The sequence below is a fragment of the Quercus lobata genome, chromosome 9 (assembly GCF_001633185.2).
Source record: "Quercus lobata isolate SW786 chromosome 9, ValleyOak3.0 Primary Assembly, whole genome shotgun sequence".
In the NCBI taxonomy this organism is placed as follows: Eukaryota; Viridiplantae; Streptophyta; class Magnoliopsida; order Fagales; family Fagaceae; genus Quercus; species Quercus lobata.
Window position 1 is genome coordinate 38,167,411 of NC_044912.1, and position 69,555 is coordinate 38,236,965.

The following is a 69,555-nucleotide window of genomic DNA, read 5'->3' on the forward strand; positions in this document are numbered from 1 at the left end:
GTTGTTAATTTTGCCAAGTCATGTGTAATATGAGATGCCATGACATGTTAAGATCACGGTTTTGGATCAAATAGTCTGCTGTTTAGTTTTTGGTCTTAATCTTACTCATTTTAAGTTATCTTTCTCCTTCTGTTTTCCTTATATAGTGCTTCAATCTGAATTTTTTCTTTCTTTTACTTTTTCATCTTTCAAGTTCTATTTAACGAGGGGAAAATGTATACATGTTATGCCTTCATTTTGTTGGTTTACTTTGTCCCATGATTGACATATGCAAATCTATTGTTAGATTAAATAAAAATACAGTCAATTTCAAATCAATAGTATAGATATTAATAATGGTTTTCAAAAGAAATGAGGGAGGTTAATTGCAATGTGTTAATACCCATTTTTGCCACACATTCTCTATAAGCTTGACTCAATTAAGCCCAACCTCATTATGGGCCCAATTCATGTATTATATTATTTTTTATTCTTTTAAACATGGCCCAAGCCCGTGCAACATATGAGGGAAATTGAGGAAGTACGGTTTGGAGGGTATGGGTTGGTTCCTTTCAAACTTTTTGCATGAGCCCAGCCCATGCGTGCTAACAAGTGGGCAAGGGACACTGGTAACACTACCGGTTCATGGAGGAGGTCTTGTACCCGAAATTTCCACCTCAAAAGAGCTTTCATGCTCTGGCTGACTGCGGCCTAAAGTTTCTGCTCGAACCCATTTTTGCCTTTAAACATAGTTGGCTCCCATTGTCCAACTCCATCTGCTAGCCCTCACTTAGGTGAACCTCCCAATGGTCTGAAATGTTTGACCAAAGGCAACCAATTAGAGCAAACCCCTTTTATTTCCAAAATTATGTAAAAAGCAACCAACTCATTTCCTAAGCAAAAGGCAAGCTACACCAAATCATGGAAATAGCACTCAAGAGATCCAAAGCCTCTCTCTCTCTGCCCAAAAACCAGTCATTAGCAATACCCCAAAGCTCAATACAAGAGTCTCTCTTCAGCTAAAAAACCAAAAACCACGTTCTACCCTCAGAGCTAAAACTTTAGAGTGAAAGCCCATTCAACTAGCTAACATTCTCATAATTCTAAACCTTAGGGGTGGAAATATGGGTACAAGGGAACTTCCCTCTCTTCCTCACAACCTCTCTCAATTTCCTCTTCTCGCTGATTATAGGTCGAAATTTCGGACTTGTGTACTTTTTCTGCATTTTCTTGTATTTCAGTTATGGCATTTTGATTTCTCTCTTGTTAAAGCACCAATAGCGTTTTTTTCATTATACATTTGGAATTTTGGGCTTGATTCTCCACAAATAAACACTTCTAAAGAACCCAAGGAGAGATTTAGGCTAATCTTGCATTTTTTGCCCTTGTTGCAAAAACGTCCCTGACATTTTGGCGACTCTACTGGGGAGTCAAGCAGCTGAAACAAGAGAGGTCATGTATCCGAAGATTCGAAACAAGCAAAAGATGGTGTCTCACACCAACTTGTCGTTCCATGAGAAACCATGTAATGCTTTGCCGCGCAAGAAGAGCATTGTGGAGTTGAGCTAAAAAAAGGTCCATCCTCAACTTATTAAGCCGGTGGAAATGCCCCAAAACGTGCAATGAAATTGCTCTAACCTCTAGAATCCATCTAAGAAGTGAAAAATTTTAAGGATGGAGGGAGAATTAACTTTCTTATTGAAGCTTCCACTCATCTATATTTTTTTTAGCTATCATTGTTATGGATGAATTATCCTACATCTCCTGCTTTATATAATATTTGAGAACATTTTTGTTGTAGCATGAAAATGTAAAAATGGTGAAGCACAAGTCTGACCGCAAAGGGTAGGAAGGTAGCAACCAATAATCAACGAAGTGAAGTTCTAAACATCAACTTCAACCCAAGAACCCCTAATGACAACGCTAAAAGCTCATCATTGACATCTCCTCAACATATGTCTTCTTCATTGTTGAGTTTGTATTGTTGTCGAGGTTAGTGCTGAGCATATGGGGGCTGCTGTTGGTGATTGACTTGTTTTGAGACAAGTATAAATGCTACTGTGTGCGTCCTTTCACAGCTAAATAGTTGACGTCACCACTAAATGAAGTCTTCACCAAATAGCTGAAGGTCATGGCCAAATGGCCTACCGCAAGTCGCGAGATATTCCACACCAATTCTTCAAGTAGTGATATTTCATAAACCATGTTTGGAAGTCATACGAGCGACATATTAGCGCCAATGCACATTTAAGCTAAGACTTTTAAGCACTCTCTTTGCTAATTAAATCTATCTATCTCATTTAAATCACTTCAACACTCTAAATTTGTCATCAAAATATTTTTCTATAATTTGTGTGTACTACTACACTTAGCCATGACTATTGCTTGCTAATGTGAATTGCATTTGCACTAAGGCGCAAAACGAAAACCTTCTTGGAACATCGAACAATGAAGGAAATCCGAACTTAATCCTCTCTCACCCAAGCCGTGATAGGCTCATGCACTACAAACCATGACAAGCTCACACATCCAAAGTTGACATATTTGCGCACATCAAGCCATTACAAGTTTATACATTTCAAGCCATGACAAGCGCACGCATCCAAAATCATGGTCGATCCGTACATGCCAAGCCATGACATGTTCTTATATCTCAGGTCGTGACAAGCGTATTCCAAGCCATGCCAACGGCTTAATCATTCTTGAATTCAAGATTATGCTTGAAGAAGGAAGCACTAATGTTGTCATCCTCAAGTAAATTGTTCTTATCACTCAACTCTTACAAAGAGAATTCCTAAGTAAGCCCAATAGTAGGGGGCTTGGCATGCACCTTTGAAGGAGGCTTTACAAGACCTCGCTAATATTGTCAAATATCACAAATCCACATGCTAATTGTTGGAAATCCATTCCAGAGATTTTCAAATGGAATTTTAGCATAATGTGGAAGCTTGGAAAAATTGGCATAGAGGTTAACCAAAGCACACGAGAGAAATTGTTATGCTAGGGAGGCAATAGCCCTATACTAACATCTCTAATGCTTAGCCCACCATTGTCCCAAAGTTAGAAGCCAAGCAAGCAAAGTATGGAGCTACTATCTGTAATACCATGTATCTTCGACAAAGAGACTAACTAAAGCATGGGAGAAAAAACTATTGTGCTGGGAATGAAACAACCCTATACCAACATCTCCGATGCTTAGCCTATTATTGTCCCAAAATTTGAAGCCAAGTTAGCAAAGTATGGAGTCGCTATTTGTGGCACAACAAATCTTCAACAAAAAGGAATCATATTCTGCCCTATAAAACAGATAGGAGGACCCTCATTTTCAATAATTATCTTTGAGTCATATGAAGAATACTAAGGGAGAAAGAAATCCCACCAATAACTCTTGGTATATCCTATAAATCTTCAAGACATGAGTGTCCCAAAGCATTCCACACTTAGGGCTTGATCTTGCCGAACCTATCCATTCGCCCTTGAATGAGTACATTTGGATCCTTGCCACCACTAAGTATTTCATTAAGTGGGCAAAAGAAATTCCACTCAAGAAAGTAATGGGAGTGGCCATAGCCAACTCCATCAAGGAGCATATCATTCGTAGCCTCGACATCTTGTATAAGATTATAAGTGACAACAATATATCTTACTCATACCAATTTTTGAAGGCAAGCCCTATGAAACATTAGGAAGCCGACGAACTATCATATTATCCAAGCATGGTGAGACCTCTACATGCGAAGATGCAATGTCTTCAATAATGTAGGGAAAGCCAACGTTTTCTCCTAATGGCAAACCTTGCGAAGCGGCAAGAAAGCCAACAAATTACTCCTGCAGCAAAACCTCTACATGCGAGGGTGAAAATACTCTCAATAAGGTAGAGAAAGCTAAGCACATACTCTCTCAATGGTAAACCCTATAAAACATTCAGAAGTCAAAAAACTATCATATTATCTAAGTGTGGTGAGACCCCTACATGCGAAGGTGCAATGCCTTCAATAAGGTAGGGAAAGCCAATGCTTTCGAAGCAACAAGAAAGTCAACAAATTACTTTACGGAAAAACCTCTACATGCAAGGGTAAAAAAAATATATATATATACTCTCAATAAGGTAGGGAAAGCCAGGTACGTACTCCTTTAATGGTATGCCTTATCAAACAATTAGGAAGCCAGTGAGACATTTCATTATGACGATACCCCTACTTGCGAAGATGCAACTAACTCTCAACAAGGTAGAAAAGCCAATACATCCTCAAAGGTAAACCCTATCGAATGATTAGGAAGCCGACAATATGTCATATCATTCATATGTGATAGACCCCTACTTACGAGGATGCAACGCCTTCAACAAGGTAGGGAAATCCAACATTTTCTTAATGGCAAGCTAAAGCGGTAGGGAAGCCAAAATAATATATTAAAATTCAAGCACGGTGATCCGCTACATGCAGGGACATAGCCAACCTTCAAAAGGTTAAGAAAGCCGATGCATAAACCTCGTAAAGCAACAAAGAAGCCAATAAACCATTACCTCATTGCCATATGGCAATTTGCTTTACGCAAGGATAAAACTCCTCAAGAATAGCAAAATTGTCATTCTATATGTCACTATATGCAAGAATGTGATATCCTCAAAAGATGATAGCAATACAAGTCTTATCCAAGCTATTGTCTGTGAGAACGCAATCAACCTCAATGAAATGGTGACAAACAAGTGTACCATGAGCTTTAGGGTCCGTTTGGATACCGCTGAAAACTGAAAACTGAAAACTGAAAATTGAAAATTACTGTAGCAAAACGTGGGTACTGTAGCGGAGCTGAAAATATATAAAGGCACGCGTTTTACTGTAGCTCAGCTGAAAAATCCTTTTTTTGTTTTTCCTCTCTCTCTCTGCTATTCACTCCTCACCCTTCTTGGACGATAGTTCCGCGCCCTCCAGAGAATAGAAGACGATGTCCAACGCCGGCGAAGAGCTCAGAAGCGAAATCAACGATGAACGTCACCCAATCCGACGCCGGGAAAGATAACCCAGTCTTTCATAAACCCATTTCACCCTTTTCCCCAATTTCAGTCGTCTCCCACCCATAACAGTGCTCCTTGAAACCCAAAACTGATTTAGGCTGAGCTCAAAAACCAGAAGCAACGTTGCAGAAACGAATCCCACTCTCTAAGGTGAGTGTTCTCAATTTTTTTTTCACTATTTTCTATGATGTCTTGTTCGAAATTCATTTCTTGTTAATGGGTTTCTTTTAATTTGCTGGAATTACTTCATTTGATTTGATAGAGTGTAAGTTCAATCCTCTGTATTCATTTGCTGGAATTTCACTTCTTGTTAATGGGGATTTGATGATTTTCAAGTATGGCTTTTTAGATTGTTTTATAATTTGATTTTGTTGGATTTGTAGTTATTTATAGTGTGTGTGATACATATTTGTTTATATCCCACAAAAGAACTTTTTTTTTTTTTCCTCTTCGATTAATATACCCAACAAAAAGACAGCTTATTTAGCCTTGTCTGCTTGAGAAAGAAAGAATTCACTTTTTTTTTGCTGAAAGATACTAGGATTTCTTACATGTTTTTTTGCTGAATCATACGGACTGAATCATTCATTCTTCTTCTTCTTTTTTTTGTTTTTTTTCTTTATTAATGAGCCAATATTCACGAAATTTAAAAAAAGAACTAAAAAAAAAAAGAGTTTACTGGAGACTAAAAAAAGGGTTGATTTTTGCTGTCAAAGTTTACCCTTTTTTGTGGTCACAAGATTTCTTTGGTGTTCATGTTACATTGTAGAAACTACTGAAGTGTGAGACCTCTAATATATAACTTCCACATTGATTTCTGTATTGGAGCTTCTGGTGTTTCATTTTTATGAGTTGGAGAATGAATGAAAGAATGAATGAAATTATAATATGTTGGAGATTGTTAAGGATAAGATTTGCTAGCTAAAATAGTGGTGCTATGTAGTTGTGTTTTACCTGCATAATTGCTGCTGCATAATGCTGCCGTGTAGCTGTAATGTAGCTACATAACATTCAAATATATGTATAATCTGATCTGTGTGGCAGCTGTATACAACTATTTCAGCACCTGATTTGAATTGTAACAAAGTTTAGATTGAGATATGATGAGATAGGATAGGGTAGAGTTATTTATATTTTTTGAACTTCTTGTATTTGAATTTCATATAGCTGTACAACTCTATAAATGATAAGTCCCAAATCAGATTGGTTTTGGGTTTGCAAATTATATCAGATAGTTATTATCTTTATAGAGATTGAATGCGATTTCTCATATCTCCTAGGCAACCAGTTAGGGTGTCTAAAAGTAGAGGATCTGGACTTGCATATCTTTGGGGAATGTGATTTTTTAGATTCATAACCACAATTTAATTGATGAACATTGTTTTGCAGCTAGTTTTATGGATAATGTAACTTTAAAGAATAACTGTGTCTGATTGTTTGGGCTATGCTAGTGTTATGGATTATGTAACTCACCCTTGCATTAATTTCAAACATGGCATTTTGAGGTTAATATGAGCATCATTTTTGCGACAGGACAGTATACATCACCCTAAGTGATGCAGGAAACAATGGGCCTAAGGCCAGCCCCTGATATTGAGCCTTGGCTCAGCTGCCACATTTTGGTAAAACTAAATTAGTGCACCAGAACAGAAGAGGGCAGTGGACCTTACATCTTAGTTTTAGTGGATATGTGAGGTTTGTCAATCCCAAAGTCATCCTCCACCAAGCCAACGCAACATCTATTGCCAAGAATTACGAATGTCAGAAACAAGTAACTATTTCTCCAGTTCTGATGGCCATTTTTGTGACGTGGAGAACTGCAGAATTAGGACGTCCCTGAAACTTCATACATTTGGTAGGAGGTTTTATAGTTGTCGCTATTGGTCACCAGTAAGTACCATATCCCAATACTGGCAAAATATTTGTATTGTGCGTTAAAGAACCAATTCGTTATATTTCTATTTATGTGTTGTATTGTATTGTGCAGGATGATGACCGTGCATGCAAGTTCTTTAGGTGATTAGATACCAGCATTTGTTGTACGCGTGGTGCAGCAGTAGCACCTATAGTTATTGCCAAATTCAACCGATTGGAGCATGCGGTGGAAGTTGCCAATGAAGAGTCGAAGCAAGCACATGCCTTGACAGCTGCAGCATTGGAAAGGGAGCGAGTTGCAAAACGAAAGTTTGAAAGAGCCAAGGTTGCACGCATGATTTCTGAAGATAAAGCAAAGAAGTTGACAATAGCTTTAGTAGTCTTGGGGGTCATGTTTCTAGTATTGCTTATTTTGTCTACTAGGTTTGGGGAAGTCAAAATCAGGCAGATGTGTCTACCATAATGGGATGTATATGTACGTAATAACTGCAAGTTGTATTATTACATTTGTGTTGTATGTTAATTGTACTATTGCAAGTCAGTTTATGATATGTATGTAGTTGTACTTTTTAAAACAATGTGGAGACGTTTGATGGAGATAATGTTATTGCTAAGTTTAAAGAAGATTGTAAATTTTGTTGTTGTATATATGTGTCTATATATATATACACAATTGGCCAGCCATTGATAGATTGGATTCTTGGTGTCTCACAAAAAGTGAGAGCTTTTATTTTTTTTTTTGTACAAATTCCTCATAGTTTACTGTTTCAATCTTAAAATCCATTGAATTTACTATAATATTCAGATTAGATTGGACTCTATTCAGAAGTCCCTTGTAACCAAGAAATCTATTGTTGTAATACTGATGAGTTTCACATATAACGATACATACAACTTCATAAATCCAAGGTTTTACAATCAAGTACCTGTGAGCTATTCATTTCTGCTTGACAACAACAAAAAAACCATAATACAAAATGCTATTACATTGAAGTTTGTGAACCATCAGTTATGGTCCATACATATCGATTCTATGATATAGTCCCGAACCTCTTTCATCTCATCTGAATCCAAGTAAGAGACCACATCTCCCACTTGATCATAATGACCGCCCTCACTACCTGTATATGTGTCCCGTGCATAACGCGAATGTCGAACGTCATTGTCGTCATGTATTCTAATAAAGTTGTGAAGAACCATTGTAGCAACAATAATTTTATTTTGAGTGCGTATACTGAAGCCTGGCATACATCTCAAAATTTTCCATCTATTCTTCCAAACTCCAAAAGTTCGTTCTATGACCGAACGAAGTGATGAATGGAGATAATTAAATCTCTCCTCTGAACGATGCAGCTGTGAACCTCTTTGAAAATCGGGGATGTGGTACCGCTCTCCCTTATATGGTGCAAGGAACCCTGGCTTCATCGGGTACCCTGAATCAACAAGATAATATTTTCCTGCAAACGAACACGTTTATTATATTAGAATTTTCACTACGTAATACATACTTTAATACTGTAATTAAATTGCATATTTACAAACCAGGTGGAGCTTTTGGAAAGTTATTTCTCTCATTATTCAGGCAATTTAAAAAGATCTTGGTATCATGCGCTGAACCTTCCCATCCCACACACGCGAATGTGAATTTCATGTCAAAATCACATGCGCACATGCAATTTACTGTTGTGACCCCTTTCCTTCCTCTATATGGGTGTTGCTTCTTTTCTGGTAAGAGCACGGGGACGTGAACCCCATCAATGGCACCAATGCAACCCTAATAATTGCCACAAAAATGCCATGTCAAAATGAAATACATGGTATGTCCATACAGATAACAGGAATACAATGATGTCAAGATACCAAATTCACAAAGTACCATGAAATGTGGCCAATATCGATCTGACCCCTGAATATGTGATGGCACGGTACAAAATGTAGGATCATCAGGCTTGATAATGTCTGGTGCCATAACCGTGGCTAACAAGGTAATTACCGTGGACACATGTCGATGCACTGTCTCACCAGAATGTTGAAATCTATCCTGCATCATTCTGTTACCCATGCCATTACCAAGTACCACCAATGCCATTGCCACTGACTCCTCCAAGCAAACTCTTTTGGTACCGTCATATCCATACCGAGTGCGCAATGTATGACACAACTGTCGAAACACATGACTTGACATTCTAAACACATTGTGACATTTCTTCTCATTTCCATTTAATGTATACTTTACCCATTCATACCCTGTTTGTATATTCGTATGCATTGGTACTTTGGTCATATAAGTCTCTATATAAGCTATGACACTTGCACACCCAGCTATATATGCTGCAAGTACAATGTCGTCGCTAATATCAAAGACTGTGTCCCTGCATATGTTACCAACTTTAATTGCATGTACAAAATCTGGAGTGATACAATAATATGTACCCCAAAAAACAACTTATTGGTATAGAAACTTACTGGTACTGGGAATCAGATGAGTCGTTTAGCAAATTCATCCTTTTGAATACCTTGAGACTTTTTTCTTTTTATGTCTGTGGAAAGCCAATACACACATATTCAGCAATCACCTTGACATGATTTCATACGGACACTGACACAGGTACAACTATTTCATTTGGGTAACAAATAAAAGAAGAAAATATTAGCAACTGAAAGAATTCAATGGCTACATGTGATCTAAAAAATTTATCAGCATACCCTTGTTCACCTTCACAACAAACTACTGCATTGGAAAGATGTACATGCAATTCCTAACAAAAATAAAACCACACACACAAACAATTAAAACAAAGGCACGAAACTCATCTGGTACTGTTCACGGGCTGTGTGAACAGTACCCGTGAACAGTACCATAGAAGCTGTTAGGGTGCTGTTGCACCCAAAAATAAAAAGAAGAAAAAAAAAAAAAGCAAAAAATCGTAAGCAACAAAATAAGCAAAAAAGAAGATAAATTGGAAAGGCATAAAACTCTTCGGTACTGTTCACGGGCTGTGTGAACAGTACCCGTGAACAGTACCGTATAAGCTGTTAGGGTGCAGTTGCACCCAAGAATAAAAAGAAAAAAATAAAAATAAAAAGCTTGCGCATTGGAAAGATCTACAACAAACTATTGCATTGAAAATATGTACATGCAGTTTCAAACAAAAAAAACCACACACACAAACAATTAAAACAAAGGCAAGACTTCATTATATGTTGAAATTTTCTATTGATAATGTTTCAATATATGCATAACATGTTTTAACTGATCCTATTGATAGGACTTCGATATATGTTGAAACTTCCTATTTTGCACTAAATTCCTAATAGTTTTTTTATCACACTGGAACTTTGTCTCATCACATTTTCAATCACACACTTGCTTTGCAAAAATATTAAATGATAAGCTTTACATGTCAGATTGGCACTATTGCTCAATATGCCATAAATCCCCAAAGTTTCAGTACTTTTGCTGTTCTTATGCCATATGTGAGTGCTGCATGAATAAAGAAAAGAAAAAGTTTGCTGTTCTTATCCCCAAAGTTTTTGTTTAGGGTGCTTTTGCACCCCAACAAAAAAGAATGAGTACAAGAAAAAAAAAAAGCAAAAACTGATAAGCAAAGAAATAAGCAAAAAGAGGATAACAGACATTGGTATTAAACTCACGTTATACTGTTCACGGGCTGTGTGAACAGTACCCGTGAACAGTACCAGGGAAGCTATTGGGTGCTTTTGCACCAAAAAAAAAAAAAAAAAAAACAAAAACAAAAACAAAAACTCATAACCAAAAAGAGGATAACTGAAGATATGTATTAAGCTCATCTGGTACTGTTCACGGGCTGTGTGAACAGTACCCGTGAACAGTACCATATAACCTGTTAGGGTGCTGTTGCACCCAAAAATAAAAATAAAAATAAGAGGATAAATTGGGTTGCCTGATCCTTTTGTGCATTGGAAAGATCTACAACAAACTATTGCATTGAACAGATGTACATGCAGTTTCAAACAAAAAAAACCACACACACAAACAATTAAAACAAAGGCAAGACTTCATTATATGTTGAAATTTTCTATTGATAATGTTTCAATATATGCATAACATGTTTTAACTGATCCTATTGATAGGACTTCGATATATGTTGAAACTTCCTATTTTGCACTAAATTCCTAATAGTTTTTTTATCACACTGGAACTTTGTCTCATCACATTTTCAATCACACACTTGCTTTGCAAAAATATTAAATGATAAGCTTTACATGTCAGATTGGCACTATTGCTCAATATGCCATAAATCCCCAAAGTTTCAGTGCTTTTGCTGTTCTTATGCCATATGTGAGTGCTGCATGAATAAAGAAAAAAAAAAGTTTGCTGTTCTTATCCCCAAAAAAAAAGAATGAGTACAAGGAAAAAAAGCAAAAACTGATAAGCAAAGAAATAAGCAAAAAGAGGATAACAGACATTGGTATTAAACTCACCTTGTACTGTTCACGGGCTGTGTGAACAGTACCCGGTACCAGAGAAGGTATTGGGTGCTTTTGCACCCAAAAAAAAAAAAAAAACAAAACAAAACGAAAACGAAAACTCATAAACAAAAAGAGGGTAATTGGAGATATGTATTAAGCTCATCTGGAACTGATCATGGGCTGTGTGAACAGTACCCATAAACAGTACCAGAGAAGCTGCTGGGTGCTTTTGCACCCAAAAAAAAAAAGAAAAAAACAAACACTCATAAGCAAAAAAATAAGAAAAAAGAGAGTAATTGGAGATATGTATTAAACTCAGCTGGTACTGTTCACAGGCTGTGTGAATAGTACCAGAGAAGCTGTTAGGGTGCTTTTGCACCCAAAAAAAAATAAGACAAAAAAAACATAAACTCATAAGCAAAAAATTAAGCAAAAAGAGGATAAATTGGAGAGGTATAAAACTCATATGGTACACAGTGCACATACACAGAATCCTGAAAAACAAGGCCACTCAAATATAAATAAAGAATCTATCCAACAATTTATCTAATTTTTAGGACCCCTTCAACTTTCCCAAATAAACTATATTGAACTACTAAACTATTTTGATGCCATAAAAAAACACCACAAGTAACAAGTAAGCATGCAAAAGATGACAATTAGTAACCATTGTTTTACATACACACCTATGGCAAGCATATAGTTTGTGCCAATACAAAAGTCTGAAAAAAAAAAAAAAAAAAAAGAGTGCAAGAGGTACATAAAAATAATCCGATCGCTACAACACCAAGAGGTACATAAGGATAAGCAACTAGGGATGTAGACAAGCCCCTTTCCTTCAGAGAACATGAAACTGAGGGTTCATTTCGTACTGCTTCTCTAGCCACCTCAGCTGGACCTCCTTCCTCTCAACATTAGCTGCAAACATGTTCCTACCATCTACGTTATTCATGAAGAAGAAGGTGCTGAACATATGAAGACGATCACCCGCTTGCACCCCAGGAAGAGTTAACACCATGTCCATAATTGCTTGTATCTCATTAGCTGCTGTGGTGCGAAATGGTGTACTGTGCGTACTTATGCTTCTACTTTCAACAATAACATCTGACATGCTCTTCAAAGAGTCAGACATCTCTTGCATGGTTGAACGCTTCTTTCTTGGTTTCTTGCCAAGTCCCCTAAAAAGTTGAACACCGCTTGCCAGGCCCTTTCCCTTATTCACTGCTGGTCTTGCTCTAGACGATGCTGGCCCTTCAACTTCCATTGGGTCAACTGAGTTCGCAGAGGGTTCACATTGGGGGTCAACAAATTCTTTGCTATCAGCGGAGTCCCCAGACCCTTCGGTGCAATCATTTGGTATTTCACCACTTGTGCAGAACGCATATTTTCCCGTTGCAACCGTGCCTTCAAACATGATTTCCATGGACTTAATATTCGGCAATGGTTTGTTTTTATAAGTTGCCGCCTTGGGACATGCCTACATGTGGACAACCGGTAGTTAGAACACAATATTAGTTGTAGACAACTGAGTATTTCACAATGATGTAAAGTGAACTAACCTGAATCTTTCGGGTCTACCACTCATCAGTCATGTGAATAACCCCAGTTACAGGATCATAACCTAACCCAGTCTCACTAAAACACTCCTTCCAAGTCTTCCAACACTTTCTCAGATGATCCCATTTGTTTTTAAACTGCGTGGGAGTCACCACTTTTCCCATTTCACCTAACTGCGCAATCACTTCATCAACCCCTTCCTTTCTCAAAAATCCATTATGCTTCTGGCCGTCTAGGACTTGGGCAGCAGACAAATCACAATAAGCTTTTAATTCTTTAGGATTTTTCCACCCAGTTCTAACCCCATCACCATCAGCCTTCGGTTTCCCATCACCATCAGCCTTCTGTTTCCCATTACCATCAGCCTTCGGTTTCCCCTTACCCATTTTTGTTACAACTTCCTTCTATACCCATTAAGACATTCCAACAAACAGTTTATATGCATATCATAATCAGTTACCATGGCCACATGCAAAATGCAAAAAGTAAACTAACATATATGATAGTCCAACTACAACAGAGGCAGCTCCTTGAAACACCCAAAATTAGACGAATGAGAGAGTAACCCACATACTAATTTCATGGAAAACACAAAAATCACACACAAACGTTTAACTAAAATTACACACAAACGTTGAACACAAAACCACAGATTGAAGTGTGTTCATGGAAAACAATATAATTAGACAGCAATAGATCATAGAGTATGAAAAGTTAGACAGAACAGTACCCGTGAATGCAGAGACCTAGAGTGGCGGCAGCGACGTCCCAAGCGGAGAGAAGCTGAGCTCGTGCGAATCACTCTGGGATGGCTTCCTTTGTTCCGTGTGGGATTGTAGTTACCCTGTTTCAGCTCTTCTATTGATGGTTTATTGCGGGATGGTGGGTAGGTGCGCTTCATTGAAGACGATGAGGACGGGGCATTGATGAAAATTGAAGACATCTGTGCCGGGTAGTTGAGAGGAAGAAACGGAATGCACAAAATTAGCCGTTGGGGAGAACGTTATGCTTGGGTCAGGACAGTGTTGTGAACTACAGCTGAATGGGTTCGTTGAATATGTTTTCTGTTAATGCTCTGGAGTTTATTGATGAAACGGTGTGTTTTTCCTTGTGGTCAGCACAGACGGACAGCGTTCCAGCGTTTTTAAATGAAACGGTGCGCATTGTTTTTCATTTCGCGTTTCAGCGTTTTGGAGCCACGTTTTACTGTAGCTGGGTCCCACGTTTTTCCAAAACGCAAACGCAGATTGGGCATAAAACGCCCAATCCAAACGCAACCTTAATGCATGAAAACATAGCTCATATGTAGGGGCTTCTTGAAACTAACAAAGTAGCGATTTAATATATGTCGAGTATAAGTCGGCTACCAAGCGGCGAGCCATGTTTCAATATATATGAGCTGCTGTCTGCGAAAGTAAATTTGCTTATCAAAAGACCACTACAAAAAATGGCGCACAAACAGCAAGATGTGTGCTTAGCCAAAACCTGTCCACAAAGGCATGAGAAACAAGCAACATGTCTACTAACTTGCCCAAGCAAAGGTAAAGCCATATTCACAAGTTACCCAATTCAAGCACAAGTCATTCTCAAGAAACTAATGCATATAATCTAACAAAATTATGCTACTCAACCAGAAGGTGCACACAACCTTTCCAAGCAAGCTTTCCTCAACATACTCAGCTGCTCATAGCCATACAAGAGTTGTTTTCATGACAAAGACATACTCATAACCTATCAAATAAAGGTACAAAGTCATCCTCAAAGTACAAATTACAAACCATATACATCCTTGAGATACAAATGATTTTTTTTCATTCCAAAATACAAAATATACATCCAAACATCATAATTTGTTTTTTTGTACAAAGTAAAATTTGTATCTACTAACCAGGACAGCATAAGCTTGATAATGCCTTAAAATGTATACTTATTATATATTTATATGGGCGTTATCTCCTTAGTACTATGCTTAATTTTTATAATTAAGCCGTGATTTGCATTAGTCCCTATTATTTATCTTTACATAATTTCTTGAATAAGATGTCATCCATTGCATGTAATTATCTACTTGTAGGAAATCATGTGAAAAAGATGAGTTTACAAGAGTTTGTGAGAGAATGAAGGCCAAACTAGAATTAAAGAGGAGCTAAAAGACCATGCTTAAATGTCTAAGGAGGTGCAACTGGAGTGCTTGGGTCATCTACCATGTTTGGAAGCTTCAAATAAGGAAAGAAATCAAAGAGGCGGAATCTGAAAAGGAAAAATCAAATTTGAGCACTGATCAGTATTTTGGACATATCTCTCTCCTCAAAAGTTCAATTGACACAAAGTTAGATGGGTTGGAACTGTGACTTAAATATATACAACTTTCCGATTTTGAGTTTTTCGAAATCCTCAATTTTTGAAGGTCGAAATTAACTCACAAGTTACTGCTATAAACCTAGACAAAAATTAAAATAGTAAAAGTGTTATTTTCTTTTGACACTTTTAACGTTAGGGTTTTAAAGGGAGGCTATGTAAAACAAATTTTGGTAGAGAAAATCTTGTATTTTTCTTTATCTAATGGCAGCCTAAACTCTTTGCTAGAGCTAGGGGTTATGTTTCTTCTATACGGTATGAATATTCAATGTGATTCTTTCTAGGATTTTATCAACAACATATTTGATTCTTCAATTAGATTTCTTTTGATGTATTAGTTCTTCCATGCTTTCAATAAGTTCAATCATGTTTTTCTTATTATTTAGATGAATTTCTAATAGTTTCAAATAGAAATTAGGTTTTAAAGTGAAGGGGTTTTTCTGAAAACTTTTCTAACCACATTATTAATCTAAGTTATCATGCATTCCTGAATTGTCTCAGTTCAACTAAATCATAAGTATTTAATTATATAAGAACAATCAATTATGAAATATATAACTTCTTACATCACAAAGAATTTCGTATCGATATAGGGAAACACCCCGATGCCCTAATATTTACATTATTGACTTAAATCAGTTATCAATGTTATTCTTGTTTACAATTACTAGGCAAAAATTATTCTTCATCTTCACCAAAAGTTTTTTTTTTTAATTACATTGTCTTTGAATTTACCCTGCTCCTTGTGGTTCGATCTCGATACTCCGGGAATTATATTGTTACGATCTCCTGCACTTGGGTGTGAGGAAGCAAAGCTCGAACTTACAACAAATACTAGTACATAGGAGCTGCTCTATACACAAAAGTGAGCTGCCCACAAAAGCGAAATACAAGAGAATGTGTTTCCAAGGTAGTAGCCCCCATTACATGTTATAACCAACTCAAGTTCTCAAGGTTTTAGCAAATTCAAGAAATAAACAAAATGAAAAGAAAGGGCAACTCGAAGGAGATCAAGATTAGCAACAATATCTGAAGCCATTATGTTCAAAACACTCGCTTGCAATTGATCTCTCTGTGAATTTATGGCCATCAATTTCCATCTCTTCACAAAAATCCAGTTGCCAAGAGATGCAAGTTGAACTTCCAAGCCTCACCTGAACCATGTATCAACGATGCAATAGAGGTAGTAGAGAAGAAACTCTACAATCGGCCTATCCTCAATCAAGTTCTTGGCAACACTCTTTTATTTGAATAGTCTCTCCTCAGCCAAAGGAACAAACCAAGTCCTATGCATTTTCATTACCACAAGCACCTCTCTAGCCATTAGAAAAGGAAGCTACATGTTTGTTGATGTTTTCCTCATCAAGCTCAACCAAAGAAGCTGTGCAATCCTCTTGAGGTGAGCTAGGAGTGATGAGACTAGACAAAAGAAACTCAATTTCAACTCAGGAACTCAATTTTACAACAACTAATGATGTTGTTTCTTAACATTGAAACTTAAAGCAACTTGCTGGCCCTACGCATAGACAGCAAGACAACAAGTTCATCAAATGTCCAGCAACAACAAGAAACAAAACAAAAAGAGTTCAAAGTTACCTAACAGTGGCCATGGTACCATCTATTGCAGCTCTATGTTGCTACCTGAAGCAACTTTAACCTTCGAAAATGGTGCATTGGCAATGAAATTGGCATTGTGAATGAAGGTCCTAACGATGGCACTGCAATTGCCTAAGCCAAAATCATTCTACAAGAAACCATAGTATAACACACTCGATATACTATTATGCAATCAAGAAAAGAAAACAAAGAAAATATGTGACTTACCAAGTGAGTTACAAGTCCTTGCTCAATAATGGTGTAGTCTCCTAAAGTATACTTATTCCATGCAAAACGGCAAAGTGGCGCACTTAGCAACTTCTATTGGCATGACAAGAAGGGGTGGCATCAGGTTTTGACTTGTCACATCAAGTTTTGACTTGCCAAAGAAGTTGTGGCTTCGCTCTCAAACAAACAAAGCAGCTGCCTATGTACCATATTCAATATGTTACAATGATATAACAAGAATAGTGCCTGCGATATCGCCAAAAGCGAAAGCAACTCGACGCAACAATGTTTCATTGAACAACATCTCTTATAGCCACACATCGTTGAGGAGCATCTCATTTGATAATAAGTTGCACTGTCCATTCCTTTTGATGCACACAGTGACCATCTTACAAAGCATCTTCTCATGCTATCATGGTCTATTTTACCTTATCAAGGCCCAAGACACAAGGGCTATTATGGATGGACAATACCATGATAAAAAAAGGTGCACACTATATGTAAACACTAATCTCAGCTTCGCCAACACTTTCTTCACCATTGCAGCAAGCATAAAGCAACAAATTGTGACCCTAACTTTGCTTGCATTCACCACAAGGACATAATACTGGGCGCTGGCAGCACATACAGCAACTATGTCACACCTCTATACTACATCGCCAAAGGATTCTTCACTTCATTCCATCTCAAGTAAGCTGTCCTAAGGCAGCCAGCAGTATCGCTCATGGCAATGGCTTCATTGAAACTAATCTTGGCAAACACATCTCACCAAATTGTCCAATACTAAAGAAACTGAAATATTAAAGCACCCCCAATGTGGTCCAATTTGTATAGAGGTTTAAGATGGCCTCTCATTCATCATCATTCTCTCCTATGGACCCAAGTCAAAATTACAATCAGTTATCCACTCATTCTACTTCCAACACGATGGCCAACTTGAAGTCAAGCACAGCTGCACTACAAACTGATTTCCATACCTTATGACTATCAGAATCAATAAGGAGCCAACTTCAATATGAAATTCAGCTTCAATTATGACTAATCAACCTTATGGGTCGGAACCTCTCGGTATTTCTGTGATCTCCTAAGGAAGAGCCAACCTACATCAATGATACTATTCATTCAACATGTCGCCAAATACATCCAAGAGATCAGCAAATATATATATATATATATATATATATTAACTCACCAAGGTGAGCGTCGCATCCGACTTCATCGAGCTTGCACAAAAAACAAATTCAACATCTTGCCGCCGCATTTGACATCAATCTCTTACAACAAAAACCTCGCTCCTTAGTGACGAAGGTTCCTTCCTCTTCACCAACAATACTGCTTAGCCGAAATTGGTACAGATGGTCCTGCGGCCATGGGCGATGAGCTGCCGCAAGCCCCATTAAACGTTGTCAACAAAACAACCTTGCTCCTCGCCAATGGTTTATCTCTCTCTTCTTCGGCAACAACGCTTTGACCAACTAGATCCTACAACGAGCATCTTTATGCTTCTTTGATTATGGTGGTGGAATGTTGTCGCTCTTATCTCTTTCATTTTGCAACCACCATCTCACCATCCTCCTTGGGTTTTGGCCACATAGGTGCTAGATCGAACGTGGGTACAACAAAGCTTTGGAAATTTTGATGAGCTTGAGGGATTTTAAAAAATAAAATATTTACAAGAGCCCGATCCCAAGAGTTTTGCAAAAAAGGAGTTTTAAAGCTTTTGGAGAAGTGATCTATGCCAAGATCTTGAAAAGTCAAGAAAGAAGCAAAGTTATAGTGATATATATATATCACAAAGTGAAAAAGACATGGGAGTAAGTGACATGAATGACTTTGACATAAAGGCTACAGGAAGTGAAATCGCTTAGGCAACTCATGGAATATTGTTACAAGAGAAGGAGGTGTGTTGGCTAAAGCAGAATTAATGAAAGGATGGAATGGCATGTTAGCTTCCATCTGAGCAGAAAGTGGAGCTCTTAGCCTAAAAGCTAAAAGCAAGTGGGTGGAGGAAGTCTAATGCTACCTGTAGGCAACTAAAGGAAAGCAACTTGAAAAGTCAAAGGCCATGATATGTCAAAGCAAAAGTGGTGTGGGGACTTTGCAAAGTGGCTAGTAGTTAGCGTGGCATACTATCACAAGACAAAGTGGCTAGAAATTCAAAGGCTCATCTTTTATTGAAAGACAAAAGCTACAGGAATGCTAAGGAAATGAGCCTGAAAATTTTAAGGCCGAATATGTATATTACAAAACAAGTGTGGTAAGACTTAAGCCACCTAGTCATCCGAGGAAGAAATGTTAAAATTTCTCATGGTAGCATGAAAGCCACTTAAGCCATGGAAAGCAAGGACCGTTTCGGGTTGGACTTATCACTTGGTTACAACTTGACTTTCTTAGACTCGCGACCATGACATTTCAACAAATGGGCTTCTTTAACCCATGATTTTTCTTACAAGTGGGTGCCATGATGCACGACATTTCTACAAACAGGCCTCATCAACCCATACCTTCTCAACTAAAAATGAAGTGTTTGGATGGACTAATTTCCAAACCTGCAACATCTACAGCAATGGGAAACATCAACTACTCACACGCATGCCACAAGTGCCATGCGTGCTTGGGGGGCTAATGTTAATACCCATTTTTGCGATATATTCTCTATAAGCCCAACTCAATTAAGCCCAACCTCATTATGGGCCCAATTCAAGGATTATATATATATTTTTTTATTCTTTTAAGTATGGCCCAAGCCCATGCAACATATGGGAGAAATTAAGGAAGTGTGGTTTGGAGGGTATGGGTCAATTCCTTTTAGACTTTTTGTATGAGCCTAGCTCATGCGTGCTACCAATGCTACCAAGTAGGCAAGGGACATTAGTAGCACCTCTGGCTCATGGAGGAGGTCTTGTACCCGAAATTTTCACCTCAAAAGAGCTTTCATGCTCTGGCTAATTACGGCCTAAAGTTTCTACTTGAACCCATTTTTGCCTTTAAACATAGTTGACTCCCATTGGCCAACTCCATCTGCTAGCCCTCACTTAGGTGAGACTCCCAATGGTCTGAAATGTTTGACCAAGGGCAACCAATTAGAGCAAACCTCCTTTATTTCCAAAATTATGTAAAAAGCAACCAACTCATTTCCTAAGCAAAAGGCAAACTACACCAAATCATGGAAATAGCACTCAGAAGGTCCAAAGCCTCTCTCTCTGCCTAAAATCCAATCATTAGCAACACCCTAAACTCAATATAAAACTCTCCCTTCAGCTCAAAAACAAGTGGATGGAGTTTTCTTCTAAGAGCAACACTCAAACTCAATACAAGAGTCTCTCTTATGCTAAAAAACCAAAAACCACATTCTACTCTCAAAGCTAAAACTTTAGAGTAAAAGCTCATTCAACCAGCTAACATTCTCATAATTCTGAACCTTAGGGGTGGAAATATGAGTACAGGAGAACTTTCCCTCTCTTCCTCACAACCTCTCTCAATTTCCTCTTCTCGCTGACTGTGGGTCGAAATTTCGGACCTGTATACTTTTTCTACATTTTCTTGTATTTCAGTTATGGCATTTTGATCATGGTTGTGAAATCCGGACCGGACCGTTCGGTCCGACCGGAATAACCGGAAACCGTTCATCAATACGGGTTTTTAACTCTCAAGAACCGGCCTATACAAGAAAAGCAGTAAACCGTGCAAACCGCGGTCAAACCTCCCGAGTTTGAAAACCGTTGACGGTTCTTACGGTTCAGATCTGAATTTTTTTTTTGGAACTTACCACCATTGTTGATGCTTCAAACCGCCATGTGATGCTGTTAGACCTTTAGATCGCATCGCCTCTCTTCTTCTTTTCTGTCTCACTCACGCTTTCATTCTAATTTTTCTGCGTTTTTTTGCCATTTTGCCGTTTCAGTTTCTGTGTCTGGACTTTCAGCAAAAAAAAGAGTTTCTACGTCTGGACTGAGAACGATGGAGATGGTGAAGTAATAATACTTGGCTGTCATCTACTCACTGACCAACTACTTTATCCTTGGGCTCTGTTTTCTATTAAGGCTATTATTTAATGAGTAGACTTCTAGCTTCTTCTTTTTAAGTCCTTTATCTCTTTTGTTTTTTCACTTTAAATTTCATTGAAAAGTATACAGTTCAAATAGGCTTGATTTAATTTGTGCCTAAGGCATGGGCTTAATTTAGACGTAGGTATATATATATAATTTATTTTTATATCTTATCAAAAAAAAAAAATTTAATAAAATTACGTTTTTGGTACTTAAATATTTTCTTATTTTAGTCCAATTTTCTATTATTTCTAATTTAAAATATTTATTTATTTATTAAATAATTATTAAATTAATTATGACGTCATCACGGTTCGACCCCAGTTCGACCTCAAAAACCTTGAACCTCTTCCTTTTACGGTTTAATGAACGGTCCGGGTCTGAAAACCTTGTTTTGATTTCTCTCATTTGGAATTTTGGTCTTGATTCTCCACAAATAAACACTTCTAAAAAATCCAATGGGAGATTTGAGCTAATCATGCATTTTTGGCCCTTGTCGCAAAAACGTCCCCAACACAATGTATAGATAGTTTTTAATGATCTTGTAAAAAAATATGTTCGTGCCTCCAAATTTTCTTGGATATATAATTATATTCTTAAAATTAATATTTTTTGGAAGCTAATTCCCAATATCATATTCCATTATTCCTACTTAAAATATTGAAGAAAATTATAAAAATTATAATTTTTATAATCTACATTTGAAAGCAGTTTGATTTAATTATTATCTTAAAGAAAGTTGGGTTTCACATAATTTAGTATTTTAAATTTACTAAACCAAATTATAAGACTCACTGAATCAAAGAATAAATTTTGGTATCATCGTGTGTAAAAATATGTTGGCTAGAGATTTTTGGACCATTCTTATGATAGTTTCCATAATTTTGTAAATAGTAAGTCTTGCATAATTAAAAATGTAGCTGTTAAGCAAATCTACATTGATAAGTTGTTAATGATTTTCTCCTAAGTACTTCTATGTCATGCCTTTTGGAGGAACAAACAAACCTTAATTTTGATTATGGTAAAATGGGATTATATACTAAAAGAACCAAGTTTCAATTTTGACGAATGAGACCCCTTTATTTGCAATGATGATAGGCAAGCCAATCTAACCGAGCACGAAAGCAATCCTAGCCTTAAGATAACTTTGATATATTTTTAAGATATTATTAATGATGATTTAATCAATTATATGATATAGTGGAAAAAATACTTAATACACGTCATTCTTGGTTATTAGTAGAGATGCTTTGTGGTTCCACAAAGTTATTCATATTTTATATTTTTCTTGCTTTCATTCCTTGCGTTAAACATCATTCTTACATAACTGGCCTCCAACCAGTTTTATTAGAAGCATTTTATTTTAGGATAATAATCCATATTACTTACTAAGTCGTGTTTCACATTTTTAGCATGAAATGGCTTCAGAGATTCAGTTGGAGAAATCTTTGGGTTGGTGTAAGAGCTAGACTTCCTCCATCTCTATAGAGATTTCCAAGTTACTCTTGCTCTTAAATTTTGTTGTTTTGAGCTTTGTAATAATCCGATTCAATCAAAGTGTATACTCGATTGTATATCGTTAAAAGATTTGAGTTTTAAAACTATGTTAAGTGTTTTGATTTTCGAGACTTACTCTCTTTTTAAGTCATGTTGGACTTTAATTTTATATTGGGTTATTGTCTCTTGATTATTTAATCCATCAATGTTGTGAATTGTCCACCCTCAAATTTTGCTAAAAATCTTTACTCAAAAAATAATAATAATAATTGCTAAAAATCATTATTTTATTTTGGCCCAAAAAAAAAAAAAAAAACCTTAATTCACTTTTCCCTATAAATTACACCCAGAGATGTTAGGAATTATTCCAATTAAGCTGATTTATAATTTTATACCATCGAATGGTGGAAAAGAAAATTTTCATTAATTAAGGTCCAAACTCTGGCTCAGACACTACTGCACCACATTTGACCAACTATGAATGACACACACACACACAAGGGTTTAGATGGCCTAAGTTGATATATGACCCATTCAGAATACTGGGAGCAGTCGTTGTTATCATTGGTCTATACTTGGAGTTATGGGGCAAAGAAGGTGATCAAAATCACATCAAGTTCCAAGAGAAATCTGATCTGACAAATGATGAGCTGCAGGGATGCCGGTTACAACAAGGAACTTCAAAAAGGGATGTCTCTTGAAGGGTGGACAACAGCATTGGGTGTTTTCACTTTTACTTCTTTACCTGCTTTGCTTGGTAGTTGTACTTTTCATTCATTTTAGTTCTGTTGTTTTCATGTTTAACTCAGCACGCTTCCTGTGTGCTTTGGCTCTTGTATTTTTTTTTTTTTTTTTTAATTATGAATCATGATGATGATGATATATAGAGAAAATTTAAACAGAGAATAGTTCCAATCCATCTCAATCTTCTAGGGAGAAAACCTAAGAGGGAAGAGAGGAGATGGCCATGGACCCATCCCAGTTACAACTAGCAGCCCAATGGGCACAATTATGGGCAAAAAATTTTCATCTCTCGGAATAAAATAAAATTTCCAAGAAGACAGAATTAAGGGCAGCCTTTAACTCTAGAAGCAGGGGAGCAATAAACCACATAGGAGGTCTTGCGGAGTAGAGGTCTTGAAGAGCACCAATGACACCTTTTGAGTCTCCTTCAAAGATAATAAAATGGAGTTTGTGAGAAATTGCCAATTTGATGGATCAGATGGAGGGAGAAAGTTTGTAGTTGATCATTCTCATTCAATGAAGTTTTAATGTTATGAAAAAGTGTACCAATGAGTCAAAAAAATCAACCTTTGCAGAGACATAAATTGATGGTACTACAATAGCCATTCCAAAGCTGGTTCTCAAATTTTGCGGGGACTTCCGTGGGGGAGCAATGTATAGTGCCCCTTTCATACATAATGCTAGTCTCCTAACATACCTAGACACATCACAATTCACATAGCCATACACAACATTTGTCAGCTAATAAGCATTTACTTAGGTTTTAGGGAATTATAGAGCTTACACTGGTCCCAATCAATAAAAACACAAAATACTAAGACATTGACGCAAGGGAAAACTTCCCAAGGACTTCTAGAATGCTTGATGCTGCTTACATAGGAACTTTTATATATTAAGACAATAAGTTGATCATACAAAAAGCAAGCTTTCTAATAATCTTGCCATGTAATTAACATATTTCACAAAGACTTCATCTTAAGCTCCTGAGTCTACTTCCAAAATATACTCTACGATCATCAGCTAACAACAAAGAATTGACATTTACAAAGACAATTTTAAACCATTCCTCCACATGCTTCTTACAGTAATTTCCAAAAATCTATTTCATGCTTTTCCTCACTTTGCTTCTTCAAGCCGTGCACGTAATGACTCAAGACTTGACGTTTTATTTATACTGCAAAAAAGAACAGATAATGACATCAAACAATTTGAATAAGTTTTGTTGCTTGAAGAATAATTTATGATCTTCTAAAGACAAATATTTGAATATCCATTTGTTCTCTATAACAATTAAAATGGATCCATCCACAACCATATCACATATTAACAAGGCTCGCCAGAAGAGCAAATCTCCTCCAGATGCCAACTTTTCTGAAATCCATTCCGGAACTAATTCTATTAAGAGGTTTAGCTGCTCTTCAACTTCTCCTGCAATCACAAATGAAGAGGATCACCAAAAGCTACCAGAGAAAAGGGAATTATATCCGTGTGGTACAAATGCTTACTTCTGTCAACAATATCACAATGGCTTGCAATTATCTTGTGTATAAGCTCCTCTTTTGTGATAACAGACCGCTTAATAGACTGAAATAAGAAGTGAATCATGTTGAAGAGCTTAGGCAGGCTAGCAATCATTTGTTGCCTCCGTTTTGCCCGAGAGAAATCCGGCAATCTCACGGTTGTGGAAGTAGACTCAGGAGCTTAAGATGAAGTCTTTGTGAAATATGTAAATTACATGGCAAGATTATTAGAAAGCTTGCTTTTTGTATGTTCAACTTATTGTCTTGATATATAAAAGTTCCTATGTAAGCAGCATCAAGCATTCTAGAAGACAGAAAAGTCGCTGAAACCCTCCGTCTCAACTCCTCCGTCAGAAGGTAGATCCAATCCTCCCCAGAAATCCCCGACCCCCACAAGTCCAAGAAACCGCTCCCCCAGCCCACTAAGCTACCCGAAGAGTATGAACTTTTTTGGTTTATACGGTGATTTGATTGGTTTATTTGTTTTAGCTTTTAATTAATGTTTCTGGGTATTTATTTGTTCTATGTGCAGGTATGAGATTCTTGCTCAGTTTTTTGATAGCTTGGATATTTCTATTCGGTTGTTGCGCTCGAAGGGTTCCTCATCCTCTTTTACCAATATTTGCCCCAAAATTAAGCTTGCTTTTACCAATATCTGTTTTTTTTTGCAATATAAATAAAACGTCAAGGCCTGAGTCATTACGTGCACGGCTTGAAAAAGCAAAGTGAGGAGAAGCATGAAATAGATTTTTGGAAATTACTGTAAGAAGCATGTGGAGGAATGGTTTAAAATTGTCTTTGAAAACTGATCTAAAAAAACTGAAAAATCTGTGTTTTGAGAGAATACATTTTCCCTCTTAAAACTTTTTGGGCAATGTGTTTCTATTCTGTTTTCAAGTGCCGGAATTACATTTTAAAAACACGCTTTTCCCAAATCCAAACAAACGTTTAAGGTTCTATTTTCTAAGCAACCAAAAAGAGGGAAAACAAAGTTCATAACTTCATAAAAATTTACCAATCAGTTAAACACTTAATTTTGGGGCAAATATTGGTAAAAGAGGATGAGGAACCCTTCAAGCGCAACAACTGAATAGAACTATCCAAGCTATCAAAAAACTGAGCAAGAATCTCATACCTGCACATAGAACAAATAAATACCCAAAAACATTAATTAAAAGCTAAAACAAATAAACCAATCAAATCACTGTATAAACCAAAAAAGTTCATACTCTTCGGGTAGCTTAGTGGGCTGGGGGAGCGGTTTCTTGGACTTGTGAGGGTCGAGGATTTCTGGGGAGGATTGGATCTGCCTTCTGACGGAGAGTTGGGGCGGAGGGTTTCGGCGACTTTTCTGACTTCGTTGACGGAGAGGGCGACGCTGCGGTTGCGGGGAGCTGTGTGGGCTGTTTTTCTGGAGTTTTGGAGCTCAGCTGGTGTGGTGAGTTGAAGTGTTTTGAATGGGGTTTCTTGGATTTGGATTTGGATGAAGATGAAGGCTCCATTGGTAACACAGCGAGAGAGAGAGAGAGAGAGAGAGAGAGAGAGTTGTGAGAGAGATTTGTGAGAGTCTCTCCCATCCAGACAACTTCTCCACTTGAGTAGATGGAGACTGTTCCAAGAAACAGTTGGCATGGTTCCACGTCAAGCCCCTAGCTACTTGGCCATCAGGCTTGGTGGATATATGAACCTAGGGGTAAAATAATAAAATTATTGACTTAAAAGAATATTGAAAGCATTATGCATTACTATTCACAATAATTCAACCATAAAAAAAAAAAGGTGAAAACATTCAGTACATAAAAATCTTCGTGACAAATAATCATTGTCACCACCTTTGGCATAGCTATTTTATCTTCAAGTAGCATTTATGCATTACTAGTTACTTTGGCATATATAATCTTATCTTCAGAATTCAGATGCTGATCTAACTTCATGAATTCAACTCTAACATCACTAAAGTAAAAATGAGGTTGATATGGAAAGTAAAAAATTCCAATTTAAAGTCATAAGGCTTGTAGCTTAGTGGCATGGTATGATCTCCTTTATTAGGAGAACTAGGGTTCAAAATTGGCGGCGCCACTTACAACTCAGGGTGTTCCTAGGAACACCCTGACTGAAAAAAAATTCTGAATTTTTTTATTAATTTTTTTTATTTCCTCTGTATTAGGAACACCCTCAATCACAGTTAGGAACACCCTCAATCACAGAATTAGGAACACACTCAAATTAAAAAAAAAAATTGTAACAGAGCCCACGGCAAGCCCAACGTAGCAAACCCACGGATTCTCTCTCAAAAAAAAAAAAAAAAAACACAGAGCAACGCCTCAGTCCTAAAGGTCTAAATCAGAAAACACTAAAGTATTTCATTTCAACGCCGTATTTCAGAAATCACTAAAGTATCAAAAAAAAAAAAAGAAATCACTAAAATCCAATCCAAACCTAAAGACAGAGCAACGGGTTCTTTTCAATGCCGTCGCCGCTTGAGATCGGATCGCTCGGTCCGAGCAACAGACGGAGATCTCAAGCTTCATCGGATCGCTCGCTCGCCCCTCCGCCCGTCGTCGCTCGCCCCTCCGCGTCGTCGTCGTCAACGCCGCTTGAGATCGGATCGCTCGCTCCCTGCTCGGCTGCTCCGGTGCTCCCTCCCTCAAGGTATTTCATTTTTCTCTCTGACTCTCTCTCACTCTCTCTCTCTCTCTCCCTCTAACTGAACTGAAATGAATGAAAGTTATGAAACTCTCTCTCTTAGGAAATGAATGAACTTTAGCTTTATTATTTTTTTTTTATCTGTGATTGGCCGAACCGAACTTTTTTTTTTTTTTTTTGTCTGTTTTTTACTTTTTGAATTTGGCTTTTCAGTTTATCTTATCCGTGGGTGTAGGTGTGTCATGTGTGTTTTAGTGTAACAATTGTGAAATTTTCTAATTGGCAGAAGCATCAGGATGAGGCGTAATTAATTGTCTTTATACATTATAAAAAAAAGGGTAAATTTCACAAACCTATTTTGAGGTTTGTGGAAATACCAATGAGGTCCACAACATTCTAAAACCTACCAATTTAGTCCTTAAAAGACAATTTTATCCCTACCCTTCAGTAATAATACCAATCTTTCTCATCCTGCTTCTCTCTCTCTCCGTTCCTCTCCCCTTCTCTCTTCTCTCTTTCTTTCTCAGATCTCTCTCAAAACCCATTGCCCAACAAACCCATATCACCCACAGCCACTAGAAAAGTCACTGACCACCACACTCATACCATCTTCTCCAGCAATAATTTCGGCATCATTGACCGGGAATGAAAGGCTACTCTGGCGAATCGAGCCGTACAGTCTCTCAACGTCAAGAGGAACGGTGTTCTAAATCAAAACATGCTGAAACTTATCCTCAAGCCGAGACATCGCATGCTGAATCGCCGAATAAGCTCGATCCACAATCTCCGAATCAGACCTCACCGAATAGAAAGAGAAGTTTTTTTTTTTTTTTTTGTCTGAGCTGACATAAATAAATCTTACAATTTTATGGATGATTGTTCAGTAATTTTATCATTTGTATATGTATTGGTTTCTTGAAAAGTTAGTGGATGTTTCTGGGTTTGATTTAAAAATGGGTTCTTGGTGGTGAATGTTTTGTTTAAATGTGTTGATTTCTGTTGGTTGTAGAGTAGGTTTCTGGGTTTGATTAAAAATGAGTTTTTGGTGGTGAATGGTTTGTGTGAATGTGTTTTTTTTTTTTTTGATAAACGTGTGAATGTGTTGAATTTTGTTGGTTTTATAGGGTATGTTTCTGGGTTAGATTAGAGATGGGGTTTTGGTGTTGAATAATTTTGTGTTGGTTTTAACAAGGTAAAAAAAGAATTTACAAGAAAAGAAAGGAATGGCGGAACAGGTATTGGAAAGGAGCCAAACAGTGATTTTTGAGAGAGAGATCTGAGAGATAGACAAAGAGAAGAGAGAAGGGGAGAGGAACGGAGACAGATTAGAGAAAGAGAAAGAAAGTTAGGGATAAAATTGTCTTTTAAGGACTAAATTGGTAGGTTTTAGAATGTTGTGGACCTCATTGGTATTTCCACAAACCTCAGGGTAGGTTTGTGGAATTTACCCTAAAAAAAAAATTAAATTATGGGGGTGTGTGCTAGCTAGACTACTAATAGTTAGTAAAAAAAAATTAATAAAGCAATTAAACACTAATAATTAATAATTTAATTAACTAATATATTATAAAAGATGAAAAAATTAAATTATATTAAACTAAACAATAATTAATAATTTAATAATTAATAAAACAACAATACAACAAATTATAGTTTATAATAAACAAACAAATTTATGAAACAACTAAACAATAATAATTAATAATTTTATTAATATTTCAAATGAATTTATAGTTTATTGTACAAGTTCCTTTGTTTATTTATTTTCTTTTCATTTTTTTTTCTTTTAAGGTTTTTGGTGTACAGAATGCAAATTTGTTTTGGTTTTAAGAATTTTTTTTTTTTTTTAAGGCCAAATCTTGAATTTTGGCCAGTATTTACCAAAACGTCCCGAAACACCCGAAATTTTTTCAAAGTGGAATAGGAACACCCTGGACAAAATTCCTGGAGTCGCCACTGGTTCAAATCCCCCATCCCATTGTTGTAACTATTGAATTATCAAAAAATCATAGAAGCCCTGAACTGATCTTGTTATAGAACTTCAAAGTAATTGAGAAAAGCTAATCCTACCACACCATGAAAAGTTGTAGCAGGTTGTTAAAAAGTCGAGGGATGTGTACCCATGATCAGCTTTATTTTTTTGATCGTACACCTCTAAACAACAGAACATTATAGATACTATTTTCTTTAGCCAAACCAAAACGACTTTGAAAATGAAAATGGGGCTCACTTTGAAGTCCAACCTAGGAAGCACAGACACTTCATTTAGGGAGTCATACCCGGCGTTATACAAGCCGTTTCATGTTATAATTTTTCAGAAATTGCTTGTGTCACTGTGTTGTGGCCGTGCCTATGTCTGTGCTTCCTAGAGTCCAACTTATAAATTTTCCCATATAATGGCATTGGCTTGGTTTGGTACCCAAAAAATAAAGATACCCTCTCTAAGTGTCATGAATCAATAATTAATCGAAATTGCTTAGAGCACTCCCATCAGGTGTGTTAAATGTGCCAAATGCTAAATATTTGGCACGTTTAACACACCAAACACAAAAATAAGCTCTCATCAGCTGTTCTATATCTCAAAAAATTTAGAACACGTCTACAGTACCGTCTCAAATATGAGACGGTACGGAACAAAATGCTATACACTGTTTACCTATATTTAATTCGTTTTTTCTCCCTCCTCCCTCATTTGTCTCTCTCGGTCACTCCGTCTGCAACCCATCGCTCTCTCTCTCTCTCTCTGTCTGGCATTCTCGCCTCGCCATCTCGCCGCGTCGGCTCGCCGCGCCGTCTCGCCACGCCATCTCGCCAAGCCGTCTCGCCACGCCGTCTCTCCAAGCCGACTCGCCAAACCGTCTCGCCAGGCCGATCTCACCACGCCGAGAGATAGAGATCGCCCAGGCTCGCCACTGGTCACCGACCCACTTCCATCAGCGACGGCGACGGAGACGGTTTGTCGCTCTGGAAAGGTAACAAACACTGAAGGAAGAAAAAAAAAAGGGTTTGTGCCGATTCAATTTATGATTTAAGTGTAAATTGTAATTAATTTTATAATTGATTTGGTGGATTTGGGATGTGGTTTGTTTAAGGTTTCTGCCGGTGGTGGATGTGAATTTGTGCCGGTGGTGGGTTTGGGTTTGTACCGATCTCTGGTTTTGGTTTTTTTTTTTTTTTTTTTTTTTTTGAGGCGGCGTTGGCGGATGTGGGTTTGTGCCGGTGGTGGATGTGGGTTTGTGCCGGTGGTGGGTTTGGGTTTGTGATCTCTCTGGTTGTTTTTTTTTTTTTTTTTTTTGGTTGAGGCAGCGTTGGCGGATGTGTATTTGTGCCGGTGGTGGATGTGGGCTTGTACCGGTGGTGGGTTTGGGTTTGTGCCTCACTCTCTGGTTGTGTTTTTTTTTTTTTAAGGTGCCGGTGGTGGCCGTCGGTGTTTGTGCTGGTGGTGACCGTTGGTGATGATGATGATGATGATAGTAGTGATAGGGATAGGGAGGAGGAGGTAATATATTATTTTAATGTATAGAATTAAAGAATAGAACATCTGATAAATGGTATGTTGTAAAATGATGTGCTAAAATGATAAAATGGGTTTTTGGTGTGTTAAAATGGCTTTTTTTTTAGAGAGCTGATGAGAATGCTCTTAACACATAGCCAGTGTCACTGATCATCAAGATAAAAATAATACAAAAATGAAGACCAGTTCACATAAAAAATAAAAAGAAACCCAAATGCAAAAAATGAAAAACATAATATAAAATATAGAAGAACCAAAAACCAAAATTGTAAAAGATGGAAAACAACACAACAGTCAACAGCAATAGAAAGTAGAAATACGAAAGAAATGAGAATGTGGTTGAAAAAATGAGAATGAGAATTACTAAAAATAACAAAAAGTCGATGATCAGAAACGAAATAGCATAATCTTTACAGCGAAAACCCTAAATATTAGATAAGGAAGCAAAAGACAGAAAGAAAATGGGAAAGGGTTTGAGAAGATGAAAAAAGATAATTTACGGGCATGAAGCCGTCGAATTGGGTGGCTTGGACCATTTTGCCGAGGCGGAGGACCTCTTTGTCGATGGGAGTCTTGCACGTCATGCACGACGATCGTGATGACTTCGCGTATTCCGCTTTCCATGGCTTCTGAACTACTAGGCTCGCCATTCACACTCTCACTTCTCACTCTCTCTCCCTCTTTCTGTCTACCTCACTTCACAAATGTTCTAACCCAACCCAATTATTATGGTAAACCCTAACCCACCCAATTACCCAATTATCAAAATTACCAAAATGCCACTAAAGTGAAAATGATCAAAGTACTCTAAAATCTTTAAAAAAAAAACCAAAATACCTCTTAAATTCAAAATTACCAAAATACCCCCAAAACTCAAAAAATATCAAAATATCCCTGAAACCTAAAAAATGACCAAAATACCCCCAAAACTTAAAAATAACCAAAATACCTCAGAAACCCAAAAAATGACCAAACTACTCCCGAAACCCAAAAAATGACCATAATACCCCTGAAACCCAAAAAATTACCAAAATACCCCCAAAACACAAAAAATGACCAAAATACTCCTGAAACCTAAAAATGACAAAAATACCCCTAAAACTCAGAAAATGTCTAAAATACCTTCGAAACCTAAAAAATTACCAAAATAATCTCGAAGTCTAAAAATTAACCAAAATAATGCCGAAACCTAAAAATGACCAAAATACCCCCGAAACCTTAAAAATTGCCAAAATAACCCCGAAGCCTAAAAATTGATCAAAATACACCCAAAACCCAAAAAATGACCGAAATACCCCCCCCTAAAACCTAAAAATTACCAAAATAATCACAAAACCTACAAAATGACCAAATACCCCCAGGAATCCAAAAAATGACCAAAATACCCCTGAAACCTAAAAATTACCAAAATACCCTCAAAACCCATAAAATGACCAAAATACACCCGAAACCAAAAAATTACCAAAATATCCCCTGAAACATAGAAAATGACCAAAATACCCCTGAAACCCAAAAAATGACCAAAATACCCCTGAAACCCAGAAAATGTCCAAAATACCCCCGAAACCTAAATAATTACCCAAATAATCTCGAAGTCTAAAAATTAACCAAAATAATGCCGAAACCTGAAAATGACCAAAATACCCCCGAAACCTTAAAAATGGCCAAAATAACCCCGAAGCCTAAAATTGACCAAAATAACCTAGAAACCAAAAAATGATCAAAATACCCTCAAAACCTAAAAAATGATCGAACTACCCTCGAAACCCAAAAATTAACTGACATACCCCTTGAAACCTAAAAAATGACCAAAGTACCCCTAAAACCTAAATATAACCAAAATAACCCCTAAACCTTAAAATGACCAAAATATCCTCGAAATCTAAAAAATGACCAAAATACCCCGAAACCTATAAAATGACAAAAATGCCCCTTAAACCTATATGTCTATAAAAATACACCCTAAACCTAAAAAAGTTACCCAAATCCCTCCTAAAATTAAAAAATGACCAAAATACTCCCTAAACATAAAAAATGACCAAAATACCTCCTAAACCTAAAAATGACTAAGATAGCTCGGAAACCTAAAGAATGATTGAAATATCCCCAAAACCTAAAATGTTATTAAACGACCTCCAAAACCTAGAAAATTACAAAAAATGGCCCCAAAATCTAAAAGTTAACGAAACACCCCTAAAACCTAAAAAATTAGTGACATTCCCTCAAAACCTACAAAATGATTGAAATACTCTTAGAACCTTTAATTTAACGAAAATACCCTCGAAACATCCAAAATACCCTAAACCCCTATTTTGGTAATTTTAGAGGCTTCGGGTGTATTTTGTTCATCTTATAGGATTAGTGGTATGTTGGTCATTTTAGATATTTTGAGGGGTATTTTGGTCGTTTTATAGGTTTAAAGGTATTTTGGTCGTTTTAGGGGTTTCAGGGTATTTTTGGTAATTTTAGAGGTTTCGGGTTGTTTGTAGCCATTTTAGAGGTTTTGGGTTTATTTGGGTCATTTCAAAGGTTTAGGGGTATTTTTGTCACTTTATAGGTTTAAGGGTATTTTGGTCATTTTTTAAGTTTCATGGTATTTTAGTAATTTTTTAGGTTTAGGGGGTATTTTGGTGATTTTATAGTTTTAGGGGGGGGTGTTTTGGTCATTTTTAGGTTTCTAGATTATTTTGATCAATTTTTAGGTTTCGGGGTTATTTTGGCCATTTTTTAGGTTTTGAGGGTATTTTTGTCATTTTTTAGGTTTCGAGTTATTTTGGTCATTTTTTAGGCTTTGGGGGTATTTTGTCCATTTTTTAGGTTTTAGAGGGATTTTGGTAATTTTTAGGTTTTTGGGGTATTTTGGTCATTTTTTGGATTTCAGGGATATTTTGGTAATTTTTAGGTTTCGAAGGTATTTTGGTAACTTTTTGGGTGTCGGGGGTATTTTGGTCATTTTTTGGGTTTCAAGGGTATTTTGGTCATTTTCTGGATTTCAGGAGTATTTTGGTCATTTTCTGGGTGTCATGGGTATTTTGGTCATTTTTTTTGGGTTTCAGGGGTATTTTGGTCATTTTATTGGTTTTTGGGATATTTTGGTCATTTTTTGGGTTGAGGGGGGTATTTTGGTCATTTTGTAGGTTTTGGGGTTATTTTGGTAATTTTTAGGTTTTTGGGATATTTTGGTCATTTTTGGGTTTTGGAGGTATTTTGGTAATTTTTAGGTTTCGGGGGTATTTTGGTCATTTTTTGGGTTTTAGGGGGTATTTTGGTAATTTTTAGGTTTTGGAGGTATTTTGGTAATTTTCAGGTTTGGAGGGGTATTTCACTATTTTGGTAATTTTCAGGTTTGGGGGGTATTTTGGTCAATCTTATGGTTTTGGGGGGTATTTTGGTCATTTATTAGGTATTGGGGTAATTTCGGTAATTTTTAGGTTTTTGGGTTATTTTGGTAATTTTTAGGTTTCGACGGTTTTTTGGTCAGTTTTTGGGGTTTGGGGGTATTTTGGTCATTTTTTGGGTTTTGGGGGGTATTTTGGTAATTTTTAGGTTTTAGGGGTATTTTGGTAATTTTTAGGTTTGGGGGGGTATTTTGGTCAATTTTATGGTTTTGGGGGTATTTTGGTCATTTTGTAGGTTTTGGGTTATTTTGGTAATTTTTAGGTTTTGGGGGTATTTTGGTTTTTTTTTTTTTTAGGTTTTAGGGGTATTTTGGTCATTTTTATGTTTAGGTGTTATTTTGGTCATTTTTTAGGTTGAGCCGTTGAGGGGGTATTTTGGTAATTTTAGTGGTTTTAGGGCATTTTAGAGTTTGGTGATTTGTAGAAATAATAGTTGGATCATAATTGGGTGGGTTTGGGTCTAATTTAAGTGGGTGGGTTTGGGTGGGCAAATGAGTTTGGGTTGATTTTGCTACCCCTAGTGAGAGAGGAAGTTCCTGTTTTAGGCAGTTCTCTGTTGGCTACTTGCAATTTCTTCCTATGATGCATTGCCATATAGCACTAGCATATGCATTTATGAATGGGTGTGTGCACGCACAAGAGATATGGAGAGAGAGAGATATGGAAAATTATTAGATACTCCAATTTGGGTTTAAGCTATTAATTTGATTAAGGATTCCCTCTTTGTTTACACTTATGGCCTGTTTGGAAGTTTAGAGAGGGTGGAGAGTAGAGGGGTGGAGAGTCGCTTACCAGTATAGAGTTATTAACAACTAAGAAATAAAAAATTAGGTGAAAACTAAATTTGGAAGTGTATGTTCAGACGAAATTTTTTTTTTAAAAAAATTCATATATGTGAAAAATTACCTCCTTATAGCAAGAGTTGTTAGAACGGAGTGAAACAAAGACCTTGGAAGCGAAAGATCAAACAGAATGCAATACGAAGCGGAAAAAGAAGGAGGTAGAGAAAATTTTTCCAGAGAAACAAACAAGAATCAGGAATACGATGTGTTCAATTTTGTGAACAAAGGCACTAAGTGTGTGTGAGGACAAAAAATTTGTGGGTTATAGAGCTGAGAGAGCTTGAGAGAAATTTGTGGGCTACAAATTTTTTTTATTGTTTTTTTTTTTTTTTTAATGTTACAAAACATTGTAATTTTGTTAATATAATAAGGGTAAATTAGGTAATTTATTTAGTCAATAATTTATGTACTCTACTCTCCCTCCAAATCTCTCCAATTTGGGGGAATTAAAAATGAGGGGTTAAAGGTAGTTGAAACCCCTCCAAACCACTCCCCCTCCATCCTTAAAAAACTTTCAAACAGGGTAATTGAATTACTCTCCCTCCCTCCACTCTACTCCCCCTCCTTTTTTTAACTTCCAAACAGGCCATTAGATCTTGTATTAGGCGGTTCTCTGTTGGCAACCTGCAATTTCTTCTAATTAGGGCTGTAAATGGCTGAACCAAGACAAGTATGAAAATTTCAGCATTGTTCATTTAATTTTATTGAAAACACCAGTTGAGTTTGAGTTCATCACTAAACAAGATTACATGTTCAATTTTGGTTCGTTTTCTTGTCAAACAAACTAGATATTGTTCACAGGCTACTTTATTAAAGGAAATCCATGACTAAAATGTTTTTACCTCTTCACAAATCTATGTATTTTTACTACAAATGGACTAGACAATTTATTAATCAATAAAGTACAAATAATGATTTTATGTCATTTGAATCTATTTACAAACTTATACAATCCAATCTCATGTCTATATAAGTATATATAATTTTTTTATAAATCATAAAAAAAAAATATTATTATTTTTCTTGTTTAATAGTAGAGCCTAAACTTGCTGGTTGCATGTGTGTGTATATGCATATCGCACTAAAATTGCTGGTTGAACTCATTAGATTCAACCTGCCACTAAGTGCGTGTAAGACTGGGTTTATTTGGGGTATAAAAAATAGCATTTTTTTTTATAGAAAAGCATGAGATCTTGGTCTGTTCTTTTTACTCTTTTTTTCAACCACACCTTGTACTTTTTTCTTATAATTATAGTTGTTGGCAACTTTCTTTCAGGCTTTCAGCTGTACAAAAGCCTTAGTTATGTTTTGTTTGGTATGCAAGTCCTTTTAATATTGCATGCTTGTCCAAACTACTGACTGATGGTGATTTTAACATTTTGTTCTCATTCTATACATTGGTTATTACTAAATGGAAGCTACTTATTTCAGGATCTGTATATCCATGTTGGCTGGCCTTTATACTGGAAATATGGTCATGCTTTTGAGGTGAGAATGTTCATTGCTTTGGGAGGCAGTTTTTATCTTCTAAATTTGCAGTAGGGGACCTAAACTGTATTATGTGCAGGCATTCAAAATTATTGTGACTAATCCTGATACTGTTCTGAATACTCTTACCCGTGAAGTCAAAGAAATTGGTCCTGATGGACAGGAGGTAAATTTTTTCTGTGAAATGTTTTATTGCACATTCTTCTTGTTGATGACTAAAGCTGTGTTTAAAATTGTTTTAAAGGTAACTAAGGTGGTTCCTGCATTATCGGAGGAAGTGAAAGATTCTCTAATAAAAAACATGAGGAGAAGAATGACCCCCCAACCTTTGAAGATTCGGGCTGACATTGAAATGAAATGCTTTCAATTTGATGGCGTTCTTCACATCAAGGTCTTATTCTTTGTTCTTTCTATGATAGGCCTTCATTTTTAAACATCTGTGTGTGATTTTTTTTAAGCCATTGAGTTGGAAATTGCTGTCCTGTTTATACTTTTTTTTATCTTTGGTGTTGCAGGATGCCATGCGAAAAGCTGAAGCTGCTGGCAATGATGACTGTCCTGTTAAAATAAAATTGGTTTCTCCTCCACTTTATGTTCTAGCCACTCAGACTCTTGACAAGGTTTGTGCAAACCCTCTGTTGAGTGTTCATGTGATTATTTGTATTTAGCCCCCTAACTAGACACCGAGTAGGGAAATTCATTTTTATCTAAACTAGTCAGCTAATCAAATACAATTTACTAAGATTAGGGAAGCTTAGCAAACTTATCTTTAACATTTTTGGAGGCAATTGTAGAATCTATAAGTCTGTAGCTGTTTTTTAATTTTTTAATTTTTTTAAAATGAAATTGACTTCTTTCTTGGATTGGGCAGGAGCAAGGAATAGCGGTTCTCAACAGAGCAATTATAGCTTGCACTGAAGCAATAGAACAGCACAAGGGAAAACTTGGTGTGAAGGAGGCACCCAGAGCGGTGAGTGTCACTCTTACTTTTAACACTTGATGAACGGGATGACAATGTTTTTGTCGAAATAGATTTCTACTTAGCATAACAACTTGCTATTTTTCTTTTTGTTTCTGATATTGTGCATCAATTTTAGGTGAGCGAAAGGGATGACAAACTACTTGCTGAGCACATGGCCAAGCTACGCGAAGCCAATGAAGAGTTGAGTGGTGATGAGGATAGTGAAGAGGAGGAAGACACAGGAATAGGAGAAGTTGATGTGGAGAATGCCGGCATAACAGAGTGAAATAGCATAGAGAGGGTTTTTTTTTTTTTTTTCTTAAAATATTTTTGTTCTTGTGTTTTTTAACTGGCTCTTTTACACAACCAATTTCAGACTCTGTACTGTTGTGGTATTTTGCCAACGTACCAATGATTAAGCAGTTTTTTTGAGTAGGAAACATTGTACCTATTTATTCAACAGAGATACTGTATGTTCTTACGTGAAAAAACCTGCTGCTGTTCTGTGTGCTTTCGCCTGGGGGCTGTTTACGAGTACTCTACTCTAGTAGTACTCTATACTCTGTACGTTGTCTATTCCCATCTCGAGTCTTGTGCTCAAAATAACTACACTTTTCCCCGTCTTAAAGTTATTAGGAAAAATATATTATTTAAACCCTAGTTATGTTGCCCTTTTTTTTCTTTTTCTTTTTTTGAGGAACCAGTAATGTTGGCCTTAACTTTTCATAATGAACACTTTATGAAAACATTTTTAATTTTTTGGTTCTTTATTTTTTCTGAGTTTATGAAAGCACTTAATTATTCGGTTTTCATAATGAACACTTGATCATTATGTTAAGTTGATGAAAAATTCTTTCTCCAAATAGCAAAGGGAAATTAAAATTATATTTTAAAATCTTTCTCCAAAACAAAAACACCTCTAATCATTGGGATACTAAGGGCCCATTGAGTAATATTGTTCTTATAACATTATTTAAGTGTTGTAACTATACACGTAGGTAAAAAAATGTTATAGAAATACTTGTGTTGTTTAAATAACGAAAATTGTTGTTTAAACAACACAACCAAACACCCCCTAAACATCATCACAGTATCACACATGTCAAAAATGTTTAAATAAAATTACAACCCAATTCATTGAACAAAATAATCAGAAAAATTTTACAAAATCTTTAGTCTTTTAATTCTACTTCCAAACTAAATGAATTGCTTGCTATACCATTTTGTAAAATTCTTTTCATCCACCTATATTTATCTAATTAGCTTTGGTCGATGTGCAGTTTTTTTTTTTTTTTAATAGAAAAGTGTCTTAGTTATCATAAATTTTCACCTCAAATTGTTAATCTATAATTTTTTAAGTTTCTCATAAGCTAACAAACTCAAATCTGTTTGTGAAAAAAATAAGATCCAAAGAGAGAAATTATTCTAATTTCTGTAGTAGTCATTTTGCAGTTAGCACTGATTCATATTAAATCCATTGATGCATTCAAATAATCTCCAGCTTCCAGAATTAGTTCATGGAGTACTATTTATCATAAAGTTTTATCTACAACATGTGCATAACTTACCCGATTGGTAACATTGTACTGTAATTTTATAAAATAGTTAAATAGGGCCAAATAATACCATTGTGATCCAAAATTTTGGTATACATAATACTAGTTATTGCCAAACATCAAATCCAAGAGTTTCAATCCAGCGTTAGGTTCAAGGAGTGGTACTTAAATTTTCTATAATTTGAAATTCATTTACTTGAGAAGCATGATAAATTCCAATAATCATTCATCCACTTTCCTTCTTGGTGCTAATGAAGAGCTTAGGCAGGCTAGTAATCATTTGTTGCCTCCGTTTTGCCCGTGAGATCGCCAGATTTCTCTCTTCTACTGCCTTCCTCTCGTTCTCTATTATCTGCAGCAAGAAAACATAGTTATAAATTCTAATGATGCAATCAGAACAAACTTTTATGTCTCTGTCCAGGTTCAATATGTTCACCTCCAAACAAATATTTAGGCATGTTCATATTGTAAACTAATAAGGCTAGGATAAATGCAAACATAATGACTATACACTGATATCCTATCCTTGATTTAATTTCCGTTTGAAGCAAAATGAAATTTATATGTTGGTTATTGCAGTCAAATAACACTAGAAGAAAAAAAAAATCATAGCTTGTATATTGTTTTAGATAGAACATAGAACCATGCTTGGTAAGGATGAAAGCATAAGGAATTCACAATGGGGCTTACTGATGGCAAAATATTCTCATCACCAACGTTTCCATTCTTTATGGGAGTGTCAAACTTTAACGATCTTGAACAGGATGGACGCCTTATTAACTTGTTTGGTGGGCTAGTGGAATCATCCTCTGGGCTCATATAACATCTCTTTGGTGGATACAATGTGGGCATGACATTCATCAGCCCAGCTGGAGTGAGAACATTTTCTGCAGGAGTCGAATGGATATTAGCAGTTTCTGGAACTGGAAGAACTGAAGATTGGAAATCAGTCATTGATAAGTTTAGAGGATAGTTCTGTACTTCATGGCTGATGACTTTCTGTGAAAAGCGCTTGCAGAAAGATCGAGAGAGATGTGATGCTACCACTGGTTGCTGTTTTCTATGTGCTTCGATTGATGTCCCAAGGGGAAATGACACATTGGGAGAATTGTTTATGTTTGAATTCAGATCTTGTTCTGTTCCTTCAGCAGTTTCATCATCCCGAATGCAGGTTTCTGATACTGCTGATTGCAGTGCTGTTAGTGCAACAGTTGATGTCTTAATAGGAAATGATGAGGTGGGTGTTTTCATGTTCGAATGGATGTCTAGCTTTTTACGATTGAATGGTTCAGGCAACAGTTCCTCTGGAATTTCATCCACCTGCATGCAGAAGAAAAATCTTAAGGTGCAGTCTAGAGCATTGCTTAAAACTACCAGAAATATTCATATCGAATATATATGAGTCAACTGACAATAATTTTTCATCTCAAATCCATATTGTTAGTTACAATTTTAAGTGGTAGTGAATATCACGCTGACAGCTAACTTTATGGTTAACATTTGTAGTGAAAGAGAGGTCAAAAGCAGCTAGAGCATAAAGTTGATTTTCAATTGTATGAAAAAGGAACACTTCTATAATGGAAACCATAGAATATGACCCTAATCAAAATCATATTAGATTATGGTATTATCTTAACCCAGTCTCATTAGGTGGCCACAAGGGGCAGATGGAATCTAGTACTAAAGTTTATACATAAAGTGTAAAACAGCTATATATACATAGGAATGGAGGGAACAGATGAAACAGAGGCATCTCACTGCAAGAATGTCCTAAGAAAAGAGAGAATATATGCCCAAAAGTTTTTGTGCATTATATTCCAAAGCACACTTCCCTTTTCAATTGGCTAGGAAGGCATTATAACCAGAGAATCAAAGTAACTTATATATACATATAAAAAATGTAAATGATTGGCAACTAATGTTGTTCTAAATGTGATCATGAATACAGAACTAACAACAGTTTAAGGATATATCCCATGTAATATACAGAAAGTACAGAACACGAGTACCTCAGGACAGGATTTAGAAAAATCCGCAAGCAGCGATCGTAACACCTTCCTCAAACGCATATTCCCGCTTTCAGATTTCAACTTCCCATCATTTTCCACTGCATCAACGTTGATGGAAACATGGAGATCCGGCTTCATACAGCTTGTCCGCTCATCGAACACAAGTACCCTCTTTATCTCAATTGCACCGCGCAAAATAAACTTCAATTGAGCCAAGTGCCTGTGTGTAAACCTCCTAAAAACATTTTTTTTTTTTTTAAACATACAAAACAATCATAAGATTCATTAATCTCATACAGCTAAGTGTAGTCAATGTATCAGGTGAGTTGCTTAGAAATATCAAATATGCAGTGTGGTAGCAATTTTTGAAAACTGATCTAAAAAAACTGAAAAATCTGTGTTTTGAGAGAATACATTTTCCCTCATAAAACTTTATTGGCAATTATTTTCAAGTGCCGGAATTACATTTTAAAAACACGCTTTTCCCAAATCCAAACAGACATTTAAGGTTCTATTTTCTAAGCAACCAAAAAGAAGGAAAACAAATTTCATTACTTCATAAAAATTTACCTATCAGTTAAACACTTAATTTTGGGGCAAATATTGGTAAAAGAGGATGAGGAACCCTTCAACCGCAACAACCGAATAGAACTAACCAAGCTATCAAAAAACTGAGCAAGAATCTCATACCTGCACATAGAACAAATAAATACCCAGAAACATTAATTAAAAAAGCTAAAACAAATAAACCAATCAAATCACCGTATTAACCAAAAAAGTTCATACTTTTCGGGTAGCTTGTGGGGCTCGGGGATTTCTGAGGAGGATTGGATCTGCCTTCTGGCGGAGGAGTTGGGGCGGAGGGTTTCGGCGACTTTTCTGGCTTCCTTGACGGAGAGGGCGACGACGCGGTTGCGCAAGCAGTTGCGGGGGAGCCGTGTGGGCTGCTTCTTGGATTTGGATTTTGATGAAGATGAAGGCTCCATTGGTAACACAGCGAGAGAGAGAGCCTAATTTCTACCAGAACACTACGCTTGGAGGCAAAATAACAGAAAAAACACACATTAATAATAATCAATCCCTATAAAGAGTATTTATAGGAGTTTTCTCCTAATCCCGGTAGAAAAAGAAATGATAAACCTAATTCTAGGTGAGAAAGAAAAAACAATGTGACTAGGAAAAGAAAAACAATTATAACCTTAATTCATCTCTAAAAAGGATTTTAGTTGAATTTGTAAAAGTAAATAAAAATAATAATATAAAATATTAAAATATTTTATTTTTCCTTTTCCTTAACCGATTTGCATCATTCACCCGAGGTTAGGCTTTGGAGGGAAAGCGTGCTTGGTTGCCACGTTGGATTCCCGCCTAAATGGCCCGTTGCTTCCCGCAATTTCTTTCGGGTCTGTTTGGGAAGTAGGTCTAGTGAGTCAGGCGGGTGAGCTTAAGTAGTCTTGTCCGCTGCCAGGGAAATGAATGGAAACCTCTTTGGGTTTTTTTTTCCTTAAAAGGTTGGTGACCACGTCCATGATTACGACAATATGAAAAAATATAACAAATTAAAGCACTTTCGAAGAAAGGACAAAGGAATAGAAAAATAATAATATAAAAGAGAGATAAAGCTACCAAAAAAAAATTAAACAAATAAAAAATTTAGTCTCTCCTTCTCAAAAAAAAAATATTAACATTTCGTTGTTCACTTTTTTTTTTTTCATGTTTTAAATTTGGTTATTTAATTTCAATTTTAAAATACAAGTAATTTATGAAGAAATCATCCATTATTAACATAAATTTTAAGAGAAAAAATATTCAAAATTGGGAAGGTATTAATCAATTCTTTGTCCCAAGTGGTGGAAACTCTAGATGTTTGACCCCTTAAAAAAGCTCAAAGATATAAAACTGAGTAAATAAAAATTGTTTCCTTAAAACGTGATATTGGATTACAAATTGTTTAACTACGTTCTTAGAAAAAATTGATTATTAGAAATTTCAATTCATAAGATTTAATGCATTTTAAGTTAAGGTAGGCACAATTAACTTGGCCCCCTGAAAAAATCTCCCAACTTTGTCATTAGCACTTCTCTAAAGTTAAAGCACAAAGTTCTAATAGAAACTCTAAGAATAATTATGAAAAGAAGAATCAAGAATTAAAGAGAGCAACAGATATCCAACTTCATAAATGGAGGGCAAGTAAGAAATTAGAGAGAGAGAGATTTGTGTTCACCTGAGCTTAAAATCACCAAAAACACTGTAGCTGAGAGATATGAGAGACTGAGAGATCATAGAGAGCTTGATAAAGGGGAATGAGAGAGCAGAGAGATAAGACTGAGAGATCAAAGGGAGGAGACTTCTATATATGCAAGAACCAGAGACAGAGGTGATTTGTGTGTGGAATGAGCAAGGGGAAAGTGAAGAAAAGGTAAAATCTTGTGTGTGTGGAGCAATGAGTAAACTGAGTTTTCTCAAGTCCCTCAAAAAGAGTCATTTGGGCCTCTTAACTATGATCGAGCTTGATGGAGACAAAGTGGGGCCCCACTAATTTTGGTTATTTTTACAAAATTGCCACTACAACACTATTCTCATCACTCAACAACTCACAAATAATGTTCTCAATTTCCACAACTATAACCCAATTATTTTTAATAATGAGTTATAGAAATTTAGAATAAAAACTAAACCAAACAAGCAAACTTGAGGTATGGCTCACGAAATTTGGGAATTGAGTAATAACAAGAAGCAAACCAAAAATAGCATAAACAATTCAACATTAAATCCTAACTTTAAGTTCAACTATATTAGCTAAGAGTATTGTGACTTAACTAGTGAGTTGGTCGGCACTCCTTGGTGATTCTAAGGAAGGCATCTAGAGTTTAAATCTCTATTCCATATTATAACTATTGAATTATCAAAAAGACAAAACTCTAAAAAAATTATGGAGCACCAAACATACGGACATTATCAGCCTCCATTTTATTTTATTTATTTTTATTTCTATAATTGAAATTAGTAAATTAATTATTAAAAAAATTAAGTATATGTTTTCTAATCTCAAAGTTTAAATATTTTCTTGTCTAAAAATAGAATAGTTCATAATATTTATCTAATTTTTTAAAAGTAATTTAATATATATATATATATATATATATATGTGAAGAAGGAATAAGGGCCATAACCCCCGCTTTGGCCAGCATCATAGGTAAGTATTGAAGTCCCTGAGGTACTGATGGTTAGTGGACAAGGTGGCAGCAATTCAAACTAGTATTTAATTGATGTACTGAATTACTAAGACAAAAATAAATAAATAAATAAATTGATGAACTAAATTTATCGACCTCAAATTTTAACAATTAAAATCCTAACTTTCCAAAAGAAGAAAATACCACTAACTTTAATGTTGACATTGATATGACAATTGCCTATGTTTTTGAGACAAATCTGTTACAACCTATCTTCCTTCTAAGAGCATAAGCGTTGGTAGAGCTAAAATTATATCAAGAGGAGAGAGAAGAGAAAGAAGAGTTTGAGAGAGAGAGCCACAAGAGGGAGGGTTGAGGCAGAGACATGGAGAGGGCTTGGGTCGATGGCGACTGGTCAAGAGTCTAAACCCATCCACACCCTGCCTTGTGGTGCAAAGCTAAAACCTCGCCCCATCCCTGCCCCACCACATTTGAAGGGCAAGGAAAACCCACGTGGGGCGAAACAGGGAGGGACGAGGCAAAATTGTCATCCGTAATGATAGCTAGAGGAAGAAAGAAAGAAAGAGGAGAATAAAGCTGAACATAATGGGAGAAGTGAATAAAATTTTTTTTCCTAGCTTTGAGCTACAGTGCATTGCCATTTATGGCAATTCATTGTAGCTCAATTGTTAAAAATATTAGCAATAACACCACCATTGCAGCCTCATTTTTTGTTATATTAGTTGCTAAAATTAGCAATTTGGCCTTTTAGCACTATCAATGCTAATGCTCTAATGCCAATAAGTTTAGGAGCACAACAATTTTTATGGTTGATGACATGACTTGGTATCATTAGTAATGATAAAAGCAGTGTCAAAATTGACTTGGGTAATAAGTTTAGGAGCACAACAATTTTTATGGTTGATGACATGACTTGGTATCATTAGTAATGATAAAAGCAGTGTCAAAATTGACTTGGGTAAAAGTGATATTGTTCCAATCACAATAAATCATATCAATAATGGTAAAAGAAAGATGTAAAATAAACCCTAACATTCATGTTTTAGCATCGCCTACCTTCTTTGAGGCATCTTATCTGAAATATTATTTAAACTTTGAATTCCCACTCACATCTACTAGGCCTTAAAAATCCCATACCAATTAATGGCCCAAAGATATCCTATGGGCCACACAAGCCTAAATAACTACCTTAGCTCGAAACTGTTATTAAATTAATGTAGTTTTTTTTTTTTTTTTTTTTTTTACAAGATAGAATTTATACTCTAACCTAATCTAAGTGTATATGTGTGTGAAACTCCCTCCTGGAGACTTGAACTTCGGCCCTTGCTCCCCACACCTTACAAGCATTTATACTTGTAGAGTGACCACCGCACCAAGGGGGAGCGGTGGTAAATTAATGTAGTTTCAATAAGTCAAATTTTGAATGCTCATCAATCACAAATAATCAAAACCCAAATCATGGAAAAAAGAACAAAAAAGAATTAATACCTACCCACATCACAAAAATGCAATAATTTCAAACTATCTATCTAGTTTTATTTATTTATTTTTAATTTTCACTAAGCATAGAATCGAATAGAAAAGAAAAAGTAGTTGTAAATAAAATTTGGCTTCATATCATAGTTTTAAAAATTGGATTTGACCGATTGGTCGTTCAATCAGAAACCAAACCCTAAATCAATACAATAAAAACAGCCAAATTGGACTCTTTTTTTAGTTATTTCTTTTCATCACTAAATTTTTAAAAAGTTTTTTCAATAGTTTAAGGATGAAAAATAAATTTTTAGTAAAATTGATGGACATAAAAAAAAAATTTAATGGCTTAAGGTCAAAAAATGAAATTTTCAATAATTTAGAGATCATCTTAAAGTTTTGGAAGTAAAAACAAACTTGTATCTATCACGGTGACGGTTGTATCTATTGACGGTGGGTTTCTTATTAAAGCCCAAATTCCTAGAGTCCCAAGCCCAAGCTTAGGCCTTGTACAATCACAATTATTCTCTTTTCATTGATACAACTCTCTCTCGCTCTCTCACGCTGCAACGCATCTCAAATATTGTGCTGTGTGAGAGTCCAAACCCCAAAAAGCTCTTATCTTCTATCACTCAAAAACCCTAATCCTCCTCGAAGGGGACAAAAAATCTCAAAAACACAGACACAGACACAGCCATGGCTTCGCAAACTCCAAACCTGGAGTGCCGAATGTACGAGGCGAAGTACCCGGAGGTTGACATGGCGGTGATGATTCAGGTGAAGAACATCGCCGACATGGGCGCCTACGTCTCACTCCTCGAGTACAACAACATCGAGGGCATGATCTTGTTCTCCGAGCTCTCACGGCGTCGGATTCGGAGCGTCAGCAGTCTCATCAAGGTGGGTCGGATCGAGCCCGTGATGGTGCTCCGTGTCGACAAAGAGAAGGGCTACATCGACCTTAGCAAGAGGAGAGTCTCCGAAGAAGATATCCAGGCTTGCGAGGAGAGGTACAATAAGAGCAAGCTTGTTCACTCCATTATGCGTCACGTCGCTGAGACTATGTCTATCGATTTGGAGGTACAAGCTGCTTTTACTCAAATCTAGATTGAGGAACTTTGTGTTTTTAGGGTTTTAGGTTTTACCGTGCATATGTTTGATTTTAGGGTTCTTTATTACCACGCTTGAGTGTTTGGGAGCTGAGAAAACAGGAGAAAAGTGACTTTGAGTGGGAATATTTGATTTAGTTTGATGGGCTTCGTTTTTTGATTCTAGGATTGAGGAGTTTATTTTTTAGGGTTTTAGGAGAAAGATGTTTAGGTGTATGTATGATTTTAGGGTTTTTATTTTTTAGCGAATATGATTGAGGTTTTTCTTGTTTGAGTGTTTGGGAGCTGAGAAAAAACTGGAGAAAGTGCCTTTGAGTGGAAATATTTGATTTAGTTTGATAGGTTTCGTTTTTCATTTCCCTGTCTTTTGATCTTGTTCTTGTTGTTTGTTTGTTTTGTGTAGAATTTTGATTCTTTGGGTTTTAGAGTATGAGTTGTTTGGCTTATGTGATTGTGTTGGGTGGGTGGTTTGTGTTTGTCTCAAAATTGATGGATTTTAGGGTTTTAGAAGAATGATGCTTATTAGGTTTATGATGTTAGGGTTCTTTGTTCTGGGGGGTTTTTCTATTTTATTTGCTAATTCTTCATTGATTAGTTTTCCTCGTTTGATTGTTTGGGAACTAACAAAACTGGGGAGAGGTGATGAATAGAATTTGAGTATGAGTTTCAAAAAATGAGAAAGTTTGCTTCAACTAAGCAAAAATGGTTGTTTCTGGTTTAAATGTGTATAGTAGCAATAATTGGGGATTACTGGCCTTTGGGGTATGTTTAATTAAGGCCAAGAAGCAAAATTGTGAATGTGATCATGTCACATGTTGCTGTAATTATGAAACTGGCATTAATGTTGAGATGACGTTCTGGTTAAATTACCATTGTTGCTGCTGGATCAAGCAATTTCATATTTTAAAATTACTTGCTTACTTGGTAGATTGCAAGTTGTAAGCAAGTAATATCAGGCAGTTCTCTGTTGACACTTAGTAGGGATTAGAACCATTCTAGTGCTTATTTTAGGCAGTTCTCTATTAGCATATTAGGAAAACCATTGTAGTTCCTGTTTTAGGCAGTTCTCTGTTGGCTACTTGCAATTTCTTCCTATGATGGATTGCCATATAGCACTAGCATATGCATTTATGAATGGGTGTGTGCATGCACGAGAGAGAGATAGGGAGAGAGAGAGATACAAACTCTCCAGTTTGGGTTTAAGCTGTTAATTTGATTAAGGATTCCCTCTGTGTTGACACTTAGATCCTGTATTAGGCAGTTCTCTGTTGGCAACTTGCAATTTCTTCTAATTAGGGCTGTAAATGGCTGAACCAAGACAAGTATGAAAATTTCAGCATTGTTCATTTAATTTTATTGTGAACACCAATTGAGTTTGAGTTCATCACCGAATAAGATTACATGTTCAATTTTGGTTCGTTTTCTTGCCAAACAAGCTAGATATTGTTCACAAGCTACTTTATTAAAGGAAATCCATGACCAAAATGTTTTACCTCTTCACAAATCTATGAATTTTTACTACAAATGGACAATTTATTAATCAATAAAGTACAAATAATAATTTTATGTCATTTGAATCTATTTACAAACTTATACAATCCAATCTCATGTCTATATAAGTATATATAATTTTTTTATAAATCATAAAAAAATTTAATATTATTTTTCTCGTTTAATAGTAGAGCCTAAACTTGCTGGTTGCATATGTGTGTATATGCATATTGCACTAAAATTGCTGGTTGAACTCATTAGATTTGACCTGCCATTAAGTGTGTGTAAGACTGGGTTTATTTGGGGTATAAAAAATAGCATATGTTTTTTAGAAAAGCATGAGATCTTGGTCTGTTCTTTTTACTTTTTTTTTTTCAACCACATCTTGTAATTTTTTCTTATAATTATAGTTGTTGGCAACTTTCTTTCAGGCTTTCAGCTGTACAAAAACCTTAGTTATGTTTCTTTTGGTATGCAAGTCCTTTTAATATTGCATGCTTGTCCAAACTACTGACTGATGGTGATTTTAACATTTTGTTCTCATTCTTTGCATTGGTTATTACTAAATGGAAGTTACTTATTTCAGGATCTGTATATCCATGTTGGCTGGCCTTTATACCGGAAATATGGTCATGCTTTTGAGGTGAGAATGTTCATTACTTTGGGAGGCAGTTTTTATCTTCTAAATTTGCAGTAGGAGACCTAATCTGTATTATGTGCAGGCATTCAAAATTATTGTGACTGATCCTGATACTGTTCTGAATACTCTTACCCGCGAAGTCAAAGAAATTGGTCCTGATGGACAGGAGGTAAATTTTTTCTGTGAAATGTTTTATTGCACATTCTTCTTGTTGATGACTAAAGCTGTGTTTAAAATTGTTTTAAAGGTAACTAAGGTGGTTCCTGCATTATCGGAGGAAGTGAAAGATTCTCTAGTAAAAAACATTAGGAGAAGAATGACCCCCCAACCTTTGAAGATTCGGGCTGACATTGAAATGAAATGCTTTCAATTTGATGGCGTTCTTCACATCAAGGTCTTATTCTTTGTTCTTTCTATGATAGGCCTTCATTTTTAAACATCTGTGTGTGATTTTTTATAAGCCATTGAGTTGGAAATTGCTGTCCTGTTTATACTTTTTTTTATCTTTGGTGTTGCAGGATGCCATGCGAAAAGCTGAAGCTGCTGGCAATGATGACTGTCCTGTTAAAATAAAATTGGTTGCTCCTCCACTTTATGTTCTAACCACTCAGACTCTTGACAAGGTTTTGTGCAAACCCTTTGTTGAGTGTTCATGCGATTATTTATATTTAGCCCCCTAAATATACACAATTAGGGAAATTCATTTTTATCTAAACTAGTCAGCTAATCAAATACAATTTACTAAGATTAGGGAAACTTAGCAAACTTATCTTTAACATTTTTGGAGGCAATTGTAGAATCTATTAGTCTGTAGCTGTTTTTTAATTTTTTAAAAATGAAATTGACTTCTTTCTTGGATTGGACAGGAGCAAGGAATAGCGGTTCTCAACAGAGCAATTATAGCTTGCACTGAAGCAATAGAACAGCACAAGGGAAAACTTGGTGTGAAGGAGGCACCCAGAGCGGTGAGTGTCACTCTTACTTTTAACACTTGATGAACGGGATGACAATGTTTTTGTCGAAATAGATTTCTACTTAGCATAACAACTTGCTATTTTTCTTTTTGTTTCTGATATTGTGCATCAATTTTAGGTGAGCGAACGGGATGACAAACTACTTGCTGAGCACATGGCCAAGCTACGCGAAGCTAATGAAGAGTTGAGTGGTGATGAGGATAGTGAAGAGGAGGAAGACACAGGAATGGGAGAAGTTGATGTGGAGAATGCCGGCATAACAGAGTGAAATAGCATAGAGGGATTTTTTTTTTCTTAAAATATTTTTGTTCTTGTGTTTTTTAACTGGCTCTTTTACACAACCAATTTCAGACTCTGTACTGTTGAGGTATTTTGCCAACGTACCAATGATTAAGCAGTTTTTTTGAATAGAAAACATTGTACCTATTTATTCAACAGAAATACTGTATGTTCTTACGTGAAAAAACCTGCTTCTGTTCCGTGTGCTTTCGCCTGGGGGCTGTGTACGAGTACTCTACTCTGTACGTAGTCTATTCCCATCTCCAGTCTTGTGCTCAAAATAACTACACTTTTCCCCGTTTTAAGTTATTAGGAAAATATATTATTTAAACCCTAGTAATGTTGCCCATAACTTTTCATAATGAACACTATATGAAAACATTTTTAATTTTTTGGTTCTTTATTTTTTCTGAGTTTATGAAAGCACTTAATTATTCTGTTTTCATAATGAACACTTGATCATTATGTTAAGTTGATGAAAAATTCTTTCTCCAAATAGCAAAAGGGAAATTAAAATTTATTTTAAAATCTTTCTCCAAAACAAAAACACCTCTGATCATTGGGATACTAAGGGTTCATTTAGTAATGTTGTTCTTGTAACATTGTTTAAGTGTTGTGAAAATACATATAGGTAAAAAAGTGTTGTAGAAATATGTGTTGTGTTGTTTAAACAACGAAAACTATTGTTTAAACAATACAACCAAACACTCTCTAAACATCATCACCGTATCACGCATGTAAAAAATGTTTAAATAAAATTACAACCCAATTCATTAAACAAAATAATCACAAAAATTTTACAAAATCTTAGTCTTTTAATTCTACTTCCAAACTAAATGAATTGCTTGCTATATACCATTTGTAAAATTCTTTTCATCCACCTATATTTATCAAATTAGCTTTGGTCGATGTGCAATTTTTTTTTTTTTTTGGATAATTACAGTAAATCCACATGTGGTATGATCCGTTTTCACTTTACCTACCTGTATTTTAATCATTTACACTTTACCCACTTGAACTTAAATCTGTTTGCTCTCCGTTACCCACCTCATCCTCAGACGTTAGAAAAACACATTTTTAATAGGGGAAATTGCAATTTACCCACTTGTGATTTGGCCCGTTTTAACAATGTCCACCCGTAGTTTAAAAGTTGTCACTTAACCCACCTGAGGTGGGCTTCGTTAGCCCCCCGTTACCCATCTTTGTCCTTTCTGTTAGAAAATTTCATTTACTATATAAGCCAAAATTAGAACACAATTAGAACCCTAAAATATGACTAAGCTCTCTCCCTCTCTCTACCTTCGAACCCTCAAAAATCTCCAAACCCATTTCTGCTATATCAAGATCCCTAGAAAACCCCAAACCCATTTCCCTCTGTACTCCAATTGCCTAAACTTAATCCCCGAACATGTCTTCTTCAAGTTATTACTCGGGTTCCAGTCACCATTCATGCTCTGCTGACAATTGCTGGCTACAGACTGCTCTGACCTTGAACAATTTTGGGAGAAGGTTTTATGGGTGCAGCTACTATGATATGGTGAGTAATAGTTGGTTTTCATATTTTTTTTTCATTTTCTTTTTTTCTGGTTTTGTTGGTTTTCTGGTTTTGTTGGCTTTATGAATAACCCTAATTTGATTTTATTTGTAGGATGATGAACCTACTTATAAATACTCTAGGTGGTTGGATGGCAAAACATGTAAGTGTGGATCCGAAGTTGCACCCATTGTCCTTGCAAGATTCAGCATGTACAAGAATCAAGCAAGAGTTGCAGAGGAAAAGGAAAATGAGGCTATTGATAGGGAAATAGCAGCAATTAAGAGGGAAAACAAAACCAAGCGAAGGGAAGAAAAAGCTAGGTTGAGAGAGAGGATAGCTAAAGAGAAGTTACAAAAGTACAAATTTGCACTTGTTGTGTCATGGGGGTTTTTTGCTATTTTTTATGTGTTTTCTGGTAGGATGGGAGAATTTGGACAAAGGCATTGTGTCTGCCTTAAAGGCAAGTTGTTGTAGTTATTGTATAGTTTTGGGTACTACCACTTTTGACAAGTGTATTCCATGTATTTGGCATTATGTAATGTTGTTGTTTACTTGAATAGAGTATGCAATTTGTTCTTTATGTGATGTGTTCTTTATGTAATTTGTTCTTGTTTATGTAATGCTACCTTATTTGTGTAATGTGTTCTTTATGTAATGTGATCTTGTAATTTGAATAGAGCATGCTGCCTTGTTTATGTAATGTATAATACTGCCTCGTAATGTGTTCTTTATGTAATGTGATCTTTATGTAATGTGATCTTGTAATTTGAATAAAGTATGCTGCCTTGTAATGTGTTATTTATGTAATGTGTTCTTGTAATTTGAATAGGGTATGCAACCTGTTCTTTATAAAGATTGTGTATGTTGTACATCAATTGGGTAGACAAGGACATGCACCCCACAAGATTCTATTTACATTAATTGAAGAAGTATAAAGAAGTATGTTTTCAAGTAAGACCATTCCATACATATATATTAATAAACATTGTTCAAAAACTGCCAAATTTCATCTAACATTAATGGCTAAACACAGCCAAATTTCATCTAACCAAGAGTACCATTCAATACTATATATAATAAGCATTGCTCAAAAACAAGTGGACTCCAAGTCTCCACCTAACATTAATGGCTAAACACTGCCAAATTACATCTACATAATAGGTGGTTTTGTCCTCACTAAGACAATAACAAAATAACTTTACAGTATAAAGTTCTGCACAATAAACAAAAAAACAAAAAAGTGGTGACATGCCACTATCAGACAAGCACAATAACAAAAAAAGTAAAGTAAAGTAAAATTTTTGCTTCCACATTCTCTAATCTTCATTTCCCAAAGACCTTGTCCTTGCCTTTGCCCCTGTTTGTTGAGAACATTGCACCAGATGTCTCAGCTCTTATTCCACCTCCTCTCCCATATGAGAACAAATGACTGCTCCCAACTACCCTTGGTGGTACCAACCCCCTTCGAGGCTGCAAAATACATAGAAACTCCATATCAAGATCTAATCCATTGTTTTATATAAGTATAAAGGGTGGTATTTGTTTTTGTGTTTGTGTTTGTGTTTGTGTATATACCTGAGATAGAGGTTTTGTTGTGTCCTATGTTTCCTTAGGAGTACGAGAGATAGACTGGAACCATTGAGCTGTGGGTGCTTTACTTGCTGGTGGTCTGCTTGAATCTGCTGCAGAAGGTGGTGGTCTGCTTGAAGCTGAAGCAAATGTTTCAGATGGCAACCTCAGTGGCTACTTTTGTGGCTGGTTGACTTTCTTGATGGATGGTTGGCTTTCTTGATGGGTGGTTGGCTTTCTTGTTGAATGGCTAGCTACCCCACTTATTGGTTGACTGATTGTCTGCTTGGCCTTCTTGTTTACTGGTCCAAGTGGGTACCTTGCTTGCTGGTTAGCTGCCTTGTTTGCAGATTTGGGTGGCTGCCTTGCTTGAATGGTGGTTGCTTGGTTAGCCTTCTTGTTTGTTAATCTTGCTGACTGCCTTGCTTGCTCATTGGTTGTCTGGTTAGCTGCCTTGTAAACCTCATTGGTGATTGCCTAGGTGGCTGGCTGGCTGGCTGGTTGGCTGCTTGTCTGGTTGGCAAACCAGGCCTTGCAAACCTCCTTGGTGGTTGCCTAGGTGGCTGACTGGCTGGTTGGTTGGCTGGCTGGCTGGCTGGCTACTTGTTCCTTATCCCTACAAACAGAATTGTCTTGCATCAGAAATAGATTTGTAATATAATTGTCATAGTGAACACATTCTTGCTTTACTTACAAATTTTTTTTGCCTCTTAAGTATCTGCCTCCTTTGCTATGGTGTCTCACCAGTTATTCCAGTCTTACACCTCCTTGAATTATGTCCCTCCCAATGGCAAAACCCACATTTTATAAGTCTATATGACCTAGAAACTTTGTATGGGTTGTTTGGCTCATCTGCATCTTTCGTCCTTTTCATTGGTGGCCTGCCTGCTGGCTTGTACACAATTGGAGCAACAGGGGCAGGAAGGTTGGTTTCAACCCATTCATCTTGGCTAGGCAGTGGGGTAATCATCTCTTTATATGCAGCCACATAGACATCGTTTCTAAAGCATGCATGCACATAATTCTCAGGCCTCTCTAGGTTCTTATAGATTGCTGCAACACTATGCTTACATGGGATTCCTGTCAAATCTCAAACTCTACAAGTACAACACTTTCTTGTAAGGTTAACCACATGCCTCTCATACTCATTATCAACCTCATATATATAGCATCCTGATGGAATAGCAGAAAATGACTTAGAATCAACTTTCAACTGCTCAAGCTTTTGCACTATGTTTGGACATATGTCACTAGTGAATTTTTCAATCCCAGACTTCTTACTGTACATTCTAGTCATCAACCTAACCCTAATCCACTCTAGCATGGCAATGATAGGCTTATCCCTAGCTTCTAGTATCATAGAATTAAATGACTCACTAAAATTGTTCACATAACAATCAGAGATGACCCTTGGAGTGAAATGTGACTTGGTCCATTGGGTTGGTTGGATATCTGCTAGATACTTCCATGCTTTTTTGTCCAATTCCTTCATATCTTGCATTCTCTTCTCAAACTCCCTAACTGTTGTTGCTGCAGCACACCTCCATAATGCAGCCTTCAATTCTAAACCCTTGAAGTTTAACTTAAAGTTGTTGTAAATATGTTCCACACAAAATTTATGTTCAGCTGTTGGAAACAACATCTCCATGGCAGGTATCAATCCCTGGTTATCATAAATACAATTAAAAAACATCCAAAGAACAAAAATGAACACCATCTGCCTAAGAAAAAAAAAACTTTTAAAAAGCATAAATGTAATGATTAAGAACAAATAGCAGTATCAAAAAACAAGTGAATTGTTGTATTACTTTCTGCCTATTTGAAATGAACACCAAATTCAAGTCATCTGGCCTCCTAATATCATCTGTAAATGTCTGTAAAAGCCACACCCAAGAATCCTTGTTTTCTTGCTCAACTACACCTAGTGCAATAGGGAAAATATTGTCATTCCCATCCCTTACAGTTGCTGATAATATATGTCTACCAAACTTGCCCTTCAAGTGGCAACCATTTAATCCTACAAGTGGCTTGCACCCCCCCCAAGAATCCAACTTTCTGTGCATTGTATCTCACATACATCCTCTTGAACTTGGGTTGTGTGTTAGGCTCAGTAATCTTAGTTTGCAAAATCACCTTACTCCCCACGTCAGTTACTATTATCATCTCTGTATAGTCCCTAAGCTTCCCATATTGCAACCTCTCATCACCTAATATGAACTCTCTAGCTTTCCTCTTAGCTCTGTACATTTGATTTGTGCTCAAGTCCACATACACATCCTGCATAACTCGATGCTTCACACCAGAAACTGCCCAATCAGGGTTTTTGTTGAAATCATCCAAATATTTCCTAGCCACATATGTAGAAGTGACCTAACTATGCTTGAATGTCCTCCACATGTACAAGTTGGAACCATGGTCTTTATCTGAAAGGTTAACTCTCCTGCAATCTGTGATGCATATACCCTCCAACCACATTCATACTTACAGTGGACAGAAACTTTGGTCTTCTCATTAAGCTTGAACTTAATGTCCACAGGCTTCCTTACTGCATATTCCCTCAAGGTAGCCCTAAACACCTTCCCATTTGGGAACTTCATACCCTTGCATAACTCTAGGTTACTCATGCCAGTCTTCTCATTAAACTCTAGACATCTCACCCTTTCATCCTTATCCTCTGAACTATTTATGCTCCTAGTGTCATCATCATCAAGAGCTTTTTCAGCCCAATCATTATTATCACCAGCTTGATCACTTGCAGCAGCTTGATCACTGGTAGCAGCTTCTGGTCTCTCCCCATTATCTATAACTGGCTCTCTCACACCATCTCCCTCGTTTACATTTTCAGTATCTTTTTCATGCTTTCTCATATTGGACACCTCATTGTTTAGAGCACCAAATATGTCATCAGGATAATCTGGTCCTTCATATCCTTCATCTAGCCAATCAGGTTCATTCACATGAACAGCTTGATCACTACCAACAGTTTGTCCATGGGTAGCATAGTCATCCACATGCACAGCTCCACCACAACTGCCATCCCTTAAACCCTCAACAGGTTCTGCACTAATCATTTTGGTCAACCACAGATGATCTAACAATATTGGTCACCTCCTCACAATCAGTATCATCATCTTCATCATTCATTTCCCATAATTGGTCTACTGCAACTAGTTGATCTGGTTCAACTATAGGTTCCTCAATAGCAATTGGTTCAACTTCAGGTTTTACATAAAGTGTAATTTCATTTGTTGGCCATTCAGCATGTAGTTCACACATGTAGGTCACATCATCATCTGAATTAATTAAACTTAACCCTTGCTCTAAGTCACCACCAGGTATTAAATAATAAATCCTATTGTTAATGGGTCTCCTAGCCTCAGCAAAAATGTCTTGTATCTCAAAATGACTTAGTAAATCTGGATCAACATTAGCCATTGTAGATACCTTACCACCTACATACTCTAAACCAGGGTTCCACTCAAAATTCCCATTATGGTGAATGGTAAAATCAAAACGAATTTCAGCAACTATTTGTAGGAGTTAAAACACATGCACAAATAACAATAATTAAATACATAACCAACACACGCATAGAGAGCAACAATGACAGAAGCAAAATAATTTCAGTTGCACAACAAACACCAAGTAACGTGAGGTCAGAAACAAGAAACACAACCAACTAAACGATTTGTCTCCATGGGACCACAGACAACCTAAAGATGCGTCTAACCAAAATATTCCTAGGGACCACAGTCATCAATGTCAACTATAAAAGAACAAAATCCAACAATGGTAAACCACTAATTTTATGACAGAAAAATTTTAATCCGAATCACCTTCATCAATCGTTACACATTGAAAAAGAATAAACACAATAATGGTAAACCCTAGAAACTCATTTCATACTTGATACAGAGGAAAACCCAAGTTTCAGCTTCAACACAACTCCTCCTTGCTTGCAAGTGTTCGGGGATTAATCTTTGGCAATCAAAGTAAAGAGAGAAAGGGATTATGGGTTTGGGGATTTTTGAGGGTTCGAAGGTAGAGAGAGGGAGAGAGCTCAGTCCTTTTTTAGGGTTCTAATTGTGTTCTAATTTTGGCTTATATAGTAAATGAGATTTTCTAACGGAAAGGGCAGAGGTGGGTAACGGGGGTCTAACGGAGCCCACCTTAGGTGGGTTAAGTGACAACTTTTAAATCACGGGTGGACATTGTTAAAACGGGCCAAACCACAGGTGGGTAAATTGCAATTTCCCATTTTTAATATAAATTAGAACATAACACGAATCAAAAACACAAACTATTGAAACTTTTCCTCACAAGCCCTAGAAACATGAAAACCCCCCTTCTTCTTCTTCTCCAAATCCTAAGAAATTGAAATTCACACTCAGTCCCCTTATCTGCATCTTATTCTTATTCCTCAACTTCCCACCACCACACTAGTTCAACAGAAGACAACTTTGGACTATTTGCTAATGTACTGCACTATTTGCTTGTCTGCATGTCCATTGGAGATCAATCATTCGAAATAGCTGGAACAAGCTTTGTATTTCTTCTACTATGTGGACTGGGTTAGATAGATCATAGATGAGGCCCTCTAGATATCTCCCAGCACTACAATGACGTCGTTTCCGAGCCCCCTTTATTCTCTGGCAATGTCCTTGTATCCTACCCCAACGATTTTCTCAGCTTCCAAGTCGCATTTTTCTCCAGCAGCGTCGGATTCTTCAACCGAACCACTGAGTTCGAGATATCTCTCTCCTTCGACCTCTCATATATCAAAAACACCACCTTCCATGACGTTCACAAGGTCAAAGCCACCCTGTACATTTGAGACCCATGGAAGTACTCTATTTTTGGTCGGTGACGTTTAGGAAGTATTAGTTATTGGAAAAACGATTCGATGTTTTCAGTTAATGGGTATTGGTCAGAATCTTCTGGGAAGCTCTGTAGGGTCAGATCAAGGAAGAGTTATGTTGGTTCGTTTAGTTCAAAATACCCAGATGTTGTTCTTAAGCTTAATTATTCAAAAAATAATAGCATTTATGGTAGTTTGATCGGTGGAACATTAGAATGTTTGCATGTGAAAAACGATTATAATTACTTTGAACCGATTGTGATATTGGGGTTGTCTCAGAATTTCTAGGGCTCGTGAGGAAAAGTTTCAATAGTTTGTGTTTTTGATCCATGATATGTTCTGATTTGTATTAAAAATGTGTTTTTCTAACATCTAAGGGTGAGGTGGGTAACGGAGAGCAAACGGATTGAAGTTCAGATGGGCAAAGTGTAAATGATTAAACCACGGGTAGGCAAAGTGAAAATGGGCCATACCACAGGTGGGTTTACTATAATTATCCCTTTTTTTTTAATAGAAAAGTGTCTTAGTTATCATAAATTTTCACCTCAAATTGTTAATCTATAATTTTTTAAGATTCTCATAAGCTAACAAACTCAAATCTATTTGTGAAAAAAATAAGATCCAAAGAGAGAAATTATTCTAATTTTTGTAGTAGTCATTTTGTAGTTAGCACTGATTCATATTAAATCCACTGATGCATTCAAATAATCTCCAGCTTCCAGAATTAGTTCATGGAGTACTATTTATTATAAAGTTTTAACTACAACATGTGCATAACTTACCCGATTGGTAACATTGTACTGTAATTTTATAAAATAGTTAATAGGGCCAAATAATACCATTGTGATCCAAAATTTTGGTATACATATACTAGTTATGCCAAACATCAAATCCAAGAATTTCAATCCAGCATTAGGTTCAAAGAGTGGTACTTAAATTTTCTATAATTTGAAAATTCATTTAACTCGAGAAGCATGATAAATTCCAATAATCATTCATCCATTTTCATAGTAAAACAATAAACGCATGTTTGCTTTTAGGTAGCACACAAGTATATGCAACTTCTACTTAATTCATTGTCTAGAGTTAATATACATCTAACTTCTAGCTATTATCTTCGAGTTGTTTTTGTTGGTCCTTGATGTGGATGGCAATGTCGTTAGACTAGGAATCACATACATAGATTTGAGTCTGCAGAGAAAGAGAAACTGTGTAAGTATTAATATATGTTAGAGATATATTAGACATATTAGCCCAATGTAATAGGCCCAAGCCCACTCCTGCTTGTACTAGTAGTCTAGGGTTTAGTCGCCTATATATGCTCATGTTAGAGTTCATTTTTACAGAGGTTATTGTACTACACTTTTACATAATAAAGATGTAGCCCTCAAGGGATTCCTTCGTGGATGTAGGCCAACAAGGCTGAACCACTTAACCCTCGTGTTCTCGATGTCCTATTCTATACTTCCCCTTCCGCATCCACTCTAGCATATATAACATAGTATAACACATTGCGTTGCTAATAATATATTTAACATGATATTAGAGCTAAACTTTGTTCTTGGCATCAAACAAACGCTCTAGCAAGCAAAGAAGATTATCATGTGCACACCACCATCTGAAGTCACACATACTTGCCTGCTAAATCTAGACTCCACAGCATCTCATAGCCACCATGGCTCAATGCTGCATCCAAGATCCACAAACTCAAGCAGACTCGTGACATCAATCTCAGATTTGTGCACAACAAGCCTTCCTTTCGAGAAACCAACTACATAACCATGCTTCTCGGCCTCCCGTGTGGAAAACCTAAAACTCCGGTCACCTTAAGCCACCTCATATGCCCACATGCACTACTTGAACATTCGGACACAATCCCACCCGCCGCCGAAGGTTCTCCACTACTAGATCAAAATTTGGCTACACGAGCCGCCATGAAAGCCTTGCAGTCTGATGATCTACATAGCTTGAGAATCTGGGACTCATACGATGTTACATGCGCCCTCATGCACTGCCCGGTTTTCTGTTTCTCCTCTACATGCCAGAGGACATCTCACGTTCTAGCCACGTGCTGAAAATACTTGCTGATCTCATCTAACGTCATCACTCCACGTCAACAACCATGCAAGCACGCCCACGTCAGCTTGATCCACGTTAGCCCTAGCTACGTCCTTAGCCACGCAGCTCGCCACGTCAGCAGTGTCACCACGTCAGCACCACGTCACCTAGTTGACTATTGACCCGAACCGACCCAAACAGGACCACTCGGATTTGACCCGTGAGCACTGACCGTTGACTTTGATATTCGGTTGACTTTGGCTTTTGCGTTTACCATTGACCAAACGTCAAAATTTTTGAAAGGGCCTATCTTGCTCAGTTTTTTGCGTAAATTTCAATTTTGGACTCCGTTTCTTCATTTGAAGCACCAAAATGGGTCAATTGGCATATTCTTCATTATGGTTTCTTCAAAGGCATTTCTCAAGGCATCTCTAAGGGATCTTCTCATACTTATTCAACCTCAAGCCTTTATCGAAGCCTTTGGTTTAAGGGAGGGTGTTAGAGATATATTAGACATATTAGCCCAATGTAATAGGCCCAAGCCCACTCTTGCTTATACTAGTAGTCTAGGGTTTAGTCGCCTATATATACTCATGTTAGAGTTCATTGTAACACAAGGTATTGTACTACACTTTTACATAGTAAAGATGTAGCCCTTAAGGGATTCTTTCGTGGATGTAGGCTGACAAGGCTGAACCACGTAACCCTCGTGTTCTCAGAATCATATTCTATGCTTCCCCTTCCGCATCCACTCTAGTATATACAACATAGTATAATACATCGTGTTGCTAATAATATATTTAACAATATGGAAGCCACCTGCTTCTATAATCGTTCAAGGTGCCCTTCCAATAGAACCTTCTTGGATTGGGAGAACTTATAGGATAATTTTCTCTAGGAACTGTATTTGGACTCCCCAATAATGGCCATGGCCACATTTGATACAATTCAATTTGTACCTAATTGTATTGAAGCTAAAATCTCAATAAGGAGGAGTGTAAAAGGCAAACGTCCAATGGACGAGTTGAATAATATCGAGGGTGGCCATAGCCATTATTAGGGAGTCCATGTATGTTTCCTAGAGAAAATTATCCTCAAGCCCTCCCAAACCAAGAAGGTTCTATAAGAGCTTATATTACTTAGGAATAGTAGTCTTTGTGGTGGGCCTTTTTTTGCAACTCTAGGCTGGACTGTCTCCTGCCACGTTACGGCTGAATGGTTCTGGGGTAGAAGAGTCGGGACTAGCTTGATTGCAACACACCCCAAGACAGCTTGTGCACAATCTAGAACCCGTTTGCTAGGATCTTGGACACATGCCCATGGCATAGGATGCTGTTACAAAAAAGTTATGGCAGACAGGTGTAATATGACAAAAATAAGAAGAATATGTTTACTACCAGCCAAAAATCATTTTCTTAGTAAAGGTGGAAATAATACAGTGATATAAATGTGGCAGAAATGAGATAATAACAACAATAAAAAGAAAAGAAAATAATATTAATGCTTGATCAATAAAAGGAAGAAAGATTAGTCTCCTATGCTTGATTGCTCAACGGGGCCAAGTCTAGGAAGAGAACCATTTTTCAATGCGGGCAATTTCACAGGGAAGTCTCACCACAGAAATTGCTCACTTTGAGAAAATGGGCCTAAATGGCTTATCCTCGAATTCCTTAATCCTTACTAGAAAACAGGCTATTAGAGGGAGAGAAGGGAATAACCTATTGGTCCATGCCCACCATCACACTCTTGCTCACTCTCTATTTTTCCTTTTTGATTCATTTTTCCTTTCTAAGTTTCCTATTTTCTCTCTTATCTTTCACTCCTTTTCTTACTTATTTTTCTCTTGTTTTATCTCTCGTGTTTTCCTTCCCCCTTCTTTTGTTCTCTTCCGTTGTCCCCACTGTGCACGGCTAAGGTCCTTTTTATACTACCTGCCATGACGAGTTTTTACTATTTTACCCTTTGACTGCTTTTGTCTTGATATAGGTGTCCTTCCCAGACCACCCACTGGTATGTCGGCTGCCCAGCCATCACCACTTACCTGTGCTGGCCGTGCCACATTCCATTTATTGACAAAAGAGTTTTATTTTTCTTTCTTGCTTTCCGTGGCATTCCCATCCGAATAAGGGTAGATATTCTCTCTTACTAACCCCTATGGCATGCACCTAGTGATTAAGTTCATCTTTCCATCTTTTGGGTGGTATGTCATCCCAATAGAATATTTCCCCCAAAAGAGCTTGAGCGGGAATCCTAGAATAGGCTTTTCCCTTCTCCCCACCGCCAAAACATACCCTCTTTTACCTTTGACCTATGGCCCACCACTACTGTATTGGCTGGGTACAAATGGGTAGTGCCTGATCCTTGTGCATGCTCCACTTCCATGTGTGTCCATAGCTTGTCTGTTGTTCATGCGTTTGCTATAACCTAAGGCCTTGTCTGGCCTTTGCTGCACGTTTTGCTACTCACTCTTGACCTCTTGTGGAGTGGATGAGTCACTGGATTTTCATTCTTTATATCTTGCCTCCTCCCTGGGCTGGGTCTTGCTTGAGCATAGGCCTTTCCTTCTTTAATCCAACCCATATCCTCTTTGTGGGTCGGCCGTCACCTTGGCCATGTCGTCTCGTTGTTTTTGTCATGTTATCATTTGACTTGTGCTTGTTGGGCCTCTTTTGGGCCTGTTGTACACTTTCCTTTTGCTCAGTTCCAGTAGCCCAGTACTATCGTTGGGCTTGTACTCACACTGTTTTGGGCTTCCTTGGCCCATTTCATCCCTTTGGGACTTCCTTGGCCCATTTTATTCCTTTGGGCATGCTCGACCCGTTTCATTTCCTCAGGTTTCCCTAACCCATTCCAATCCTTCATTCCCATTAGCTTTTGCTAAGTCTTTTGGGCTTCCTCAGCCCAAATTACCATATTCTTTACTTTCGAGGTTTATAAGCTTTTCCACTAACCCCATTTACTTAGTTTCTTCTTCAGGGCTCTTTCGGCCCATTTTTACTTGCTTTCAATTTCTTATAATGTCCATGGGTTTACTACTTCTTTTTTCGGTCTCCTTTGGGCCCGCTTGCTTTCTTTGAGGCCCTTTTTACTATTTTACAGGCCTATGGACCATTATTTCTGCCATTCGGGCTTAATGATTTTTTTCTCACTTTGCTAATTCTTCTTTCTTATTCCCTCCCATATTGTTGGGCTTCATCCTATTATTGGGCCTCTTTGCTAAAGTGGGTATCAATAGTCTTTATTATCAAGAATTGCTTGCTTTCAATTTCTTATAATGCTCATGGGTTTACTACTTCTTTCTTCGGCCTCCTTTGGGCCCGCTTGCTTTCTTTGAGGCCCTTTTACTATTTTACAGGCCTATGAACCATTATTTCTACCATTCGGGCTTAATGATTTTCTTCTCATTTAATTAATTCTTCTTTTTTATTCCCTCCCATATTGTTGGGCTTCGTCCTATTATTGGGTCTCCTTGCCAAAGTAGGTATCAACAGTCTTTATTACCAAGAATAAAATGTGTTGTAATGAAATAACTAAACTTATTCATATGTTTAGTTGTGACTTGTGAGTTGTAACATTAGAATCAAACTTAAGATATATTTTAGGAAATATCTTACTCATACAATTATATTTTCTAAAAAACAATATTTTTTTAAACTTGAGAGAGATATTGGTTATTTTTTGGATATTTTTTATTTTCATAGTTGTTATATACATATGGAAAGTTTGTTTATTTGAAAATATATTAATTTAAGAAACTATTACATCTACTAAGGAATAACTATTACAACCCTTTTAGTTATTCCTCATTTTAAAGAATAGCTATTCTGAGGGATGGCAAAATTCGACACGACTCGCAAACCCGACACGACTAACCCATTTATAAATAGGTCATGAGTTGAGATTAAATGGGTTCGGGTCATATTCTAGTTGGCATGGCTAACCCGTTTAATAAATGGGTCGTGTTTGTGTTCAACATGTAAACCCGTTTGACCCGTTTAGGTTATAAAGGTACTAAATTTTGTTATTATTGTTTAATTTTTTGTTGTAATTATATGTTTATTATTATATTTATGATTGTAATTGTATTTTAATTTTAGATATATAGAAATTGATAATAGGTTATTCAGGTCAAGTATGACCTATTAATCAAACAGGTTATTAAACAGGTCATTTGTATTAAATTTTACATGACTTGTTAATTAAATAGGTTAAACATGTCGAGTTGGGTTAGGGTTAAGGACTCTTGACACGTTTACTAAACAGGTTGGGTTTGGGTCAATCCATATAGCCGAGTACTCATGGCTCGACACAGTACAAACCCGACTAGCGAACACAAATTGCCACCCATAGCTATTCATAAGGAATGACTATTCCCTATAATAAAAACATAACCAAACTACCGAATAGTTAAACCTTGAAATAACTATTATATTACAGTGCCTATTACAGTTTACCAAATGTACCCTTATAGTTTACAATTACTTTGGTTTGGTGTGATCAATACTTACCAAAATTTCTCTCTCTACATAGTCAAATCTCTACCTTCGTGATTCCCAGTCTAAAGATATTGCCATCCACATCAAGGACCAAAAGTTTCTTAGTTATTCCTTTCTGTAATTATCTTGTGTGTGGAATACTAGAATTACACACACCCAAACAAAATGAATGAAAAAGTGTTTGAAGAATGCTGGACACATGTCTTCCAATAAATAAATAAAGATACATGTCAAATACTGAATTAGACTTCAACCTTGCTTGATCAAATATTAGGAGCTCTTTCCTCCTAAATTTTTATTAATCACCACTAGGTGTAGCAAACTTGGGGAATTGGACCCAAAACTAGAAATTAAGAAGACAACTCTTGGGAGAGGAGGAAGAAAGAGAAGGAGTAAGGGTCATCAAATAGCCCATGACCCATGGGCTGGCCCAGTAGCCCGCTAGCCCACCAGGCTAATGGGCAGCCCAGCCCGGTAATATTGAAGTCCGTGGGCAGCCTAGTAGCCCAATGGAACAGGTTATGGGTTGGTTTCTTTACCATGGGCGCCCGGTGGGCCGGCCCGTTAGCCCAGCCTAGTAGCCCAACCCGTTAGCCTGACTCATTGCCCAAAATTTATAACAAAATAATTTGGGGGTTGGGTGGGTGAGGGATTGAACTTTAGACATTATAAAAACTTTAAGACCACACACCTAACCACTAAATACTTGGAATGATTGTGATACAATATGCATAATAAATATATATTTTGGTATTAGTCTAGTAGCTTTGATTTTAAAATAAAGTTACTAATATGACTGTTGCCCTACCTCTGTGCCTCTGGAAAGAAAGTCATTCTTTCCTTTGATAAATTCCAATTCTTTCCTTATAAGTCACAATTATAGAAGAAATTCCTTAAAAAAAAAAAAAAAAGGCTTACCGTTGGTTGGAAGAAATTCTTTCCTTAATGAGTTGATATTGGATTATTCATATATTTCCTTTAAGAATTGATATTTTATTCTTCAAATATTTCCTTTAAGAGTTGATATTTAATTCAATGTACTTATTTATTCTTATCAATAAAAGTTAATTAATCTTATTTTAGTACCTTTTTAAGAGGTATGTCTTAGTATTTTTTTTTTAATAGAATCTTTTTAGTAGATTTAATTGTTCAATTTGATAGTTTGTAATAATATATAATTATAATTTTTTTGGTTAAATTTTTATAACCCCATTGAAGACCTGATAAAAATGCCCATGGGTAGCCCATTAAACCTACCTCACTAGCCCGGCCCTCTAAAGCCCAAATGGGCATTGCCCATGGATAAGACCATGGGCTAGGGTTTTTTCATCTAGCCCGGCCCGACCCAACCCATTGACTAGTCAACAGCCCGTTAAGCCCAGCCCATTAGATCCATGGGTCAAGTAAAAACGGGTCGGGCCAGCCCGACCCGGCCCATTGACAAGGCCTAAGAAGGAGGTTGGGGGGAGTGGTCGCTTAATGAAAAGGAGGAGATTAGAAAAAGTGTCATGCTTTTTGAGAGAATTTCAACCTATGACGTTCACTCTTGATAATAATTTTTTATCATCAAACTAAGACACCAATCGGTTTTTGGTGTAGGCGGGGATTGAACCCCGGATCTCTTATTCAACCATTAGAGACTTTACCAGTTAAGTTAACTGGAACCCACACAAAATGTTATGTTTAAAAGAGTAAGAGTTAGGTTTTTTGGTCCATAAAAAAAATAGTCTACTCAATTAGTAATTTCACTTATTTATTTGACTCGGCAAGAGCCTTATAGCTTAATTGATTGACACACCTTAATATTTCCAATGAAAAAATCTAAGATTCCAGCCTCCATCCTCTCCTTTATTGTAACTATCGAATTTATCCAAAAATATATATATATATATATATATAAATATATATATATATATATTTAACTCAGAATGCTAATTATACCTACTTAAATTCCTTGGATCCAAGTTTTACTTAAGTAAATGGTCAACATGCTTCTTAAAATAATATTTAATTTCTAAGTTATGTCAAAGTGCACTTAGGTTACCTAAGGTTTTGTACCAATTTAAATTTTAACTTTTTTATTTGTTGATAAGTTACATACACATCTAAACAGTCTTTAAACCACTACATCACCTTTTAACCAATTATTATGGGAGAAGAAAAGAAAAAAAAGTAGAGGATAACACGAAATAATATTGGTAAAAGTAGTAAAAAAAAGATATGTCAATTAAGGAAATAACAGAGAGTAAAATTTCAGATAAAATAAAATAGAAGAAAAAAGTAATTTAAGTGATAGGTTGTTATAGATTGGCAAAAAAGTAATTTAAGTTGTGAATTTAAATTTGACTCAATAACGACTTACCATATGTGATTTGTTGTGAAAATATTGTGGACGTAGCACTTCTCAAAAAAATATGACCATCTCTAACCAATCAGTTGAGGTTTTATAGCGGACTCCATAAATTTTGGGACTATACTTTTATTGTTGTTGTATTATAGGAGAAGAAAGTAACAAACTATATAGGTGAAAATTGTGATTAACTTATTACAAGGGTGTTACAATATTTTAATCCGATGATCAAGTTTATGAGTAGAGTAGGTTTGACTGGGATTTGTAACAAGATGAAAAAAAAAAAAATCTAAGATGACAAGAAGTTTAAAAATATACGGACCCAAATGAAGTTATAACAAACTTTTTTTTTTTTTTTTTTTTGAGAAAGAAGTTATAACAACTTGAGGTCCAGAAAAATGTATTCGAGTGCGGTTAGCAGAAAATATCACTACGGCCCAACTGACCCAAATTCCGAATAACTATGGACTCTTTTTTGTTTTTGAGAAGGAGATAAATATGGACATGAGGAGCCGACAGGGCCCATTTTTAATCTCATTAATTATTATTATTATTTACCTAAAAACTTTAAACTTTTTATGAACACATATGACAATATTGTATTAAGATACAATATTTTTACAAAATATTGATGTGATCAACTTTTTACTGATTTTCATCTAGATTCACTATTAATATCGCTTTTTTATTTATCAATAATCACTCACCACATCAGCAGTTTGTAAAATAGTTTGTATCTATAACATTATTCAGATTTTAATAAACAATGAGGCTAAATTGCTAATTAGTTGGACTTTTTTTCTTTTTCTTTTTGGGAACTTATTTAATTTGACCTTGAATTAATTAATTTACAATTTTAAAAAAGATTACAGAAAAAGAAAATTATTGTCACAACTCATAATAAATCACCACAATTAGTTGATATATATACATTTACAACCATATACAAGTGTAAGGATACAAACATCAAACAGCCCAAGCCCACTTAGAATAGTGAGGATGGTGCAATTTAACTAGGCTCAAATCAATAGATATTTGTAAAAGAGTGGGTTAAACAAAAAAGGAGGGGGCTTAGCCCGAGGACAAAAATAGGGGAGAATAGCTACAAATCAAAGTTGATGTGTATACAAGGCTTATCACAAGCTTGCCCGAGGAGGCAATTCTTACACAGAATGATACTCTGTTCACGTTCTTCTCTTAATGTTTTTGTTCTAATTCCTCCCTCTCCGATACTTCTTTTTTGGATCCCTCTCATCTGGAATTTCCCTTCCCTTGTATACTTCTCAGCATATCACATCTTAGCCCCTCATCTCCACTTATCCAAATTCTCATCATAACACCTGCCCTCTTAAACTTCTGATGAAGGTGGTAAAAGGAGCTGCTTAGCTGTGAACTCCACTGTTCAGGTCATTTCCTCATCAATGCAGCTGATAAAGTTGTTGCGAACCATTTAATGCAGAGGCAGTAAGCTACTTCTCATTGGAAACTTCCCTTACCCTCCATGATTCTCTCTCCACACCTTGTCCTTCCCAATTGAATCTCCCAAAAGTCCTTTGTCTCTACTCCTCCTCGAGTGGATTCCCTCTTCGGGCTTATGATGCCTTAATAATAATGATAACAGCTCAATGATCCATTCCTCGGTCCTTGGGCCTCCACAACAAGTTTTAAAAATAAAATTCCATCATTTCAGGACATTATATTTTTATCCATCTTGTTTGTTAAATAAAATAAATTGATGAAAATAAATCTTAATACAAATATTTTTAAAAATATTTCATTATGGAAAAAGATTAAAAATTCGACCAAACACAAGTACAACATTTAATTTTTTTCTTGGGAAAAGCTTTCATTTTAGTGTTTGTTTTGAAACAATTTATTTAGCTTTTTACTGAATTTTTTTATTTATTGAAAATACGGTAGATAAAATTTAAAGAAAAATGTTATGTTCACAATATTTTCACATCAAATACTAAATGACATGTTGTTACTAGCAGATATTGGTAGGTAAAAAAAGTAATTTTAATTGTAAGTTTAACTTATAATTAATAATAACTTGTCATTTCATATTTGTTGTGAAAATGTTGTAGATGTAACTGTTCTCAAACTATTTTTTAAAAAATAATTATGATATGCTACTATCCTTACATCTCGAACATTTTTAAATTTAAAAGATAAAAACTAAATAAAATAAATAAAAGACTCGTGAAACTCACAAATAATAGGAAAAGAATGTAGGAT

General features: G+C 36.3%; 7 protein-coding genes and 1 long non-coding RNA gene across 13 annotated transcripts; 3 read left to right on the plus strand and 5 right to left on the minus strand.

Annotated features, from left to right (window-relative positions):
• Positions 1–7,876: 7,876 nt before the first annotated feature.
• Positions 7,877–14,120, minus strand: LOC115961698 (protein ALP1-like). Its single transcript, XM_031080629.1, has 5 exons — positions 13,611–14,120; positions 9,338–9,411; positions 8,748–9,243; positions 8,414–8,645; positions 7,877–8,328 (listed from the first exon to the last, which is right to left on the minus strand). Exons 2-5 carry the CDS (start codon positions 9,373–9,375, stop codon positions 7,877–7,879), a joined length of 1,218 nt encoding a protein of 405 aa, XP_030936489.1. The 5' UTR covers positions 9,376–9,411; positions 13,611–14,120.
• Positions 11,962–13,602, minus strand: LOC115959356. The gene is made up of 2 exons (XM_031077714.1): positions 12,883–13,602; positions 11,962–12,800 (listed from the first exon to the last, which is right to left on the minus strand). Exon 2 carries the CDS (start codon positions 12,744–12,746, stop codon positions 12,162–12,164), a length of 585 nt encoding a protein of 194 aa, XP_030933574.1. The 5' UTR covers positions 12,747–12,800; positions 12,883–13,602; the 3' UTR covers positions 11,962–12,161.
• A 1,706-nt stretch (positions 14,121–15,826) lies between the features above and the next one.
• Positions 15,827–19,194, minus strand: LOC115959292. Of its 3 annotated transcripts, none has more exons than XR_004084822.1 (3): positions 18,255–19,194; positions 17,063–18,162; positions 15,827–16,956 (listed from the first exon to the last, which is right to left on the minus strand). It is a non-coding gene; the product is annotated as an uncharacterized LOC115959292 (long non-coding RNA). The 3 variants fall into 3 exon arrangements; XR_004084824.1 differs by having other exon boundaries at positions 15,827–16,966; XR_004084823.1 differs by having other exon boundaries at positions 15,827–16,982.
• A 4,568-nt stretch (positions 19,195–23,762) lies between these two features.
• LOC115959662 (CDT1-like protein a, chloroplastic) lies at positions 23,763–27,589 on the minus strand. 2 transcript variants are annotated; one of them, XR_004084951.1, is made up of 4 exons: positions 27,312–27,589; positions 24,858–26,559; positions 23,920–24,780; positions 23,763–23,777 (listed from the first exon to the last, which is right to left on the minus strand). XR_004084951.1 is itself a non-coding variant. In XM_031078160.1 (3 exons), the coding sequence occupies exons 1-3, from the start codon at positions 24,985–24,987 to the stop codon at positions 24,518–24,520; spliced, it is 255 nt and encodes an 84-aa protein (XP_030934020.1). In that variant the 5' UTR covers positions 24,988–25,230; the 3' UTR covers positions 24,203–24,517. The 2 variants fall into 2 exon arrangements, 1 of the variants encoding a protein (XP_030934020.1); XM_031078160.1 differs by lacking the exons at positions 23,763–23,777; positions 27,312–27,589 and having other exon boundaries at positions 24,203–24,526; positions 24,665–24,780; positions 24,858–25,230.
• Positions 27,590–36,634: 9,045 nt separating this feature from the next.
• On the plus strand, positions 36,635–38,038 carry LOC115961699 (eukaryotic translation initiation factor 2 subunit alpha homolog). The gene is made up of 5 exons (XM_031080630.1): positions 36,635–36,760; positions 36,840–36,926; positions 37,005–37,151; positions 37,276–37,380; positions 37,632–38,038. The coding sequence occupies exons 1-5, from the start codon at positions 36,635–36,637 to the stop codon at positions 37,758–37,760; spliced, it is 594 nt and encodes a 197-aa protein (XP_030936490.1). The 3' UTR covers positions 37,761–38,038.
• A 1,243-nt stretch (positions 38,039–39,281) lies between these two features.
• LOC115959660 (CDT1-like protein a, chloroplastic) lies at positions 39,282–43,742 on the minus strand. Of its 3 annotated transcripts, none has more exons than XM_031078157.1 (7): positions 43,511–43,742; positions 42,601–42,789; positions 42,073–42,314; positions 41,857–41,976; positions 41,287–41,521; positions 39,968–40,597; positions 39,282–39,629 (listed from the first exon to the last, which is right to left on the minus strand). In XM_031078157.1, exons 3-7 carry the CDS (start codon positions 42,270–42,272, stop codon positions 39,504–39,506), a joined length of 1,311 nt encoding a protein of 436 aa, XP_030934017.1. In that variant the 5' UTR covers positions 42,273–42,314; positions 42,601–42,789; positions 43,511–43,742; the 3' UTR covers positions 39,282–39,503. The 3 variants fall into 3 exon arrangements, with proteins under 3 accessions (XP_030934017.1, XP_030934018.1, XP_030934019.1); XM_031078159.1 differs by lacking the exon at positions 39,282–39,629 and having other exon boundaries at positions 40,049–40,164; positions 40,259–40,597; XM_031078158.1 differs by lacking the exon at positions 42,601–42,789.
• Positions 43,743–46,456: 2,714 nt separating this feature from the next.
• LOC115960843 (eukaryotic translation initiation factor 2 subunit alpha homolog) lies at positions 46,457–50,649 on the plus strand. Its single transcript, XM_031079836.1, has 7 exons — positions 46,457–47,036; positions 49,143–49,199; positions 49,279–49,365; positions 49,444–49,590; positions 49,715–49,819; positions 50,063–50,161; positions 50,289–50,649. The coding sequence occupies exons 1-7, from the start codon at positions 46,653–46,655 to the stop codon at positions 50,436–50,438; spliced, it is 1,029 nt and encodes a 342-aa protein (XP_030935696.1). The 5' UTR covers positions 46,457–46,652; the 3' UTR covers positions 50,439–50,649.
• A 1,208-nt stretch (positions 50,650–51,857) lies between these two features.
• On the plus strand, positions 51,858–52,460 carry LOC115961701. Its single transcript, XM_031080631.1, has 2 exons — positions 51,858–51,986; positions 52,098–52,460. Exons 1-2 carry the CDS (start codon positions 51,858–51,860, stop codon positions 52,458–52,460), a joined length of 492 nt encoding a protein of 163 aa, XP_030936491.1.
• Positions 52,461–69,555: the final 17,095 nt, after the last annotated feature.

Coding starts and splice junctions, on each gene's coding strand:
- LOC115960843 (XM_031079836.1), top strand. CDS start 46,653: ATGGCTTCGCAAACTCCAAACCTGGAGTGCCGAATGTACGAGGCGAAG. Junction 47,037..49,142: donor CTATGTCTATCGATTTGGAG/GTACAAGCTGCT, acceptor TACTTATTTCAG/GATCTGTATATCCATGTTGG. Junction 49,820..50,062: donor CCACTCAGACTCTTGACAAG/GTTTTGTGCAAA, acceptor TGGATTGGACAG/GAGCAAGGAATAGCGGTTCT.
- LOC115959662 (XM_031078160.1), bottom strand. CDS start 24,987: ATGATTGCTAGCCTGCCTAAGCTCTTCAACATGATTCACTTCTTATTT. Junction 24,781..24,857: donor TTGTGATATTGTTGACAGAA/GTAAGCATTTGT, acceptor TTGTGATTGCAG/GAGAAGTTGAAGAGCAGCTA.
- LOC115961698 (XM_031080629.1), bottom strand. CDS start 9,375: ATGAATTTGCTAAACGACTCATCTGATTCCCAGTACCA. Junction 9,244..9,337: donor TCATCTGATTCCCAGTACCA/GTAAGTTTCTAT, acceptor TAACATATGCAG/GGACACAGTCTTTGATATTA. Junction 8,329..8,413: donor CTTTCCAAAAGCTCCACCTG/GTTTGTAAATAT, acceptor GTTCGTTTGCAG/GAAAATATTATCTTGTTGAT.
- LOC115961699 (XM_031080630.1), top strand. CDS start 36,635: ATGGTGATTTTAACATTTTGTTCTCATTCTATACATTGGTTATTACTA. Junction 37,152..37,275: donor ATGGCGTTCTTCACATCAAG/GTCTTATTCTTT, acceptor TTGGTGTTGCAG/GATGCCATGCGAAAAGCTGA. Junction 37,381..37,631: donor CCACTCAGACTCTTGACAAG/GTTTGTGCAAAC, acceptor TGGATTGGGCAG/GAGCAAGGAATAGCGGTTCT.
- LOC115961701 (XM_031080631.1), top strand. CDS start 51,858: ATGTCTTCTTCAAGTTATTACTCGGGTTCCAGTCACCATTCATGCTCT. Junction 51,987..52,097: donor GGTGCAGCTACTATGATATG/GTGAGTAATAGT, acceptor TTTTATTTGTAG/GATGATGAACCTACTTATAA.
- LOC115959356 (XM_031077714.1), bottom strand. CDS start 12,746: ATGGAAATCATGTTTGAAGGCACGGTTGCAACGGGAAAATATGCGTTC.
- LOC115959660 (XM_031078158.1), bottom strand. CDS start 42,272: ATGGAGCCTTCATCTTCATCAAAATCCAAATCCAAGAAGCAGCCCACA. Junction 41,522..41,856: donor ATTAAGTGTTTAACTGATAG/GTAAATTTTTAT, acceptor AAATGTTTTTAG/GAGGTTTACACACAGGCACT. Junction 39,630..39,967: donor ATGAGAATATTTTGCCATCA/GTAAGCCCCATT, acceptor TTCTTGCTGCAG/ATAATAGAGAACGAGAGGAA.